Here is a 72,089-nt window from a genome sequence, read left to right on the forward strand (position 1 = left end):
TATATACAAGCATGCTGGCTTTTGTTCTACTTCTCTTTGATCCTGGCAATGTGAGAGCATGGCTGTATTCACTGGAGCAGGGTGAACACTATAAGGAAGATGTGATGTATTCAGTGTTTTTATACTTTCCTGCTTTATTTTAAACATCTTTAATGTGTAACAGTGGTTTGCTGTAAAATCCTGCTATATTATGCCATTAAATACATTGTGCATTGGAACCACAACAATCGGATTGGACAATGTTTTATTGGTAAGTGATAAAATTACTTTAACAGTGGAAAACTGTAAGTGATATTAATAGAAAGTGGAAGGGTTTAGGAACAACAGCAACTCAGCCACAAAGCAGAAGACCATGTAAAATCACAAAGCAGGGTCAACGACTGCTAAGGCGCATGGTGCGTAAAAGTGGCCAGCGCTCTGCTGATTCCATAGCTGAAGAGTTCCAAACTTCCACTGACATTACTGTAAGCACAAATACTGTGCGTCGGGGGCTTAACGGAATGGGTTTCCATAGTCGAGCAGCTGCATGCAAGCCTCACATCACCAAGACCAATGCCAAGCGTTGGATGGAGTGTTGTAAAGCACAGACACTGGACTGTGGAGCAGTGGAAACGTGTTCTGTTGAGCGACTAATCACGCTTAGTCAGATGGGCAAGTCTGGGTTTGGCAAATGCGAGGAGAACATTACCTGCCTGATTGCATTATGCCGACTGTGAAGTTTGGTAAAGCAGGGATAATGGTATGGGGCTGTTTTTCAGGGTTTGGGCTAGGCCCCTTGCCGCCAGTGAAGGGCAATCTTAATGCTTCAGCATACCAAGTCATTTTAGACAATGCTATGCTCCCAACTTTGTGGCAACAGTTTGGGGAAGGCCCTTTTCTATTCCAACATGACTGTGCCCCAGTGCTCAAAGCAAGGACTACAAAGACATGGTTTGATGAGTTCAGTGTAGAAGAACTTGACTGGACTGCACAGAGCCCTGTCCTCAACCCCACTGTACACCTTTGGGATGAACTGTAATGGAGATTGTGAGCCAGGCCTTCACGTCCAACATCAGTGCCTGACCTCATAACTGCTCTACAGAATGAATGAGCACAAATTCACACAGGAACACCCCAACACCTTGAAGAGTGGAAGCTGTTATCGCTGCAAAAGGTGGTCCAACTCCATATTAAAGTATATGGAATGGAATACAATGTCATTATATGACCTGTTGGTGTAATGGTTAAGCGTCCGAATACTTTTGTCAATATAGTGTATTTTAATGAATATTAATAAAAATTATATAATTTTAATTCACTAACATCCGTGTGTGACCCGATATACATTCTTTTTCTCCCTTTCCTTCAATTGTATGTCTTTGTGTTTGGGCGCACACCTCAGAATACAAACTATATAGATACCCTGAAAATCCGATATTATATTGATTAATCTAGGGATTTTATATTGATAAATACCTGGTGCGGCTGAACTATATATTTTTCTAGAGCAAATTCATGAACCTCCCTGGGCTATGTTACATGATGTTTTACCTTTACATTTATTCTCAAACCCTCTGGCCTCCAAACATTACTGTGTGACTGGATCACTCAGCTCCACTAAGTGCTTTATCCTATTGCAATTTGCCAGAACCAATATACAACCTGAGCCAATTAACATCTCCTAGTTTCCTACAGACTGCAAACTTGTTGATACATTTGCTATATATTAATACGGATAGCTGGTCTTTATAGGTATTATTGTTGTTGTTGTTGTAGGGTGCCAGATCATCAACTCTGGTTCCAGCATAAGAATGTACAATATTCGTTAACAATTAATATATATTAATTGCATCTTAAATTTTATTCAACATCAAGTATTATGGAGACAGTTGCCAGTAATGTAAATGGTAATTAGAAATTTTATGAACATGGCAATTCAGTCTACATGCAGGATGGTCATGTTGGATTGTAATCACTATATTGCAGATTGTTACAACCTCATATTAGGTAAAATCAGTTCATTGTAACATTACTGTATATTATTTATACACAACTATACCCAAAAATACCAAAAATTAAAGCTCATCCCCACATGCAAAGGAACATGGAGGCAGAAGTTGGAAAATTTCATCAGTGGGGAAGTGAGGTGTTGGTCATTGACAAAGCAGAGTGGGCACGAAAGTGTGTGGAAATTAGTTAAGAGATGTAGGGGGGTAGTTTTTGAGGTCTTTTTGTACGTGAGGGTGACAGAAGTTGAGTTTTAGTAGCTACCAGTTAGGATAGGGGAAGATTCTGGAGATATTATGAAGGTGGAAGCGGCAGGAATGGTAGAGGGACTGAATGTGGTAGGTGAAGGCAAGAACAGAGGAAAGGATGATACCTGGGCAATATAGAGGAGTGGGTGGTATTATCAATGGAAAAGGTGAAGACCTTGGAGGGAAGACAGAGATTTTCATTTTAGACATGTTAAGTTTAACAATTTTCTAGAACATCGAGGAGATGTCGAATAGAAAACGAAAGACACAAGAGAGAATGGAAGGGGATCGAGAGGTAAATTGAGTGTCGTTAGCATAGAGATAGTTTCATTAGAGTGGAGTAAATGAAAGCTAGATTGAACACAGTTAAGCAAGGAGTAGGAGGATAAAAACATGGTGAGGAGATTGTAGTCTCCTACTGTAGAACCTATTAAGGATTTACATTAGTAGCTTAATAAATCACATGCCCTACTTGGGACTACTCCGTCAATGTCGGTTGGCATACAGCAGCTCTCGCCTACAGGAAGACCATCCCAGGTGGAATGTGCCCAAAGTCTCACTGCCAGACCTTCTAGTCTAAAAAGCTTTGAGTTTGCATAAAACATTTGCCACATTAAGTAAATGCAAATTGATTCCCCCTTTGTGAAAATGATGGTGATTAAACAACTTGTTTATGAAATACATGCTCTATTTGGAACCAAGTGACTTGTTTGTGTGAATTCTCTGGTGAGTAAGAAGTGCCATCTTTTGCGTAAAACATTTATTACATTCAGAGCATAGAAATGATTTCTCTTCTCTGTGAATTCTCTGATGTTTAACAAGATCTGACTTTAGGATTACAGAATAATCACATTCAGAACATGAAAATGGTTTCTCTCAAGTGTGAATCTTCTGATGTACAATAAGATCTGACTTTTGCATAAAACTCTTACTACATTGATGGCACTTAAATGGTCTCTCTCCTGTGTGACTTCTAAGATGTCTAACAAGGTGTGTACTAGTGTTAAAACACTTGCTACATTCAGAGCATGAAAAGGGCTTCTCGCCTGTGTGAATCATCAGATGGCTAACAAGGTGTGGCTTCTGTGTAAAACATTTTTTACATTCAGAACATGAAAATATTTTTTTTCCTGTGTGACTCCTCTGGTGTAGGATTAATGCTGAATTGGCCGTAAAACTTTTACTACATTCAGAGCACGAAAAGGGCTTCTCTCCGGTGTGAATCATCTGGTGATGAATAAGTTCTGACTTATTTTTAAAACATATGTAACATTCAGTGCATGAAAATGGTTTTTCTCCTGTGTGAATCCTTTGGTGTATGATTAACATTGAATTACTACTAAAAACTTTACTACATTCGGAGCAAGAAAATAGATTTTCTCCAGTGTGAGACCTCTGATGATTAAAAAAATGAGACTTGTATACAAAACATTTGTTACATTCGGAGCATGAAAATCGTTTTTCTCCTGTGTGAATCTTCCGATGTTGAACAAGACTTGACTTGTCAGTAAAGCACTTGCAACATTCAGAACATGAAAAGGGCTTCTCGCCAGTGTGTGCCATCAGATGTCTTATAAGTTGTGGCTTCTGTGTAAAACATTTGTTACATTCAGAGCATGAAAATGGTTTTTCTCCTGTGTGAATCTTCTGATGTTGAATAAGATTTGACTTGTGAGTAAAACACTTGCAACATTCAGAACATGAAAAGGGCTTCTCGCCAGTGTGTGTCATCAGATGTCTAGCAACGTGTGACTTCTGTGTAAAACATTTGTTACATTCAGAGCATGAAAATGTTTTTTCTCCTGTGTGACTCCTCTGGTGTAGGATTAACATTGAATTGCTACTAAAAGCTTTACTACATTCGGAGCAAGAAAATGGCTTTTCTTTCTTTTCTCCAGTGTGAGACCTCTGGTGACTAACAAGATGAGACTTGTGTAGAAAATATTTGTTACATTCAGAGCATGAAAATGGTTTTTCTCCTGTGTGAATCTTCTGATGTTGAACAAGATTTGACTTGAAAGTAAAACACTTGCTACAGTCAGAGCACTTAAACAGTTTTTTTCCTGTGTGAAAACTCTGGTGTTGGATTAAATGTGAATTGGTCCTAAAACATTTACTACATTCAGCACATGAAAAAGGCTTCTCGTCTGTGTGAATCTTCTGATGTCTGAGCAGCTTTGACTTATATGTAAACATTTTATCACACTCAGAGCATATATATGGTTTCTCTCCTGTAAGACTCATTGTGTGTTTAAAAAGGAACAACCTATACAAGGCTTCTATTCAGAAAGTGAAAATAGCTTGTGTGAATCCTCTATTTTTAGAACTTCTGTAGTCGATAGGACTCGTAGGTGAAAACTGAAATATTTATAAAAGAATGTCCTTTTATATAAATCCTCTTCTGTTATTATAGAGAATCCTGCTCATTAATCCACCTGTTAAAACAAATACATATATTTTATATCCTGATATGAATGCAAATATTTCACCTCATTTGAAAACTGTTGGAATTGAACTGTCCCTAATTAAGAGTTTGGCATAATCAGTCCAGTGCTTGGCCCTCGAAAATGTGAAGCAAATCGACACAGATGCTCACCTCAAGCAAGAAAGAATCATTGTGCAGCATATAAATCAGACAGAGGAGGCACTCAAGGACTTACCTGCCGATAAATGGGGGAAGAACCTGGGAAATAGTTGGAACACCAAACAAAATTACTATCTGCTGGATGTGCCGTATATATACGTGTAAGCACCATAGCAAAAGGTGAACACCAACTGCAATAACAAGTAACACTACATCTCTAATAACACACCACAATGCCATAAAAAGAATAAGAATATGAAATGAGACCATAAAAGGAAGCTACAGTGTGCAACCAACATGTGTACAGAGTGGGTTATTGATAGGAGATACAGAAAAGAAAGAAGCCAAGAAACACAATATAGCAGATGCGGAAATAGGTAACACTGTGCTGTGAAGGAAACCCCACGAATATAAAGTGAAAAGAAGTTCTTAAGAAAGATCTTATTACAAAGGAAAACCTCTATGTATACAACTTGCAAAATTGTGAGCCAAACGTCACGTAAACATCCGATATACATAACATTAATCACAGAAAGAGTAACATTGAATTGCATTGTCAGAGGAACACGAGTCTGTACAAGTATAACCATAAGGAAATATCCAGTAGGTGAAAAAAAGTAAACTGTTATTAGATGTAAGATACAAAATGTAAGGAACTGTATTACATATAATTATACAAAGATACTATTGTTGCTAGGTTAGATTATACCATCCACTTTATGCATATTGTGTACTCCTGTTTTCTAATGAATAAAAAACATTTCTAATAATTTAAACAAATCCAAACAGCACGATATCAAGATAAATAATTGGATGAAGGAGGTACGTTAATAATTTCTGTACATTACGACCAGTTGCGATGCAAATTGTACGTAACGTAAGTTTTACTATAAAATTAAAGTGTGTTTCATATATCTTATAATCTTTTTTATATAAAATATATTGTGGTGAAAAGTGCCAAACAATGTTTCCAACATCTGAAGTTTGGTATCACTCTACTTACAATTTTTTGAGAACGCTTCCGGTGCTATTTATGTAGCGTTCGCACTTAGCGTACGCTAGCTATGGATAGTATCATTTTTCTACACACTAAATAGCAAGTACTGAAGGATCATTAAGAACCACTTTAAACGAGCCTAGGAGGTGGGAATCTGACGTAAGGACACCTGGCATTCCTGGGAACAATGACAAGAGGAATCCACCAATGCCAGGTCGAGTATCTGAGAGTGCAAGACACTTCAACCAATGATTGAAGACTTTACAATTATAACTGTGTCACTGTGATGTAATTACATTTATACTTGTACTGTGTATAAATGGGAGCTGTTTTTTGGTTTTGATTGAAGCATGAGTTGGTGCCAACTGCTGCTTGCATAATGTATTCGGTTATTCTTTCTTGCATTTTGTTATAGCTTTTATACTTTATCATAGTTTGCTGTAATCATGCTATATTTTGCTATTAAATCTCTTTGTGCGTTGGAACCACATTAATTGCATCGGACAATATTTATTGGTAATGATAACATGGGCATAATGGATTAAAGCAATAAATCCTGTGTAGAGAAATAATATTACATTATGAATAAATGTGAAACCCATGAAAGATATTAATTTCTAGAAAAAAGGCCTATAGATAAAAAGACATATTTTGTATTTTGAGAAAACAATTCAAATGCAGACATTCATTTAATACTGTGGGAGCAACAGTGTTCAATCTGTGAAACCAAAAGGCTTCAAATCTTAGTAACTTGTTTTCTCCGTCGCTGCCTCTAGCTAGTATAGGAACATGGTCAATGACTTTATACCGTTGAGTGGCTTAATTGTCTCTTTTACAAAGTGTCTGGCAACAGGTTGTTTCACACTTTTGCCTTCTAAGGCTGATCTGGTTGCAGATATAGGTAATGCTACCGGCTCTATAGTCTTGAAGTTTTGCATACATAACAGGGCAAACTATAATGTAAATTACAAAACAGCTTGTATGTGTTAAAAATAGATTGATCATATATTTTTTTCCCAGATAGTGGTTGGTTAAAGGTGTTTCCGGAGTCAAGATACTGTGTAGTTGTATCATGAAAACAGCCCTTTCTAGTGTTAAATATAGACTAAGGGGGGCATAGATTTTAATGTAATCACAGCAGTATGCATGATATGTCTAATGTTTTATCCCTTCTGCTATTGTGCAAAGCTAGAAGTTCAGGGTCAGATTGTACAATGGGCCACAGGCGATGGTCTAACCTCCTTGTTGCTGGTAGACATGGTATCTGGTATGCTTGTGTTTAGGGATTAAGGTTTGAGATCTGGGTATAGATAGAACTTTGTGTTTCATCAACTGTAGTTCTCAAATAGGATACCCTCGCTGAAAAAATGTATCAATCACCTTCTTTATTTGCCTCAGTCTTTGGGATTACTGGTAATACGGTGCACTCTCAATAAATGAGAATAATGTAGTCCAGAGTTTGGATGAGGACTTGTCGCCAATAGCAGCGTGTTGGGATCTGTAGGTTTCTGATATGCACTAGAGGACAAATGTTGATTTTTTTTTTGGGACATCCACATAATGTATTTAATTTGGGTCCCATTCAAATGTAAATTTTATAATACTGCTAGAGGCATTGAAGGATTTGACGTGTTTAATCAAATTATCACTTGTTCCAGTCCATATGACAAAAAGGTCATCTATATACCTTGCATAGAAAAAAAGATTGGATTGGATAACAGAATCAGAGTAAAACAATACTTTTTTTCCCCATCGAAAACATGAAACCACTTGCGTACATTGATACAATAATAGAACCCATGGCACAGTCGGCCATCTGAAGACAGAAAGCGCCATCAATAGTTTGAGGAAAAAAAATCCAAAGAAGACCCTTGATAATGGACATTGTTGTGAAGAAACTGCTTAGAAGTGTTACAAGCCGCTGCGGCTCTGGGCACCGCCGCGACTCACTCCCCTCGGTCCTCCTGTGTCCCGGCCATTGTCATGATGACCGGGACATCACTTCCGGCCTACCCCAGCCGTTGCCAAGGCAACGGTTGGGACGCTAGTTAGCTGCAGCGCCGCATCCCGGCGTGCAGGGGAGCCGGGCGCGCGCTAATCTATACCCCAGTCAGAGGGCTAATTTCAGGTCCTGCCCCCAGTCTTTCCTTATTGGCCAGCTTGTATTTATAAGGCAGGGAGGGGCAATCCTCCCCTGTCGGTTATAGTTCCTGCTTTCTGCTGACTAGCCTGCTCTGTTCCTGGTTGCTGTACCTTTTTGCCTGTTTCCTGACTTCGTTTGTTTGCCTGTGCCCTTTTGACCTTTCTGCCTGGACTTCTACGCTGCTGATTTGCCTGTGACCCTTGACCCTGTTCTGTGTACTGGACATTCTGTTTGCTGCCGGCCTCGACCCTTGCCTGGACCTCACTCTGCTTTTGCTCCTATCCTCTATCACTGGGTTCTCCCCAGTCAGCGCACGATTCACAACCCTCAGTTGCCTGCGGCCAAGTCTGTCCCCACCACTACGGGCTCCAGCGAAAACCAGGCTTCTGAGTAGATTCCGGGTTTTGTGTTGTTGGCTGTGGGGGTTCCTAACAAGAAGTGATCAGTCCCTATGGTCTGGTAAAAGGGGTAGAGTCTGCAGCTTCAATATAAAAGACGTGTCCTTTAAAAAAGTTGGTTCATTTTGCACGCAAAATAGTAGTCTAAATACAGCAAGATGTTATGATATAAAGAATCCATGGAAGATATGATATAGGTCTAAATACAAAGAAAAATCCCCAAGCATTCCACTGTGAACCAGTAAAAGAGCTGCTATTCTACTTGTAAACAAAATGCAGAAATCACAGTTACACACATTTGCAAATGTATGATAGTATAAAAATCCTCTTTTCTTTTTCATCCAATATGGTGGACACTGCTACCATGGGGACATTCTAAAGCAGCCTCCCTAAGAGAAGTATCACTCTGACAACCTGGCATGCAAAACACTGGGGCCAAAACTGGAGTCTGAAGATGCAAAAACTTTGAACTGATAAAACTTTGTAAAGTTGTGGATAGAGGACCAGGTGACCGCCCAGCAGAGCTGATCCGTGGATCCCCCTTTACACGCAGCCCAAGAAGCCACCACAGAGCAGGTGAACTGGGCGGCAATACGACGGAGCACAGACCAGTTGGCATTCACATAGGCCTGCCTGATAGTAGACGTGAGCCATCTAGTGATGGTCTGCTTAGTAGCCGGCCAGCCCCGTTTATGGGCATAAAACATGAGAGAATTCATTTGGCGAATGGTAGATGTCCGTTGCACAGTTGCACATACTTTCGGGGAGCACAGACCACATCCAGGGAAGCCATGGAGTTAGGGTCCGAAAAGACAGCCACCTCCCGGAACACCGGGACCACAATCTCTTGTTCTAAGTGAAAACCCAAAAACCGCAGTCATGGCGCACGACAGGAAAGAGCCCCAAGCTCCGACAACCTGCGAGCAGATGCAATGGCCAACATGAACACAACCTTCTACGTCAAGAATCGTAACTAAGCCGTCAGAACTAAGATATCAGAACACACAATGCATCGCAACTTGCTCTATATGGGGCTGAGTAGCTGTAGCCTGGTCACAGTGCCCATGCTGTACCCCTGTCCTACACCGAAAACACCCACAATAGGCACGTGAGCACCAGAACTGGACCATGGAGCATTGGAATATGGTGGCCTGGTCTAACGAATCATGTTTTCTTTTACATAATGTGGACAGCTTAATTAATACATGTGCGTCGTTTACCTGGGGAATAAATGGTACTAGGATGCAATATGGAAAGAAGGCAAGCGGAGGAAGTGTGATGCTCTGAGCAATGTTCTGCTGGGGAACCTTGGGTCCTGGCATTTATGTGGATGTTACTTTGACAACCTAGACTTGTTGCAAACCCAGTACCCCTTTCATGGCAACGGTATTCCCTGATGGCAGTGGCCTCTTTCAGTAGGCTAATGCTCCCTGCCACACTGCAAAATGTTCAGGAATGGTTTGAGGAACATGACAAAGAATTCGAGTTGTTGACTTGGCCTCCAAATTTCCCAGATGTCAATCCAATCAAGCATCTGTGGGATGTACTGAAAAAACAAGTTGGAGCCATGAAGGCCCCAACTCGTAACTTACAGGACTTAAAAGATCTGCCACTAATCCCTTGGTGCCAGATACCACAGAACACCTTTAGAGATCTTGTGGAGTCCATGTGCGTGTGTGTGTCAAAATGGCCGCTGCACTTTTGGATGTTCATATACTTTTATGTGTGTATTCCTTTAAATGTTTTAGTAAACAAGGCATAGTCGAGGCTATGTCGACATATCTTACCAGGGTGTTGTCTCTGTACTTAATTGCACAAATGCAGGAATGTATTCTTATCTCTATTGTACCAATTGAGAGCCTGAATTAATTTATATAACTAAGTGATTTCGCAATGCTCATATAATCGAGACCTTTCTAGAAACTTCTAGACGTATCTAGTTAGGGAGGGTCCTAGGAGTAATCTGTGATTAAACATATCTACTGGAAAAAATCTGTTGTTAACAGCTAAGTATTTTCTCATATTTACTCTTTGCACTAATCTCACTTTCATTTGTATTATATAACACTTTATATTATATCTTTCACAAAAATAAACAATATACATCATTACCATCAGCTATTTATATAGCGCCACTAATTCCACAGCCCTGTACAGAGAACACACTCACATCAGTCCCTGTCCCATTGGAGCTTACAGTCTAACTTACCTAACACACACACACAGACAGAGAGACTAGTGTCAATTTGATAGCAGCCAATTAACCTACTAGTTACTTATTTGACAACCTGAGTGTAACGTGTTATTTATCCATTGTACCCCGAATCAAGAGTTTCCAACCGGGAATAAATACACCCACATGGATGGTGCCTCTAAATATCTACCGGGGCCTATTTCCTCTCCAAAAGGAGTGACCAAATATAGCATTAGTACGCTCTTATATAGATTTGATATTTAAGCATTGGTGGCAATCTGAAAAAAAAAGTTTTAAGGGCAATACTCAGATATCTCCTGATGAAGTCTGTGGAAGCAGACGAAACGCGTTGAGACTTTGTGATTGATATCCCCATTACATTGGGAGCCGATTCTTTTGTCTGCAATTTGATCTGTAAGTTACTACATTTTTATATTATTAAAGTGTATTATTGATATTACACCATTGGTTCCTTGTGTGCCCTATATTCTGAGGCTGACAGTCGTGCATCCAGTTATGTGACCTAGCTCTGAACAGCTGCAGGACATCGACTGAGATAAGCTGAAAAGTACTACTATCTGGTACGCATATATCCACATAAGTGTGTCCTGGGTGTTTCATATATACTCTATGGCAACCCTGGGAGTTCAGTCACTGTGATTGCGTTTGAGAATTAGCTGTATTGTACCTTCACACCCTTTGTATTTTTATTGGGTGCTAGACTACAGTACTTATCTTCTGGTTTTCTCCTCCACTGGTGATTTTGGTCTTACTAAGGATTCTTGTGTGATCCCAACATTATATCAATATACTACACTATTGTGCGCCTCCTCCTCCATTTTTCTTTTACAGGTTTTATTCCATGCTACACCGCTTGGTAAAGAGGATTGGCAGCCACCTGCACATGGGGAGTGTTTACTGAGAAGAACTTAAACTTTGTACTGGACTATTGGTGATCTGCTGCAAGCGCCATCATTTGTATCTTGTATTTTGCAATATATATATATTTATTCATGTTGCAGGGTAATAACAGGCCATTGTAATGTAATTTTAGCATTTTAGTAAATGTGTTTAGGTTATAAACTAGTCTTTATATTTGAAATGTCAGTACAATAATAAGCACCATGTAAAGAAACGGGCATGGTGTACGGAATCAGACTTACAACTCCTTATTCTGATCCATAAGCGGGCTGCCTTTTTTAGCCCTGCTGTTCTCAAGAAGCACCAGTGATGGAAATGTAACATCTCCTTGGAAAAGTTCTTCAGGGATTAAATTCCACCTCCACAGGGAACACTCATAAATTGAGTGAATTAAGGTACCATTGTTCTTTCTGTTTGCTCTCTATTATCCACTAGCAAGCTCTACAGACAGCCAGGAGCCGGACCCAGCAGGGGTCACCTGGGGGAGGGGCTGGATAGGGTGAGAAGCCCACCAATTGAAACCTTTTCCAACTCCCCTGGGCAGGCAGTTCCCAAGGCAGGATTAGGAAGTGATTAAAGAGGCTATCCTGAGAGCTGGACATGAGAGTGACTGACTTTGGCCAAGAGGTGATGCTCTGCCAGAGATTAGATGTAGAACATATCCCACTGGATTTATTTGAACGGATTTCCTCACTTGCTGGACCTGCTATTGTTAAGGGTGCTGTGTGGTATTTAATCCTGTCCTGCAGAATAAATCATCCTTCTATTTTCCCTTTAATACCGTGTCTGAGTGATTTGGGAACCACGTATCCTCACACACTACTTGTCCTTTTTTTACTTATTTTTTATATCCTAATGATAACCTGGGTGAATTTACTTCAGGCAGAAGCAGTGTAATCATTATTTTGTATAAGTAAAATGAAGTATATTTAAACAACACTAGCAAATATGATCCAGTCATTAACTGTATTTATTTTTGTGAGTGTTGCCACATTCCAAGACCCACATGCAGTCCAAAGAACTCTGGGCCTGATTCATCAAGGTACGCAAACTCATACGCATCTGCTAAACGGGACTTATGCTACGTAAAACACCACATACGCAGCGCAAACAGAGCAGATACGGCACTCAAAGTCAACTCAATCTCAAACTCCAATGCAAATATAAGGGTTTGCGTCACTCAAAGTATGAAACATGAGTTTGCGTACCTTGGTGAATCAGGCCCTCTATCCTCCCACAGCAAGTACCGATACTTACCATAATATAAATTTGTCAACTGATATTTTTGTAAATATTGTGTCTAATATAAGATTTGACTAAATACTGTGTTCTGAAATCCGGACTCTCCGCTTAGGGTATATCAAAAAGTGTTTGGTGCTAATGAGAGGTGGAGTAAAGTGATATTCAGAAGGTAAATCTAAGAGGGTGAGAGGCATTAGATTTGAGAAAAATATAGGGGTGGTATTATTAAGGACTTTGCAGGTAAGGGTGAGTAATTTTAATTGGATTCTGGAGGACACAGGTACACAGTGTAAGGATTTGCAAAATGGTGCAGCAGATGTGAAGCAGCAGGAGAGGAAGATTGTACAGTTTTGTTGCGCCATTTGATGGAATAAAGTGAGATAGATGGGTGAGGAGAATACCAGATAAGAAATTGCAGTAGTCAATGAGAAAATGGATAAGAGTTTTGTTAGTATCTTGGGTAAGAAAATGGAGGAGACAGTACTGGGAGAGAGACTGGATGTGAGAAATAAAGCAGAAGGTGGAGACAAGTGCGACACCAAGACAGCAGGCCTGGGAGACTAAAGAAATTGTGGCATACCCCAGCAGAGAAGGGTCAGCAATCATGGCAGCCAAGGAAGATAGCTCCTATGAACCCTGTGAGTGTACTCATCTACCATCCAAGAACTCTACTGGTCTTTGCATTGATGGTCGCCGAAAACAGGTTGACACCTGGGCTGGATCACTAGCTTGCCGGCAGAAGGACAACTGACCAGAGATTTTTCAGAATACCTCTGGCTCATCTACTGCAGGGATTGGCTTGTTCAGTATATTATACTATATTGCTTTCCCCTTATATGATTTGTGTCTGTATTACTGTGTGATTAATCCATGAACTGTCAAAAATAAACATAATTTTTTTTTTCGTTCAGGTATTTGAAAGGGTGTGAAATACTTACCCACATAAATAGAACTGGGAAATAACTGAAACACAGCCTCGTTGTACGGATCTGGTGGGGAGACATCTCCGGGTAGACTCTTAGCTGGTTAGCACAGGTAGATAGCTTAGGTTATCCCCAATATGCTGTGACACTCATGAACATAGGTACATCTGTAGAGAAGTAGACGCATGATCATTGTAGAGAACTCTTGCATGTTTATAAATAAGCCTTAGGGGGGAATTCAATTGGCCGCGTTACTGTAAAAAGTAATGCGGCCTGCGCACTATTACAGCTACTACGGTAATAGTGCGCTTAAATACCGTTATAACGGTAGATTTAACGCCGGCTTTTTGCTCACAGCAAACTGAGCTGCGAGCAGAAAGCCGGGTTAGATTTACCGTAATAACGGTAATACATTTAATGCTGCGCTAATTCAAGGAGAATTGAATCCCCCCCTTAATATTTAGAAACATAGAAACCAAAGAAATATAGAAGCAAATTCTTCAGAGCCTGCCAATTTTACTTTTTTAATAGTTTATTCTCAGTCATACATACCAATACCTGGAATGTCTAAGAGGCTCCCAGATTTCCCTCCCAGACTCCAGAGACTGTCGTTCCCCCAGAAACCAGGAGAAGCGGGCAGGAAGGAGGACATGACAACACAATTTCCCAACTCTCAGCCCCTCTACTGCTATGTGATGAAGCAAAACATGTCATTATAAGCCTCCAGAGCTGTGCAGTGACAACATCACCAATTAACCCATCAGTGGGTGGGGAATGTAGAGGTGGACTAGTTGGTCACACACCCCATCCAAGTAAATGCCCACTTCACAGACTATGGAAACACCCCATGTAAAAGCAATCTGGACCTAGTTTAGCAGGCTGGCAGATGCTCGGCCATCTCACTCCATAGACCTTTCAAATACCAATTAACCGCAGACCAACCATGACTGTATGACCCCATCCCTAGCCGTGTGACCCGGTGACTGTATGACCCCATCCCTAACCGTGTGACCCGGTGACTGTATGACCCCATCCCTAACCGTGTGACCCGGTGACTGTATGACCCCATCCCTAACCATGTGACCCGGTGACTGTATGACCCCATCCCTAACCATGTGACCCGGTGACTGTATGACCCCATCCCTAACCATGTGACCCAGTGACTGTATGACCCCATCCCTAACCACGTGACCATGTGACTGTATAACCCCATCCCTAACCATGTGACCCGGTGACTGTATGACCCCATCCCTAACCATGTGACCCGGTGACTGTATGACCCCATCCCTAACCATGTGACCCGGTGACTGTATGACCCCATCCCTAACCATGTGACCCGGTGACTGTATGACCCCATCCCTAACCATGTGACCCGGTGACTGTATGACCCCATCCCTAACCATGTGACCCAGTGACTGTATGACCCCATCCCTAACCATGTGACCCAGTGACTGTATGACCCCATCCCTAACCACGTGACCATGTGACTGTATAACCCCATCCCTAATCATGTGACCCGGTGACTGTATGACCCCATCCCTAACCATGTGACCCGGTGACTGTATGACCCCATCCCTAACCATGTGACCCGGTGACTGTATGACCCCATCCCTAATCATGTGACCCGGTGACTGTATGACCCCATCCCTAACCATGTGACCCGGTGACTGTATGACCCCATCCCTAACCATGTGACCCGGTGACTGTATGACCCCATCCCTAACCATGTGACCCGGTGACTGTATGACCCCATCCCTAACCATGTGACCCGGTGACTGTATGACCCCATCCCTAACCATGTGACCCGGTGACTGTATGACTTGGGGAGAGCACTGATAGAGGTGACTATAGTAAGAGTGTAATAATAAGAATACAGAGCAGGAATACAGCTGTACAGACAATAATATCAGTCTGTGTGTGACACAGTCACTTGTTCTGCTGTGTACAGGAGCCCTCAGCTGTGATCACCATCCAGCGTCTCTGCTGCTTTCTCTCCCCCTCTGCACTCTCTCTCTTCCCCGTTATCTTGTGTATAAGTTCCTGGTCAGTGCTCCCCCCTCCTCCTACACATCACATCCACTGCAAACACTATAGACCCAACTACTTCCTAACACAGCCCCCCAGACGTGCACTGCTGACACTCAGGGGCCCCATAACCAGATGATGGGGCCACATATACACACGGTGCTGTATAACCGGACACAACACTCCCCCCCGTATAATTACCGGCTTCTCCCAGCTGCGTCTTGTCTGTGGCCGGGAGAGGGGCGGGGAGACCACGTGACGGGGGAGGAGACTGGGCGGGGACATGGGGGGGAGGAGACTGGGCGGGACATGGGGGGAGGAGACTAACTCGGGAGCTCCGTGCTGTGACGTCACCAGTCACATGGTACAGCAGTTGCAGATGACAGCAGTAGATGCAGGATATAAGGGATATATATATATATATATATATATCTCGGAGTATATAGGACATCACCCTGCTGCCCCCACCAGCTTGTCCTGAACAGACTTCTCGCTAGATTCCCCCTTCTCAGTTGCATTTATCACTATATTCTGGTGCATAATACACTTGTGATATCTAGTATATACCAGTATTTACCATGTAGAATCTTATTACGTTATTTAGGTTAGTAGATCCATGGCAGTAGTACAATTTGGGGGATTTAGGTTACAAAACCATTTTTTTTTGTATAGTTATTTGAGTAATACGTAGATTAAAAAATAGAATAGTCTATGGCCATGGTTGGTAATCTAATTGTCCTGAATATGGTTGAATCTAGCAACATTACCTCTATGTAGGTAAATGGATCAGATAATTAACAGTGAATTCTGCACTTACACATTTCAGGTGTTGAGATCTCTTGGAACATCCGTTTGGAAGTTCTGTACTTGTAAGTATAAAGTAGGGAAATGTGTAAAAAGGATAAATTGTGGATTGGAAATAGATCAGGATTACGAACACTTAGGATACACATAGGGGAGTCTTATAATAAGAGCAAGTAACCCCCCAGACACATCACACCAGCCCCTCCACAGTCAAATGACCCCCCCCCCCTAACTAACTTTATACATCATATTAACACCCCCCTTCCCTCACCTTGCTCCATCCACACTGTGTAGGAGGCAGATAGCCCCTCTTGCAGCTCTGCACACATGGGGTGACACCTGTGTTTATAGTAAAACTCTGGGTTTTTCAGGTTGCAAGAAGTTAAAGAGTTGTGACCACAAAGTTCAAATATTAATCTTTTATTGCAAACAAGTAAAAAGATAATAATAATAATAATAAGGTAGTTAGCTTCTGATAGATTTCTTTTAGTAATATCTTCAATCAGCAATTACCGAGGACCCTGTTATCTCTCTCTCGTTGGATAGAAAAATGACTGGTACCATTACCGATGGTCCAGGACATGCCATGTGTGGCAGCAAAACCATCTCTTATAGAGAGGAAGCTAAGGATGGCGGATATCACTAACATAAAATATAAACATAATTAAGAACTACTTAGCGATTCAGCTATGAGTATGAAACAGTATCACTTATTCTAAGCAAGTGCAATAGCAGTGAGGTTACACGGAACATTCCAGTACATGTGCAGTTAGTACTGGGACAACGGCCAGCTTATATATATATATCTATAATCTGAGTATGTGTATGTATGTGTGTGTGTATATATATATATATATATATATAGGCAAAATCATTAAAACGGTGCTTGCGGGCTGCTTGTGTGTCAAGTCCAATGCATGCGTACTTTGTGCTGGTTGTGATGGCACTGCTCGGCTTGTGGCGCAGCTCAGTTTGTGATTGGTTGCACGCTGAGTGCTTACTGCGGGCGGCGACCGTAATGTTTTGTTATACAACTGACGTGTGTGGGTGTGTGTACAATGATTGACTACGCAATGTGATTTCTGGCACCTTTTTTTCTTACAAAAAAAAGCACTGTGTGTCTGTATATATATATATATATATATATATATATATATATATATATATATATATATATAATAAAACACAGATAAGCTCTGTTTTATATTTCTATCGTGAGTGTGTATTTTACTTTGTTAATAAATTTGGACTGTGTTTGAACATACTACACTATGTGGAACCTTTTATTTCTGTCTGCCTGTCCTGAACCTGTTGGAGTGAGTTGAGCAAGGGATAGCATCAGCTGCATAAGCAACTTTACAGATAAGCGCTTTTTATCATATTTCTGGTACGCACAATTCCAGGTGGCTGGGTTCTTACTGGTTTTACAAATATTGCACTATTTGGTTTTCTCTCCTTTTTATATGAGCATACAACACGGTAGTGGATCTACACGATAGCAGTAAAGTAACCCAGGCTTCTTGTACTGATGAGCATGCTTTCAAGTATATATTTGATACGCATATGTGCACACCTCGGTTTCTGGGACTATACTCCCTAAAATACTACACCATAGGCGCCTCTCCCTTCTGTTCTTATGTGTGTGTGTTGTTCTCTACAATGTATTTCCTGTATGAATCATCCTAGAACAACTTACTGTATACATTGCATATGGTTTACATGCATTAACCCAGTGCAGTTTGTTACAAGTCAATTAAATATCTTCCTTCAATTTCATTTATTTTCATGTAAACTGAAACTCAACTACTAACACCTTTCCAAATGCAGTTCAGTATTAGGAAAATGAAGAAATAAAGAAACTAGTTGAGCAATAAACCTCATGTGGATTCCTAGAAAATGAACTTTGTAAACAATTCTCTACCCTGCTGGAACTGGTAAGCGGGATATCAGGATTCCTCTGATTCTTGTCTTGAAGAATTTCAATAATCTCACATGAAGATCCTTTATGTGTACTTCCACTTTTAATAAATCCAGATAATGTGTGTCCAATTGCAACTTTAGATATTAGTGCTGGGAACGATTTGTCTTTTTTATTCCCCACACTAACAGTCTATAACTCGTGCGTCTCCACTGATGTGTTTCAATCATACAGTCTTTTTAAGGCTTAACTATATTAGAAACATTTAAAGAAAAGGAATATAGAGAAGTATTCCTAAGTCCGGCATATTTGGAATCTGAAAAGCCAGATAGAAACATTTTATTAACTACCAAAGCAAAATAAAACTAACAAACCTACAGAAATATCACTTTCCTCTATTTCCAGTTATAACAGATTTGCAAATAAAATTAGATAATAAAGAAACACTTTCATATACTAATGTTTTCAAACAAAATATTGAGAATAGACCTTTGATCATTTTCAAATGAAGAAAGGCAACTACAGACTTAAGAGTGTCTCCCAGTCAGCGACTAGTACCACAGGTTTTGGGATGCTGTAGGTGTAGACACTCTGGGATTCACCGTATTCATTACGGAAAGGAAAGCAAAAAAAAAAAGGAGTACATTTTCTCCTGGACAAACCATTGTACAATGCAAGGGGTGCAAATTAGTTTATACTGGCTCTTTTTCCATGTAGCACAGAAATACTTGATAGCTTTTTTTTCTACACTGAAATATAGGGGCAAATTCAATTTAAAAACAAATCGCTGCGTAGTGTCCCGGAACGCCAGCGAGACACTACGCAGTGATTTCTTGTAGTGAAATATCCGCTCACTTTTGCTCGTGCCCCATAGTGAGCGTTACTTTTTACTATATAAATGGTAAAAATGCGCAGCCGCGATGTTCCTCAGAACACCGCAGCTAATTGAGTCTGACCCTTAAAGTTGATCAAGGACATGCCCTACCCCAATTATAAATTGGTCCCCACATTTTAAATTCACCTCTCCAATGCAATGTGGTTTTGCCAAGGTGCAAAGTTACTACATTTTTATGCTATACTAAATGAAATAAATCTCTGATGTGCCAGACCAATTATGCAATCAACTTTTTAGAGGACAGTTGCAAAATGCAATACGTAGAGGGAACCATTTAGCAATTTAACAAAGGATTCCTTGAGCATTGTAGAAATATTATAAATGGGGTGACCATGGAAAGACATTTTAAGCAACAACATCAAGGCAGCTCTAAAGAACTTATAGCGATTGGGCATATTGCCCCCACACCTGGGGGGAAGGGTGTATGTACCATCACCTGTGCCATAGAGAGGCCTTCTGGAAACATGAAACATAGGGCCTGATTCATTAAGGATCATAAGTTAAATACTGACTGTTTTGTCATGTAGCACACAAATACTTGATAGCTTATTTGTACACTGAAATTTAAAGTTGATATTTGTGTGCTACATGAAAAAACAGTCAGTATTTAACTTATGTGCAAAACAGAAAACTAGTTTGCACCCCTTGCATTGTAACATGGTTTTGTCCAGGAGACTGAGATAAGATACCTCTTCATTTAAGATCCTTAATGAAACAGGCCCATAGTCTTTGCATTCTGTATCCAGAGGGTCTCAATGAAACAATATGGGTGGTTGACGTTAGCAGAATGTAGGCTTTAATAATACTATGGGGTATATTTACTAAACTGCGGGTTTTGAAAAAGTGGAGATGTTGCCTATAGCATCCAATCAGATTCTAGTTATCATTTATTTAGTAAATTCTACAAAATGACAGCTAGAATCTGATCGTTTGCTATAGGCAACATCTTCACTTTTTAAATCCTGCAGTTTAGTAAATATACCCCTATGACTATATCCCTGTGTGCTCTATACATAAAAATAAAAAAGGAACATAAATTGTACTTACAATGCTCCTTCTCATCAACACATTTTAAAATACAGAAAATAACAATCATTTTCATCATTGTTCTCCCTACAAACATGAATACATATATGGTGAAGATTTATTTTTGCTACTTTGCTACACACGTGACTTAATGAGATGGATAAAACTATTACACACGTGACTTAATGAGATGGATAAAACTTTTACACACGTGACTTAATGAGATGGATAAAACTATTACACACGTGACTTAATGAGATGGATAAAACTATTACGCACGTGACTTAATGAGATGGATAAAACTGTTACACACGTGACATGCAAATGAGAGGAATAGTATTCTGCTACACATGTGACATGTTCATGAGGTAAATCTCAGCTACATACGTGTAATGCACTAATTAAGGGCCTAACACTGCTACACACGAGTGACATGCTGATGGGAGGGATAACTGCTACAAGTGTGACATGCTAATGAGAGGAATAACATGTAACATGCTGATAAGAGGGATAACACGTGACATGTTGATGACAGGGATAACACTCTGCTACCAATGTCTGATGTTCTGACGAGTAGGATACAATCTGCTACACACATGATGCGATGATGAGATGTATACCACTCAGCTACATATGTGACAGACTGTTGAGAGGAATAACACTCTGGTACACACATGTAACACGATGAGACGTCATTAGAAGCATATCTGGTTATAGCTGCAGTTTATGCCCATAAATATAATTTATATTAGTCATGCAAATGCAGAAGATGAAATGGTGCACCGTTACTAATGATGTAAAAGAATGTGTGCATTGTTTCATCATGTTATGTTTGCACTAGACATCACATCATTACATTAATTACACTGTAGTACAACACTTGGCTCAAGAGCTACCACTCAAACATTGTGGGACTGACACTTTCTACGTCACTTGTACACTGCAGAGTTAGAGTTGCTTATTTTGGCTTCCACTAACTTACCTCAAAAGAGAAACAAATGACCCTCAGCACGGATATGTTTATTATAATATATGTGTTCCCAAATAGGTCGATCACCAAAAAACATTTATTACAATTGATTCATTTTAGTGATGGTTGGCCTAGGATGCTCTCCTGGATAAGTACCTCTCTGCGTGAGCATCCGCGCTTTCAACCTCTAAATCATATACAGATCATATTAGCAGTACTCTGTACTGTCCCCATCTCGTAGTGGTTACATGCTCAGGATTCACACTGAGATCCTGCGAGGGATAAAAAGATTCCTCTCGTCACTTTGCACTTGATGCCCTCAGATACATAGTACAGAACTCCTCACTCCACAATTGAGCGTCACTCACTCTCACAACTACAGGGGGCATTATCCTTAGATAGGGCCATTGTGTTTACCAGTAGTTGCCAAGACACTGCAAGAACTATAATTCATGCTTCTCTCATCCACACTTGCGCCCATCCCTGGTTACAGGACTTCATATTCAGGCTGCATCTACTCTAAATAGGAATAAAACAATCTGTTCCCCCAACCAAGAGGTATTTCTGCAGGCTAGTAGTACAGGAAACATATCCACAGCAACAGAAGACAATGCAGATCAAAACATAATAAACAGAGAGAGAGATAAATATAGAAGATAGGAACAGAAGATGCACACACAAAATTCTTAGAGCTATGTGTGCTAATGGTGGAGGCAAAGGAAATAAAATTCCAGAACTAATTGCTTTAATGACAAGGGATGATCTGGATATTGTGGCCATTACAGAGTCATGGTGAAATGAAAATCATGACTGGGACATAGCTCTACCGGGATATACTTTATTTAGGAAGGACAGAGTGGGAAGAATCAGAGGAGGGGGTAGCAATGTATGTGACAAAAAAACATAAATAATACTTCAATACAAAGTACTAAAGAAAAAACTGAGGCCCTTTGGGTGACCACAGAAACGGGGGACAAGCCTATTCTTCGTACTGGAGTGATCTATAGACCACCAGGTCAGGAAGAAGAACTGGACAGGAACTTACTGCAGGACATCAATATAATGGCTTTAAAAGGAGAGGTAATAATCATGGGAGACTTTAATCTACCTTATGTGAACTGGGAGGGGTCTTGTGCAAGTTCCACTAGAAGTAGGGACATTCTGAATTCCTTGCAAGGAGCATCCCTAATGCAAATGGTGAGGGAGGCCACTAGTAAAGACGCAATATTAGACTTAATTCTTACAAATGGTGACAGAATATCTGATGTAACTGTGGGTGAGAACCTTGGATCCAGTGACCATCAAGCAGTATGGTTTAGTATAACGACAGAGACCGACTCATACCACACAAAAACTAAGGTGTTAGATTTTAGGAAGGCTGACTTTGTAGAGATGGGAAAATGTGTAAGTGACTCTTTGGCAGAGTGGAGGAACTTGAAACGAGTGCAGGAGAGGTGGAAAAAATGCAATATTAAAAGCATCAGACCTTTGTATCAAAAGGTTTAGGAAAAACAAGAAAAAGAAGCCAGTGTGGTTTGCAAAAGAACTAGCAAGTATTGTGAAAGAAAAAACAGATGGCCTTTAGGAAATATAAGTAGACTCAGAATAATGAAGACAAAGAGGTGTATCTTGTTAGACAGAAGGAGGCTAAGAAGGTAATCAGATGAGCGAAGGCACAAGCTGATGAGAATATGGCCCAGTCAGTAGGTAAAGGGGAAAAAACTTTTTTTCGGTATATAAGTGAAAGAAGAAAAACAAAAGGAGGAATGATAAGTCTAAAGACAGAGAGTGAGGGTCTTGTTAATGGAGACAAGGTAATAGCTGATCACCTTATTAATTATTTTTGCTCAGTGTTCACTACAGAAAGAGCAGGGAAGGGACCACAGGTAAGTTACAAGTATACTCATAAAAATGAGGTAGATACAAGTACATTTACAGAGGAGAAGGTCCTAACAGAGCTCTCAAAACTGAAAGTGGATATATCAATGGGGCCAGATGGGATACATCCAAGGATACTAAAAGAGCTTAAAGGGGTGCTGGTAACACCATTAACAGAATTATTCAATCAGTCACTAGCTACAGGAGTAATTCCAGAGGACTGGAAAAGAGTGAATGTAGTTCCACTACACAAAAGTGGAAGAGACGAGCAACTACAGACCAGTGAGCCTAACATCAGTAGTAGGGAAATTGATGGAAACACTCTTAAAAGAAAGAGTTGTAGAATATCTCAAATCCAGTAACTTGCAGAATCCCAAACAGCATGGATTTACTGGGGGAGATCATGTCAAACAAATCTTACTGACTTTTTTGACTGGGTGACTAAAGTAATAGATAAAGGTGGGCTGTAGATGTAGCTAATCTAGACCTTAGTAAGGCTTTTGACACTGTCCCACATGGCAGACTGTTAAATAAACTTGAAAGCTTGGGATTGGATTCAAAGATGGTTTAATGGATAAGATCTTGGTTGCCGGATAGAAAACAGAGAGTTATAGTAAATGGAGTACATTCACAGGAGGGAACGGTTACCAGTGGATTACCCCAAGGATCTGTACTTGGACCAGTGCTTTTTAATATCTTTATTGGAGACATTGCAAATGGTATTGAAGGGAAAGTATCTCTTTTAGCAGATGACACAAAGCTATGCTACAGGGTAGACACACCAGGAGGGGTAAAACAAATGATTGATGATCTAGGTAAACTAGAGGAATGGTCAAGACAGTGGCAACTACAGTTTAATGCCAAAAAATGCAAAATCATGCACTTGGGTCTCGAGAACCCAAAGACTAAATATAGTATTAATAGCACTATAATGGAAACTACTGAGGAGGAAAGGGATCTAGGAGTCACTATTTCAGGTGACATAAAGGCAGGTAAGCAATGCAACAAAGCAATGAGGAAGGCAAGTCAGATGCTTGTTTGCATAGGGAGAGGAATCAGTTAAAGAAAGAAAGAAGTAATGCCACTGTATAGGTCATTGGTACGGCCTCATCTAGAATACTGTGTTCAATTTTGGAGGCCATATCTCCAGAAGGATATAAATACATTAGAAAATGTACAAAGAAGGGCAACTAAAATGGTGCATGGCCTACTGCACAAAACTTACCCGGAAAGACTAAAATAACTTAATATGTAGTTTGGAGCAGAGAAGGGAAAGGGGGGACATGACAGAAACTTTCAAATATATCAAAGGTTTGAACAAGGTACATGAGGGAAACATTCTTCAAAAGGAAGAGAAGTACTAGAAGGAGGGAACAGAGTGTGGATGAAGTAGGGCACAGAGTGTGTGGATGAAGGAGGGCACAGTGTGTGATGGTGAATGGGCACAGAGTGTGAGGATGAAGGGGCACAGAGTGTGATGGTGAAGGGGCACAGAGTGTGAGGATGAAGGGGTACAGTGTGAGGATGAAAGGGCACAGAGTGTGTGGATGAAGGGCCACAGAGTGTGTATGTGAAAGGGCACAGCGTGTGTGGATGAAGGGGCGCAGATTGTGTGAATAAAGGGGTGCAGATTGTGTGGATGAAGAGGTGCAGATTGTGTGGATGAAGGGGTGCAGATTGTGTGGATGAAGGGGCAGAGAGTGTGAGAGTGAAGGGGCACAGAGTGTAAGTATGAAGGGACACAGAGTGTGAAGATGAAGGAGCACACAGCATGAAGATAAAGGGGCACAGTGTGATTTTTGTACATTTTATTTTGTTTGATCTTATTCCTCTTAATATTAGCTGTAAATTATTCTTTGACAGAAATAGAATTGAAAAAATATATAAAAATATTCTTTTCCCTTGTATTTATGTGTATTATTTTTGCAAACAACTTACTAAGTTTTTCTGTCCTGACCTAAATACTTATTACAATATTTTGACCCAACTACTTATAAAACGGGACTGGTTGGTAATTATTTTGGAGGGGGTGCCTTGAAAAAATTATGGAGACTAAGTTTGGGAACCACTGCCCTAGGGGAGACAGGAATTCGTTGTTTTTTAAGCCTCATCTGGGACCATAAACTGCAGCGGTGCCTAATTTCCCTCCTACGTGATGCTGGCTACAGGTCTTCCAGACTGATTTGATTTACGGTTTGTTATGGAAAATATACAAGGACGAAGTCTTTTCAGAATAAGATGGTTTATTTTGTACAGACGATTCAAAAGCAAAATGAGCAATGGTAATGATTAATTAATTTTACATGCCTTTCATAGCTTAAAACCACAAATCATATGTAGAAAAATGCGTCATTCAAGACTTTTAACCAATAATATCACCCCATTTATAGGCCCACTCAACATCTCTCAGTATCAGGCCTACAGCCAAGTAGACCTAACACAATTTCACTTTTTCCCATGACGGGGGGTACATTTCGTTATCATAAGTTGCAACCTAAAATACCATATTATTATGTTAGCAGATATACACTATATGGACAAATGTATTTGGCCACACCTGTTAATTATTGAATTGAGGTGTTTTAATCAGAACCGTTGCCAGAGGTGTATAAATAGAATCAAGCACCTAACCATGCAGTCTCCATTTGCAAACATTTGTGATACAAAGTGGGACGTTCTGAAGAGCTCAGTGACTTCAAGTGTGATACTGTTATAGGGTGCCACCTTTGCAATAAAATGGTTCGTGAAATTTCATCCCTTCCACAGTCAACTGTGATATTATTAGAAAGTGAAAGCGTTTAGGAACAACAGCAACTCGGACATGAAGCGGAAGACCACGTAAAATCACAGAGCGGGGTCGACGACTCCTAAGGCGCATAGTGCGTAAAAGTCGCACACGCTCTGCTGATTCCATAGCTGAAGAGTTCCGAATTTGCACTGGCATTAATGTGAGCACAAAAACTGTACGACGGTAGCCTAATAAAATGGGTTTCCATGGCCGAGTAGCTGCATGCAAGCCTCACATCACCAAGACCAATGCCAAGCATATGGAGTGGCGTAAAGGACACAGACACTGGACTGTGGAGCAGTTAAAACATGTTATGTGGAGTGACGAATCACGCTTTTGTTTGGCAGACAGATGGGAGAGTCTGATTTTGGCGGTTGCCAGGGGAACATTACCTGCCTGACTGCATTTTGCCATCTGTGAAGTTTGGTGAAGGGATAATGGTATGGGTTCTTCAGGGTTTGGGCTAGGCCCCTTATCTCCAGCGAAGGGCAATCTTAATGCTTCATTTTAACAATACTATGCTTCCAACTTTGTGGAAACAGTTTGGGGAAGACCCTTTTCAATTCCAACATGACCGTGCCCCAGTGCACAAAGGACAACAAAGACATGGTTTGATGAGTTTGTTGTGGAAAATCTGGACTTTCTCACACAAAGCCCTGACCTCAACCCCATCGAACACCTTTGGGATGAACTGCAATGTTGACTGCAAGCCTTCTCGTCCAACATCAGTGCCTGACCTCATAAATGCTGTACAGAATGAATGGGCACAAATTCCCACAGAATCACCCCCACATCTTGTGGAAAGCCTTCCAAGAAGAGTGGATGCTGTTATCACTGCAAATGGGGAACCAACTCCATATTAAAGTATACGAGGAATGTCTATTAAATAACGAGACTGATTAAATAACTCACCTTTATTTATTGGTATTACAAATTTGATGTTTGTCCCCTTCAATATACTCCCCATTTGCACTAATACATCGCTGTAGTCTTGTTTACCACTGGTGGAAGGCATGGAGCAAATCAATTTCTGTCACTTGTTTAAACATATCTGCCATTTTCTTCTTTACAGCATCAACTGACTCATAATGTGTCCCTTTAAGCACTGATTTATATTTTGGGAAAAGATAAAAATCGCAAGGTGTTAAATCGGGCGAATATGGAGGTTGTTCAAGTGTAGTAATGTGTTTGTCCGACGAAAACTGCTTCACAGAAAGTGCTGTGTGAGCAGGCGCATTGTTCTGGTGAAGAAAGAAACCGTTTTTCCACAGTTCCGGCCGTTTCTTTCTGACTTTTTCTCTCAGCTTTTGCAAAACTTCCTTATAATAATGCTGATTAACTGTTGTGCATTCTGGAACCCATTCTTCCAACATTACACCCTTGATATTGAAAAAAAACAATGAGCATCGCTTTGAATTTTGACAAGCTTTTTTTATTCTTGGTGATGACGGTGTTTTCCAGTGCATTGACTGTCTTTTGGTTTCAGGATCGTACTGGAAGACCCAGGTCTCATCACAAGAGATTACTTAATGAAACAGGTTTGTATGTGTCAAGTTGATGCAGAATGTCAACACAACATTCCTTGCAACGTTCTTTACGCTCTGGTGTGAGAACCCTTGGGACCATCTTTGCACAAAGTTTCGTCATGTTATAATCCTCACGCAAGATTTTCCATATGGTGTCTTCATCAATGTTCACGGATTCAGCTATCATTTGAACACTGAGTCGGCGGTCTTTTCGAACAATCTGATTTTTTTCTACATTTTCTTCGGTTCTTAAAGTGCAAGGTCGTCCAGGGCGTTCATCATCTTCGACATTCTCATGTCCCTCACTAAATCTCTTGTGCCATTCAAACACACGCGCACGAGACAGGAAGTCATTCCCATAGGACGTAGTAAGCATTGTTGGTGTTTTGTGCAATTTTACTAAAAATTTCAAATTGACACGTTGTTCAACTTTTAAACTTTTTTCGGCACTCTACAGAAAACACAACCAAACTAAATGGCGACTCACAATCAACCGATCATCATAGAGTGTTGCAGCTTGTCATGCAGGTTCAGACTGCTTTGTTTACTAGGTGCAATCACAGTCTCGTTATTTAATAGACATACCTCGTATGTATTTGAATACAATGTCATTTCAGTCCTTGTAGGTGTAACGGTCAAGCGTTGAACACTTTTGTCCACATAGTGTATATTGAGTAACTTCTGCAAAATAAAAGAACATTCATTTGTCAACTAATATACTGTTATTAGGTTGACCCAATTGTATTTGAACCATTATTAAATGAACAAGAGGGTGTCACTAATAGCAAATCGTTAACTGTGGAGCACAAATGCAGCTTTCAGCTCAGCGACTGCCTTCATTTTAAGCAAGTGCACCTAATTTCCAACAAGTTGCATGAGTTTACACAGTAATAAAGAGTGTCTGCAGAAGACTGCACAAGCCAAGGAGAGGAGCTGAGCGGAGTGAGGGTGTTATTTACACAGTACAGAGTAAGCATACCAGTGCACATTGTTTTGCAGACCAGAGACGAGATTTAATTTTGCGGCTCAAGGTGCACGGTCATTTTCAGTCTGAAAAAGGAGCCAAGCTTTGCACCAGCTTAGAGTTGGAGGAGATCAGGTCTCATCCTATACTTTAAATGGGACAAATATTAGGCCTCCTTGTTGAACTCCAAGCAATGTAATAAAAAAAGTTGATAGACACAAAATCTCCATGTGAAATATTATAATTATCAAAAGGCACCAGAAGGAATTTGACAAACAGCAAAATAAAGTAAAATATCTACATAAGCTATAAAATGACATAAGTACAGACAGCAAGCTTACATAATTACAACCCACAAAATTACATAAGGAAAGTCCTTGGAAAGAGGGTCTTGCTTGGGTGTCGGCAGCATAGAGATGGTTATGGAGGCCAAAATAGCTGCTAATATCACAGAGGAAAGTGGAGGGGAGGGGGGGGGGTGAGAACAGATCCTTTGGGGGATGCTGACAGGTAGTGGGAGAGGAGGGAATAGAGACCCAAAAGGAGTTGTTGATGAAGTAGGAGTTGAACCATGTAAGGGCAGTCTCATGGAAGCTAATGAAGTGGAGGGTTGATGGAGGAAAGGGCAGTCAACGGTGTCAAATGCTGCAGAGGTATAGAAAGAAAAGCAGAGTAAAAGACCCTTAGATTTGCCAGTTAGGATGTCATTAGATACCTTGGTGATAGCGGTTTCATTGAAGTGGAAGAACTAAAAACCAGAATGAAGAGGATCAAGGAGGAAGTGGGAGGAAAGGAAGAAAGTGATATGGTTGTAGTCCCTATTACCAGTCCCTCTCATGATTATTTAATAGGTTTTCAAAATGAATCAAATGCACTTTGTAAATTACCTACACTCTGTGTAAGAGACCTGTATACTTTAAATGTGCTAGTATTTTAAAATAAGAACCTATTAAAGATCTTCATTAGTAGCTTAATAAACCACATGCCCTCCTTGGGACTCCTCCATCATTGTTGGTTGGCATACAGCCGCTCTGGCTTACAAGGAGACCATCACAGGGGGAAAATGCCCAAAGTATCTTTGCCAGTCCTTCCCATCTAAAAGGCTTTTATTTTACCTAAAACATTTCCCACATTCAGTAAATTGAAATTTATACCATGTGAATATTATGGTGATTAACTTGCTTATTAAATACATGCTCTATTCAGAACCAAATTACTTGTTTCTGTGAATTCTCTGATAAGAAGTGATACTTTTTGTGTAAAACATTTGTTACACTCAGAGCAAAGATATTTTTTTTTTCTCTTATGTGAATTCTCTGATGTTTAACAAGATCTGACTTTTGGAAAACACAATAATCCCATTCAAAACACGAAAATTATTAATCTCCTATGTGTTAGGAACTCCCAAGTCAGTACAGTGAAACTCGGGAACTACTCTGAAGGCCAGGTGTTCGCTGGAGCCCCTAGTGGTGGGGACAGACTGGGCTGCAGGCCGACTGAGGGTCGAGTAACGTATACTGACTTAAAGGAGTTCCCAGAAGTGGAGTGATTGGTGGACTGTAGTATAAGGAGAATCCTAGGTCAAAAGGTCACAAGCACAGATGCAATATCCAAAGGCAAGCGAAGGGTCAAACTCACAGGCAGAGAAGCAAAATCCGAATTCCAGGCAAAAGGTCAAGGTCAGAAGAGAAGGGTCACAGGTCCAATAACAAGCAGGGGTCAAAACACGGGTAGTCAAATCCAAGGTAGCAGGAACCAAAACAGATAGCACAAGCAGGCAGCAGGACTGAGGACAGAACGCTATAACCGGCAATGAGGCTAAGTCCTCATTGCCTTAAACAGTCCAGGTAGCCAATCAGGGAAGAGCCCAAGAAGTGTCCAGAGGCGTGACCAAACAGCTGATTACCAGGTGACCAATAGCGATGTAGTTCAGCTGCAAAACATACCACCAAAAGACACTGCCTCCTGAACCTCCAGATAGCCATGATTGGCTACTGACTAAGTGAACTTGCGCGTGTACGCCCGCCTATTGGCCAGCTGGCCGGGCGCCACGCCAGGGAGCCTGTAGCGTCCCGGTTGTTGCCCAGACAACCGGGACGTGGAAACCGGAAGTGACGTCCCAGTTGCCGTAGCAACCGCCGGGACGTCATCAGAAGCCACAGGAGAGACGCGGCGGTGCCCGCCGCGATCTCTAACACTATGTGAATATTCTGATGTACAATAAGATTTGACTTCTGCATAAAACAATTGCTACATTCAGATCACTGAGAAGGTTTCTCTCCTGTGTGGCTTCTCAGATGTCTAACAAGCTGTGTATCAGTGGTAAAACACTGGCTACATTCAGAGCATGAAAAGGGCTTCTCTCCGGTGTGAATCCTCTGATGTGTAACAAGGTGTGACTTCTGTGTAAAACATTTGTTACATTCAGAGCATGAAAATGGTTTATCTCCTATGTGTCTCCTCTGGTGTACTATTAAAAATGAATCGGTACTAAAACATCTACCACATTCGGAGCATGAAAATGGTTTTTCTCCTGTGTGAACCCTCTGGTGTAGGATTAAGTCTGCTTTTCTCCTAAAACATTTACTACATTCAGAGCACGAAAATGGCTTCTCTCCTGTGTGAAACATCTGGTGAATAATAAGTTCTGACTTCTGTGTAAAACATTTGTTACATTCAGAGCATGAAAATGGTTTTTCTCCTGTGTGTCTCCTCTGGTGTACTATTAATAATGAATCGGTACTAAAACATCTACCACATTCAGAGCATGAAAATGGTTTTTCTCCTGTGTGAACCCTCTGATGTTTAACAAGACGTGACTTCCAACTAAACCCCTTGCTACATTCAGAGCACCGAAATGGTTTCTCTCTTGTGTGGTTCCTCAGATGATTAACAAGGTGGGTATCAGTTTTAAAACACTTCCCACATTCAGAGCATGAAAAGGGCTTCTCTTTGATGTGGTTCCTCTGATGTCTAACAAGGTCTGACTTCTGTGTAAAACACTTGTTACATTCAGAGCATGAATATGGTTTTTCTCCTGTGTGAACCCTCTGGTGTACGATTAATTTTGAATTGGACACATAACATTTACTACATTCAGAACATGAAAATGGCTTCTCCCCTGTGTGAATCCTCTGGTGTATGATCAGCTGTGACTTAAATGTAAACATTTTATCACACTCAGAGCATTGATATGGTCTCTCTCCTGAGAGACTCATTGTGTGTTTAATGAGTAACAAGCTATAGAAGGCTTCTCATATGCAGAAAATGAAAATAGCTTGTGGGAATCCTCAAGTTTTATAAGAGCTGACTTCTGTAGTCGATATAACTTGTGGGTGACTCAGATATTCAGTATAGAATGTTGATCTATGGGTGTCCTCTTCTGTTAGAGGGAATCCTGCTCATTAATCCACCTGTTAAAAAATATATAATATTTTATACTTTAATCTTATGAATATAAATATTACGCCTCATTTGAAAACTGTTGAGAATGATCTGTCCTCATGTAAGGTATTTTGATTATCTTATCTTGGAGTACACTCTAATTCGAGATACAGAGTAACAACAGAAATAACAGAACAAAACAGGTGACTATTAGTGCAGTATTTTGCAAATCAAAACAGTCAATATCCCAAAATGTGAATTAGCCTTATACCAATGTGGAGATCATAAATCAGGTTTAACTGAATTATCTCTGGAGAGATTCCAAAGCTCCTTCTTGGTGAGGGCTCCAGATACAAAGACATATATTCCAATAGGAAAGAAACACAAATGTTGTAATATATTCTGGATAAATTTATTCATAACATACAAGTAATACACGTACAACGAAAAAAACATTAATCCCGCTTATCTGATGATGTACTGGTTTAAATTACAGGGTACTCCTCCTACATCCAACATAAAGCACTCCCAAATAAACCAGCATTAAGATAACAGGTAGAGGGACAATCAAAGAGAAAAAACAAACCCAACATATTTCATACAGTCATTCATGGGCCAATCTGACTTCCGCAGGGGGTATATATATATTTATATACATTTTAAATACACGGCTGGTGCCTCTGAATATCTACCAGGTATTATGTCTTCTCCAAGAGGAGTGACACAATATAGGACTTTGTACGCTTCTCTATTGATATTTATATATTGGTGCCTTCACTGATGTGTGAATCACTCATGTATATGTTGTTGTGTGACACTAGTCCACTGTATTGTAACTTTAGGATAATATTAAAAATATTTTTAGATGAGAAGCTTTTTTTATTTTGGTTATTTTTGTGCCGTATTACATACTATTCCCAAGTACCAACACCACAATTTGTGTTGCTTGTTCTTTTTTATTTTAACTTACTATTTCTATCCCAACGATAACCTGAATGACTTTACTTTAGACAGCAGCAGTGTAATCATTATTTTGTGTAAGTAATATGAAGTATATTTGTAGAAATATAATAAACATTTATTTATATACACTAGCAAATATGACCCATTGGTCATTGACTGTATTTATTTCTGTGTGTGCTGCCACATTACAAATCACACATAGAGTCCCAAGAACTCTATCCTCCCCCAGCAAATACAGATTCTTAACACATTGCTCACATTTGTAAATAATGCGTCTAATATAATAATTTGTCTAATTCTGCATTCCGGGAACTGCACTCTCCACTTATACGCTACGAACCATACACTGGTAACTAGCTCTACCAATCATCTCATCCCAGTTATCAGGCGATGCACTGGGGTGCTGGTGTTTTCTCCTCATACCTCACAGAACTGGGGGTAATGTCATCATTCCACAGTCATTCTGCTCAGTGTGAGGTGCACAGAGGATGCAGAGGTGTCCTGGAGTGTTGGCGGACAACACTCGTCACAGGATCAGTAGCACGAGCTATCAGTTCATTTTAAGAGCAGCTGGGAGTATTAGAAATGACAAGCCTCTATGGGGGGAGGATCCTCCCAGACCTGAACAGGTGACCAACCAGTACCAGGTAGCCTATTACTGCAGTATATTTATAAAATGTACACTCTACAGTAAATTATAATAGATATTAGACATCAGCTCAGTTCCTTTACCTGTATAGAATCAGTCTGTCTATGGTGTCATCCTTTTAAATGGCCATAGAACATCTAACGCTTTATCACTGAAATATTACACCTTCTAGTTTGGATTTGTTGATGTGAATTATTAGAACAAAACATATTAATTTTTTTTTTATTACATTACAGTGTTTTCTGGTTATTCTGTATAGAATTTTAAAATGTTTCTATCATTTGATACTGTGGTGACTATTACTTACTGGGGAAAAGGGGAGCACACAGGAGAGCAGAATGGGCCAGCACACAGGGGAGAAAAGAACAGAGAGCACAGCAGAGGGATATCACACCCATATGGTGACTTGTTTGGCGCAAACGTTCTAGATTACACAAGAAGCACATAGACAAATATATCAGGATTGCAGGGTTATGGGGTGTGTACAAATGTTACATCTTCTGATGGCAGGAGGTGGGAGGAATGTGTTGTTCCTTACTGAATCCTACACCAATACATGTTCCTCATATTGTGCACTTACACATGTTTCAGTAAGAGATATCAAAATGAGCTACAGGGGTGAAGATTGAGCATTGTGTGGATTGTTGATAAGTTAGAGGGGGCTACAAAGGAAAGAACACATTTTAAACCACCCTGGATGTGACATATATCATTACTATTAAGGGGGCACATTTTGCTCCTTCCACCCCCACTTTATGCAGGAAAGTATATTTCTATGTACACAAATAACAATGTAAGATCATTCAATCTCACCAATATGACACAAGTAATAATGACAGTACCAATGTTCCCTCAGTCTTATGACTTATTTACATTAAAAAACGTACCACGCCCCTCCTCATATTCTGCCCGTTAGTAAATGAGCCGTACACTCTGCAGCCACCCTCTCCCAAACATACAGTGCCTGTTAGCGGGTATTCTATAGCTGCAGATAGTATGATAAAGACAGTAACTGGGTAAGATTCTACTGGAGGATGAACGAAGGTGGGACGGGTCCCAGACCTACAGGCAAGTGGAGGATTTTAGGGATTCAAATTAAGTATTTGAGGGTGGATGAGAAAGGGGAATAAGTATTCAATTTAGAGGTTCCTAAGTGGGAAGGTACAGAGTGGAAGAAGGCAAAATAGTTGATGAGGAGAGGAAGGGAGGCAGATGGGCTAATTACCAGAGAGCTGAATGCTTGCAGATGCACTCCAAGAGAGTTACAGCTTTGCTCCGTGAAGTTAGATGGAACCTGTGATAAGTGTCAGATCGGCTCAGAAACACCACCATACTGGTTCCAGTAAACTGTAAATACAGCTGCATTTGTGTGGGAAGCAGTGGGGTGATGTTCCTGCTCTGGTCTGCTACTCGCACAGCTTCTTAAATCTTTACTGAGGAATTAGATATCAGGCTTTTTCTATTTTAACCAAAAATACAAGGAAGTGCTCTGTTGCAGACTACAATCCCTATTTCTAATTTGCTTTATTGTACCGTATCATTGGTTTTTGTAATTTAGAATCACTTTATAGTTTAAAAGTCCCACAATCCAACCATCTCCTCCCACCATACGGGGCAATACGTTACACTCCCCAAAATGCAGCCATCCTGGCACTAATGCAATTATATGTTGTGACACAATTACGGAACCAGATATTATATAATAAAGGTCAAGGCCATCTTGGCCCCTCTCATATCGGAAAGAATACCGGTGGCCTGTATTTCTGAAATGTTGCCATATGGATATTGTATTACTGTAGGTCATATCCAGGGTGTTAGCATTTTGTTACCCTGTGTATGAGAGCTCTCTGCTTTTAAATAGTCTGAGCTGTATTGCAGGTGTGTTACCTGCATTATCCTGAATGGTTGTCTGCACTATTTAAGGCCTGTCCTGACACTCCATCTGATAGCGTTTGCTTCTAGCGATAGGATCCTGGCTCTAGTGCTGTATTATCCTGTGTCTGCTTATATTCATGAAGAAAAAAGAAGAAAGAAAAGTGTTTATTCTGGAATGGTGCACTGATCTTAGTATTACCTAAATATCATTATGCTCCAGTTATGCAGCACATTATCAGAAGTTCAACAAATAACTACAAATAATAATCTTTATTAGTACATCAAAATATATATTGTGTGTATGTGTACAGTGTATTCAAATTACACACTTGGAGCCATATATAAGTATATAAGATAAAAAAAGTATAATACAGTGAATCCTCTCATTCAGATATTACTTATATCTCAAATATGATACACAGTGTTCTTGTTGGTTTTTGTTTATTTACTTGTTAGTATAATTCATGCAAGACTTAGTATAGTAAAAGAATTAAGTGATTATTGTTTAGCTATGATATCAATACGGTATAATTCATTCATAAAGTAGTTAGAGTATGTGAGAGAAGAGTGGATAATGGAAGTTGAATGCAAATAAAAGATAGATACCCAAAGCTAAGATAATGGTTTGGACAATATTTTATATCATACGCTTATTAAAATGTGCTGTAGACACCATGAACTTATGACTGATAATGTCCCTTCTTGGTGTTTAATGTTGTCAGACATATGCTTCTTCCTGTTTAATGACTATATATTGTGATGTTATTCATGCCTGAAGGGAAGAATCCTGAATAATGATACACTTATCTACCTCAAAGATACTCCGTGTATAAGCCATATTAGTTTGAATAAGTTAGCATTATAGGATGTTCACAGTTACATTTATGTCAGCTATGGATAGGGCTCTAGATATGATGTTTAGAAGAGTCAACAGTTGTTCTGTGTCCAGGGAAATGTATTTCTAAATAGGCAATAAAAGTCTAACCATTTGTCATGATAGGATTTGTATGCCACGGGCACAAGTTCACAATCTTGTACCAATGCATGCTTTGTTCACTGTAGAAATTAATTATAACCAATAAAGCTTGGATAAGTGCAAGCCAATGGGCTATATATACTGAAGGTATGCTCCCACTTGTATGAACTAGACATCCGTGTATGCACGCAATAAAGAAGGATTTGCTTTTCATCTGAATATGCGTCTAGAGGTATTATTTTATATATCAAGTATCAGTATTCATAAAGTAGTTAGATTATCAGTATTTGGATACTGTATTCAAGCAATCATTGGCCCCCTGTACTGAATTTAGAAGGGCACCACATCCACCAAATAGTATTACATCCAGAGCAGCTGTATATTATTGTCCACTAGATAGAAGGCATTTTGATAATATGGGTTAAACAATCGATCACTTCAGTAATGTGTCAACGCGGCAAAGTCTATGCCAAGCCCTTGCTTTTATAGCCGCATTTAAATGCTATGTTATAGTGCTAAAGTAATTGTAAATAGTATGGAATTGAGGAATAGATGAATATGATGATTAATGCTCCCATGGTGAAACACCGACGCACGTTTCGCTGTCTTGGCTTTTATGAGGCAAACCGTTTCTGTGTACCACAAATACAACCTGTTCTGCTTGTCAACGTCTACTCCACATCCATTCCGGCCTGCATCGTGAGGATCAGTTGTGCAATTCCACTCAAAACAATTGAAGAAAAGAAATTGCATTTACTTTTGTGCTACTGTTACGGCTAACGGTCTTATTATAAACTAGTAGAACCAGATGGAGAGCTCTTCACCTATAGCAGCCGCCTTTCCCGTAGAGCTCGTTATGCTCACAGGTACTCGGATGCCCCCAGGTCTTATACTCAAAGTACAGGTTTATGAACGTACCGTAGCGCAGAGTAGCGGGGTGTAGAATTAAGAATAGTCAGGAAACAGGCCATGGTCAAGGGTCCAAAGCAGGAAACGTGGTCAGAACCGGCAGCTATCAAAGGAGGTCCGGGTCACAAAGCAAAGGTCAGGGCAACAAGCAATCAATCAATCAAGGTCAAGGTTCCAGGCAGAGGGTCAAAAGCACAGAAGTAAAATCCAAAGTTCAGCAAACCGCAAAGGAGCAGGCAAGCAGACAGGATACTGAGCGCTAAAACCGGCAGGGAGGCTAACCTCTCCCTGCCTTAAATACTCATGCTGTCCAATAGAAACGCAGGTTCCCACCTGCACTAAATCAGCCCTTGAGGCTGAGAATTAACTAAGTATGCTGCGCGCGCACCCGGCTGTTTGACAGCTGGCTGGGTGCGTCGACAGCGTGGAGATTGCGTCCCGATTGTTGGCCAGGCAACCGAGACGCAGGAAGCGGAAGTGACGTCCCGGCCGTCTCCACGATGACCGGGACGCTGACACACAGGGGCAGAGAGTTGTGCCGGCCAGGGGAACTGCCATGGCTCGTGACAGCTACTTTAAGTGCTATTGTGGTCGGCTGTTCTGGGGGACTTTGGGTCTGTCTCAGAATAGTTTGGATTCTCTGGACTTTCTTATACACTGCTGATAAGTACACTGTGACATTTCACTGTACTACGTCTATTGACTTGGGTTAATCTCCTGCATTTCTGCCTGCTGATAGCAGAGCTATCTGCATATGATTTTGAGCCTGATCATCTGCATCTGATACTCTGCGTATATTGTTTGTTGCTGATCAATTCGGTTACAAAATAAAGACTGTCATTTTCATTGCAAAATTAGGTCACACACCTCATAATTCTGGCTGCTAACCTAACACTGGGACTCAGAGCTGCACTAGAGTATAATACTTTTGTACCAACTACAGTCATGGCCAAAAGTTTTGAGAATAACACAAATATTATTTTTCACAAAGTCTGCTGCCTTTTATGTTTTAATGATGGTAATTTGCATATACTCAAGAATGTCATGAAGAATGATCAGATGAAATGCAATTAATTTAAAAGTCTTTCTTTGCCATGACAATCAACTTTATCCCAAAAACAACATTTCCACTGCATTTCAGCCATGCCACAAAAGGTCCAGCTGACATCAGGTCAGTGAATCTCTCGTTAACATAGGTGAGAGTGTTGAGGAGGACAAGGCTGGAGATCACTCTGTCATGCTGATTGAGTTAGAATAACAGACTGGAAGCTTTAAAAGGAGGGTGATGCTTGAAATCAATGATCTTCCTCTGTTAATCATGGTTATCTGCAAGGAAACATGTGCAGTCATCATTGATTTGCACAAAAAGGGCTTCAGAGGCAAGGATATTGCGCTAGTAAGGTTGCACCTAAATCAACCATTTATCGTATCATCAAACTTCAAGGAGAGAGGTTCAATAGTTGTGACGAAGGCTTCAGGGGGCCCAAGAACATCCAGCAAGCGCCAAGACCATCTGCTAAAGTTGATTCAGCTGCGGGACCGGCGCACCACCAGTGCAGAGCTTGCTCAGGAATGGCACGCACAGTGAGGTGAAGACTTTTGGAGGATGGCCTGCTGTCAAGAAGGCCAGCAAAGAAGCCACTTCTCTCCAGGAAAAAACATCAGGGACAGACTGATATTCTGCAAAAGGTACAGGGATTGGACTGCTGAAGACTGGGGTAAAGTCATTTTCTCTGATGAATCTCCTTTCAGATTGTTTGGGGAATTTAGAAAAACGTGTGTCCGGAGAAGTAAGGGGAGCACTACAATCAGTGCTGTGTCATGCCAACAGTAAAGCATTCTGAGACCATTCATGTGTGGGGTTGCTTCTCAGCCAAGGGAGTGGGCTCACTCACAATGTTGCCTAAGAACACAGCCATGAATAAAAACTTGTACAAAAACATCCTCCAAGAGTCATTTCTCCCAACCATCTAAGAACAGTTTGGTAACGAACAATGCCTTTTCCAGCATGATGGAGCACCTTGCCATAAAGCAAAAGTGATAACTAAGTGGTTCGAGGGTCAAAACATCAAAATTTTGGGTCCATGGCCAAGAAACTCCCCAGACCTTAATCCCATTGAGAACCTGTGGTCAATCCTCAAGAAGCGGGTGGACAAACAAAAACCCACAAATTCTGACAAACTATCAAACACTGAATAGGCAAGAATGGGCGGCCATCAATCAGTATGTGGCCCAGAAGTTGATTGACAGCATGCCAGGGCGAATTGCAGAGGTCAACACTGCAAATATTGACTCTTTGCATAAACTTAATGTAATTGTCAATAAAAGCCTTTGACACTTATGAAATGCTTGTAATTTTACTTCAGTATGCCAAAGCAACATCTGAAAAAAAGGTCTAAAAACACTGAAGCAGCAAACTTTGTGAAAACTAATATTTCTGTCATTCTCAAAACTTTTGGCAATGATTGTATGTTCAGTTTCTCTGCAGGTTAGATCAGAGGTAAGTACTACCCCTGTGTTCAGCAGTACATTCTGAGAAATGATGTACTGTGCATGACATTATATGGGTAAGATAGGAACTATGCACACACATACACAAGGAAACACTGACATATCTACCCATTATTGGGACCTGATATGGTGATATGATAACACACACTGATCCCTCCAATCACACAACGGATCAATGGCCAGATCACCAATCTGCTGTACAAGTCCCATGTGCATTGATAACAAAGGGACTGTTCTATGTAACATGGGATTCTCCCCTCAGTTATGCTTCTGCTTAAACTTCACCTCTATAACAATGTATATCTTTCAGACAGATGTGCTTCTCATTGTCTGTGAACACAACACATAAGACTAGGTCTGTGCATTGGATACAATTATATCTACATATAAGATCTGTAGTCATATCCCAGAGCAGCGGAAATAGAAAAGTCTGTCCGGAAGATTGTATTCTCTGAAGGTGGAGGTCTCTCCCCCATACCTCCTGGTGTCACCCGCAGGTTCAGGTAACGGACCAGAAGAGGGAAGTAACTGCGTAACAGGATTAATGGCCAGGTTACATAATAGTGACCCTGCCATGATGGAAAATAAACTTTACATATTATAGGGTGAGGATTCCCCTCTCTCCCCTTCATTCAACCGCCTGAGATTAGGTTCGGAGGACAGATAGGAGGGTTCCAGGAGAGAGTACCAGGGGACAGGATGCTGGAGGAAAGGACATGGTCCCAAGTATGAAGAAGCCAGGGGGGATGGAGCGTCAGGGAGAGAATAGAATAAATGTATATCCACAATATGTATCTACTATTGTAGTTTTCCACCTTCTGTGTCATATTCTCCTTTATTTTCTCCTCACTCTCTCTCCCCATTTCATCTACCCATCTCATTCTTTACCCATGTGGGGCTGTTTCTTCTCACCATCTGCTTTGCTAAGCAGATAAATCAGTCCCCTCTCATCCCGGCCGGTGGATTTCACATTCCCAACAGTGAAAGGGATTTCAGCGAACAACTAATAAATCAGACATCTGACGGGGAGTGGGAATAGGTCAGAGGGTCCCAGGGAAGAGGGACCAATTACGAAGGAAAGGGTGTCAGTGTTCTCCGCAGGACCTATTTCCTGGCTTTTCTTTACTTACCACCCGTCTCTCTACCAGACGGCGAACATCCGCTCTACGCCTGCATTACCACCTAACCTGGAGAGACTGTGGAGGCAGCAGGCAGATGAAAGTCTGTGGAGATGGGGGGGCTGTAGCTTAGGGAGGGGGGAGTGTTGGTTGGGCGTTGTATTAATGGACTTGATTTATTTCTCAAGCCCCTAAACTGGGCAAAATTTTGGTATGTGATGTAGCAGAAATAGGTTTTCTTTCAAAAATATTTACAATATATTGGCATCTAGAGACGTTAGTAGAATATTATTTGGAATATTTAATTTCATACATAAAGTGAAAGTTTCGCTGGTGGAGTAAAGAAGAAAATTAGGTTATGGATATTACAGACTGCCATGTAATAAACTTTTAGAATAGCAATCGGCTGATTGCAGGTGGGGAGGCCTAATAAGTAAATGTGGATTCTATTGACTTACAGTCGGGGCTGGTGTGTGAGAGGGAGGCTTAGAGTACACTCACTGCTAGACTTTCCTTATATCATGTACCTATTCTTTTTCCCAAACTGGGACCCAACATTCCAGGATCCAGGCAAACAGCAACTGAGTAGACGTGAGCAGCCACAAGAACAGATAGGCGAGAGCAGGACAGTCTGCCAACTGTCACATTTATGGTGGGGCAGTTCTGAGTTTGGGTGACTGCCCCACTCAGTCAGGACTTTGTCCCCACTGCAGGGACAGTTGGGAGGTATGTCTCACTTCACACTGCTCTGCTCATGAATGGTCAGTTGTGTGCACCTTACAGTGTATGCAGCATTGCACATGTATTTTAACTCGGTGGGCAAGGGTTAGAGAGTGACCTCGCACTGGAAAAGCCAGGAATAAAAAAATGAATTCAAAAATTATAAAGTAATATTAGGGTGTCCAGTTCAGCCAGCAAGTAGGCAATAACCACCAGGGTTTTTATAAATAATTTAAGGGTGGAAAATGTTTTCATTATTATTATTATTGCAAGTAATTACACTGCCCCTACCTGGCTACTCCTTAATGCCACCTGGCTGGCAACATTTTCTGGGGATAACACTGGGTGCAATATTGATGATGGAGAGAGGGAAGGAGGTTGAAGGCCATTAAATAATAAGCATTAAGATTGCCAGGGATTATTGGGAGCAATGCCTATGGCACTTTAACTGAATTTCTTAAATGTTGTCAAGTGCATGTTGTAAACATTGTGGAAGTCAAGTAATTGGATGAAGTAAACCAAATTGATTAATATTGTTTTACCGTGCGACTGATACGCCACGTCTTATGACGCAATTGCACGGGTTAATAACACGCACATTTACATTCATACTTACACTCGTAATAACACACATTTATTAAGGTTCCAATCCACATTTTTTTATTAGTAAAATGTATTAAAGATTGTTGATACATAAATGATAATATATTAAAGGTATCTAAGGCTCAGGATATAGGAAGTGTATCAGGTTTAGTGTCATTTTGATATGCACATTACCATCTCTAATCCGCTACTTTTGGCTTTCCGATCGCTTCCTGGGAACAATAGTTAATGAAAATCGAAGATTAATGATCAAAATGACATTGTGTTTGGAAAACGGATAGGTTGCTATAATCTGGTCTAAGTCAGTTCCCTAGCCACAGCATGTGATCAGCAGTTGGGGGTGGGGTGGTCACACCTTATCAGAAGAATCATTTTGAATTAACCTATGACCAGCAGACAACTGGAACATCATTAACCCTGAGCCAATGAATACCCCTAGACGTGATGCTTGTATACATAGTGACATCATCAGTAGTTTTTTCTATACTGGATATTATCAAGCGGATTCCCCCAGCTAGCTCTCTCTTTGCCTGACTACACAGTAGACATGATTGCCTTATCCTGTGCCCGGTGAAGCGTTAGAGGAGATGTAATGTATTCAGTGTTTTTATACTTTCCTGCTTAATTGCAATATCTTTTATGCATAAAAATAGTTTGCTGTAAATCCTGCTATATTTTGCAATTAAATATCTTTGTGCTTTGGAACCACAATAATCGCATTGGACAGTGTTTATTTGGTAAGCGATAAAATGACCTTAATAACATGTATAAATATTGTAAGATTATCCTTCACAATAGGCTCAAGTTACCAGTCTTGCAAGAACTGTCTTGTGCACACCTTTGCCCTAAATGCACTATATACAGGCCCTTCCCTCCGCAGAGCCAGACAGTGGAGAAAACCGGACATAAAATAGGGACATACTAGGAAAAAATAATAAATGAAGACATGAAAACAAAGGGTATGGATGGCCCAACTCTTGAGAGAGCTAACATTCTAATTAGATGAGCCCAGCGCTGAAACAACAGGAACAAGTGTGGGTCAGAGTCGAGGTTAGGACAGTTGTGAGGGTGCATTCATTTGGGTAATATACGTGGGACTAGGGTAAGCTCTAGTAAAAAGATGGGTTTTCAGAGGGTATTTAAAGATTTATAGTCTGTGTTACTAATCCATTATTCAGCAAAAATACAATACTTCCTTCTGGTGAACTATCAAAAATAAACATAGTATTTTTCATTCAGGTATTTGAATGGGTGTGAAATACTTACCAACATAAGCAGTACTGGGAATAAGACTGGAGCACAGACCGATTGCGTGGATCTGGTGGGGAGACGTCTCCAGGTACACTCTTAGCTGGTTAGCCCCAATATAGTGTGGCACTCATGAATACAGGTGCATCTGTAGAAAAGTAGTTACATGAAGTCACAAACTTATACCTATACAGAACTCTTGTATGTTTATAAATAAGCCTTAATATTTAGAAACCTAGAAGCCAAAGAAATATAGAAGTCAACTGTCCACCTAGCCTGCCCATTTTACTTATTTAATGGTTTAGTCTCAGTCATACATGCCAAAATGTTACATTTTAATCTTAGCCAATTGTGGACTACTGAACACGGATTTAAGAGTGCAGGGGGTAAATGTATCAAGGTACGATTTTTCCAGTGTTTTAAAATAGCAGCAAATCGCATGTAATAACCTGCGATTTTGGTCCCCAAGTTGCCAGATGTATTGAACTGCGATTTTTATTCTGATCTTAAAAATCTATGTTCATCTCTGGCGATTTGCTGCGATGTCAAACACTCCCGTCTTTAGCCAACTCTCCTGTGTTTTCTGCGTGATTAGTAAACACATCACTGTTACACTGACCTGTCTATACATCCGGAGGAACGGCGGCTGTATGTTGCACCTTGATACATTTACCCCCAGATGTTTCTTCTCTTTTTTTCCAAACTGTACCATATCTATTGTTATGCACATCTAGTTGCTATCCAATAACGATTGTCGATTGCCGAAATGTGTTCCAAAGTACAATGTGATTTAATAGCCAAAAGTAGCAGAACAATCAGAATAAAACAAGTACAGTCGTTATGTATCGCAGGCGCCCTGGATCCAGTGAACAGTCATTCAGGTCTGAAGGCTGTGGTCAAGTAGACTGTCCACTAGGTCCAGAGCCCCCGCTTATATACAGTCAGTGAATACAGTAAAACAATGCAGATGATGTGGCTTGCTTCTATTGGTCCAGGCTTCAGGAAGGTCCAGTGTACTGCAGGTCATAGGCCAGTTCAAACCAAAATATCCAGAGGGTGGGGGTCAGCTCTCCATGGGATACACTCTGCTTTTCCCGCCAAGAATCCAGTTCAAACTAGTCTATTTACATTATACAGGCAGTATCATTTTAAACATTTATTCCCTAACTTCGCTAACTAGAGTATGCAATGTGTGATCCCTTTGGCGAATGAACCGGACACCTTCGGATGAATAGGGGATTAAAATGATACTAAACATGACATATTTCCCGCAACCTGAACCTTTGATTTCACCAACATGTATATAACTTATAATATTAACCATAAATATTGCTACATTTCAACATAAATAACTATGTGTTGCAACTACAATTAATGTGTACTAATTACAAATGTGTATGTTCATGTGAATGCGTGTAAATCCTGTGATTGCCTTGTGTTGCGGCTTGATACGCTTCTCCATGCCCTAGCGTGCTCTATGCATAATTTTCAGACAAAGACGATCAAGTTTGCTAGATATTAATTGAAATGACTTTATCCAATTTGCTGACTTCGACACTATGTTTGATGTTACAATTGTAAACTGCAACTTCTGAGTGTACAGTATCCATGTCTGATGTCACTACTGTGAGTTACACCCATTATTATATAAATTGTCAGGTACTGCTGTTGGGGGCAGAGCATTCTGAATTGAAGCCACATTTGTTTCTTTTTTCTACCACTCACATTCACACCATTTCAAGCTAAAATTGTCGTTTCTCTGGCTATTATCTAAACCTATTAACTCTCATATCATTAGGCATACCATTGTTCAGGTTATTTCATTCCCATATCATTACTGAATACTGAGATAATCTGGTAGTAATTATTGTATTGAGATTTCATTCATCCACCATGTATTCAGTAGTCATTGAGAACCCTGTACTTACACTTTTCATGTTAGGGAAACGGAGCCAAACAGACATTAGTGGTCATGATGATGCGTCTATCACAAGGTAAGTTTTGCATCTCTTTCAGGGGGGTTCAAAAGGATTTTAGGAGAACTGTTAAACAGCACTGATCTATGGTGTTACCCTTAATCTAATTGTAAACACTTTGTACATGCAGGGATAGACTGGAACACAGTGTGATATTCTGAACCTGCAGATAGAAACTATAATCTATCACAAGTGAATGCTATGTCATTATATATTTACCCTATGACTATCCATGGGAGTATAGGAGAGCTATTTGAAATTCTCCATAAGCAGTTAAATCATATATGTAACAAAGTATTGCCAACGATAAGAGATATAAATGAAAATAAAAGGGATCACACATAGGATTTGCGCTGCACTAAAATAAAAATAAAGCCACAATTTCTTAATAACTTGTAAATTTCTGGTTCTCATACCATTCTCTCATTTGCAAGAAGAATCATTCAGAAGCTAAACAGTGTGTATTATATATACTTGTAAAAACACATTTATTGCAGAAAACAAATCATTATCCTATATGGATACAGTACACCCAGGAGTAGCAGTGTACAGTTGTGACATCATACTTAGATTCAGTACACACAGGCATTGGTTACAAGATCTGCAAGGATTTAAACCTTTTCCGCTTCTTAAGAGACATTTTCTTGTAACTCCAGTTTTTCTACTTAAGTAACAATCTGTCATCTTAAACAAAGAGTCTGTATTGTATCTGTTTATGTCATTTACTATACAACAGTGGTCAAAGTGGAAATTTCAGGGCAACGATATGAAAAATATAATGGGAATTTGATCGTTTTTCCAATGAAGGCGGAAGGAGAATTGGCAGTATGGCATACTACCTCCACCACTGTATATATAGCATTAGCCTATACATTTATTAAAATTAATTACGTAAAGAAGAAAACAATGGAATTGTCTTCTCAGATTGTATCTAGAATATTTTACGTCTAGAAATATGGGATATTGTGTATTTATAATTATATAAGTTGTCAAATATAATATCAACAACTACTATGTAATCATTAACTGTAAACTATTCCCTCATTCAAGATGCATTACGAATATCTACAGGGTGATTCAAAAGTCGCAGTACACCCCTTTATTTCAAAAACTCTACAGGAATTGGGCCGATTGGCCGATTTCAAGATGGTGCCCATGTTTGGTACATACCGTAAAAGAGAGACCACGTCACCCATACATTACTGGAGTATTCAGGTTTCTCAATTTCCTGTAGAGTTTTTGAAATAAAAGGGTGTACTGCAACTTTTGAATCACCCAGTATATTAAATTAATATATTAAACATTCATTTGGTAATATATTTTGAATATATAAAATGAATGTTCAGGAGATATTATTAACATAACAAAACAGATTATTTTGGTGATTATTTTCTGTTTACATAAAAATATCTATAATATTTTATATTAAAGTGATATTACTGTGAAATATTAAAGTATAGTTATACATGAAATGATGTGAATAGAAAGGTTTGTGTTGCCACTAAAATCAAATAAGTGACCAAAATGAGCGTGAATGAGCCAAAACCTATTACATCAAATTAGTTAGTATTATGATCAAATGTAATCAAAGTATGTATGTGATTATAGATGAGATGTGAATGTAATCTACATGTGCATTGTGAAAGAGATAAGGATTGGGAGCCAAATATAGTACAGTATAGATGCACTGATAGATGTGACCCGGTGACTGTATGACCCCATCCCTAACCATGTGACCCAGTGACTGTATGACCCCATCCCTAACCATGTGACCCGGTGACTGTATGACCCCATCCCTAAGCATGTGACTGTATGACCCCATCCCTAACCATGTGACCCAGTGACTGTATGACCCCATCCCTAACCATGTGACCCGGTGACTGTATGACCCCATCCCTAACCATGTGACCCAGTGACTGTATGACCCCATCCCTGACCATGTGACCCAGTGACTGTATGACCCCATCCCTAACCATGTGACTGTATGACCCCATCCCTAACCATGTGACTCAGTGACTGTATGACCCCATCCCTAACCATGTGACCCGGTGACTATATGACCCCATCCCTAACCATGTGACCCAGTGACTGTATGACCCCATCCCTAACCATGTGACCCGGTGACTGTATGACCCCATCCCTAACCATGTGACCAGGTGACTGTATGACCCCCATCCCTAACCATGTGACCCACTGACTGTATGACCCCACCCCTAACCACCATGTGACCCGATGACTGTATGACCCCATCCCTAACCGTGTGACCCGGTGACTGTATGACCCCATCCCTAACCGTGTGACCCGGTGACTGTATGACCCCCATCCCTAACCATGTGACCCGGTGACTGTATGACCCCATCCCTAACCATGTGACCCGGTGACTGTATGACCCCATCCCTAACCATGTGACCCGGTGACTGTATGACCCCATCCCTAACCATGTGACCCGGTGACTGTATGACCCCATCCCTAACCGTGTGACCCGGTGACTGTATGACCCCATCCCTAACCGTGTGACTCGGTGACTGTATGACCCCCATCCCTAACCATGTGACCCAGTGACTGTACGACCCCATCCCTAACCGTGTGACCCAGTGACTGTATCACCCCATCCCTAACTGTGTGACCCAGTGACTGTATGACCCCATCCATAACCGTGTGACCCGGTGACTGTATGACCCCATCCCTAACCATGTGACCAAGTGACTGTATGACCCCATCCCTAACCGTGTGACCCAGTGACTGTATGACCCCATCCCTAACCGTGTGATCCAGTGACTGTATGACCCCATCCCTAACCATGTGACCCGGTGACTGTATGACCCCATCCCTAACCATGTGACCCAGTGACTGTATGACCCCATCCCTAACCATGTGACCCAGTGACTGTATGACCCCATCCCTAACCATGTGACCCGGTGACTGTATGACCCTATCCCTAACCATGTGACCCAGTGACTGTATGACCCCATCCCTAACCATGTGACCCACTGACTGTATGACCCTATCCCTAACCATGTGACCCGGTGACCCCATCCCTAACCATGTGACCTGGTGACTGTATGACCCCATCCCTAACCATGTGACCCGGTGACTGTATGACCCCATCCCTAACCATGTGACCCGGTGACTGTATGACCCCATCCCTAACCATGTGACCCGGTGACTGTATGACCCCATCCCTAACCGTGTGACCCGGTGACTGTATGACCCCATCCCTAACCATGTGACCCGGTGACCCCATCCCTAACCATGTGACCCGGTGACTGTATGACCCCATCCCTAACCGTGTGACCCAGTGACTGTATGACCCCATCCCTAACCATGTGACTCGGTGACTGTATGACCCCATCCCTAACCGTGTGACCCGGTGACTGTATGACCCCATCCCTAACCGTGTGACCCGGTGACTGTATGACCCCATCCCTAACCATGTGACCCGGTGACTGTATGACCCCATCCCTAACCGTGTGACCCGGTGACTTTATGACCCCATCCCTAACCATGTGACCCAGTGACCCCATCCCTAACCATGTGACCCGGTGACTGTATGACCCCATCCCTAACCATGTGACCCGGTGACTGTATGACCCCATCCCTAACCATGTGACCCGGTGACTGTATGACCCCCATCCCTAACCATGTGACCCGGTGACTGTATGACCCCCTCCCTAACCATGTGACCCGGTGACTGTATGACCCCATCCCTAACCATGTGACCCGGTGACTGTATGACCCCCATCCCTAACCATGTGACCCGGTGACTGTATGACCCCATCCCTAACCATGTGACCCGGTGACTGTATGACCCCATCCCTAACCATGTGACCCGGTGACTGTATGACCCCATCCCTAACCATGTGACCCGGTGACTGTATGACCCCATCCCTAACCATGTGACCTGGTGACTGTATGACTTGGGGAGAGCACTGATAGAGGTGACTATAGTAAGAGTATAATAATAAGAATACAGAGCAGGAATACAGCTGTACAGACAATAATATCAGTCTGTGTGTGACACAGTCACTTGTTCTGCTGTGTACAGGAGCCCTCAGCTGTGATCACCATCCAGCGTCTCTGCTGCTTTCTCTCCCCCTCTGCACTCTCTCTCTTCCCCGTTATCTTGTGTATAAGTTCCTGGTCAGTGCTCCCCCCTCCTCCTACACATCACATCCACTGCAAACACTATAGACCCAACTACTTCCTAACACAGCCCCCCAGACGTGCACTGCTGACACTCAGGGGCCCCATAACCAGATGATGGGGCCACATATACACACGGTGCTGTATAACCGGACACATCACTCCCCTCCGTATAATTACCGGCTTCTCCCAGCTGCGTCTTGTCTGTGGCTGGGAGATCACGTGACGGGGGAGGAGACTGGGCGGGGGCACGTGACGGGGAGGAGACTGGGCGGGGGACACGTGACGGGGGAGGAGACTGAACGGGGGACACGTTATGGGGGAGGAGACTGTACTTCTAGCGCTCAGATATGAAATCTCCAGATCCCGCGGTTCCTCCTGACGTCACGAGGTCACGTGATTATACCAGTCACATGGTACAGAGCACAGGCGGCAGCTACGAGTGTTGCTGTGTAGTTGAGCGCAGTGATGGAGATATCTGTGAGGAGGAGACACGGGGGCGGCTTCCTGCACAGTCTTTAAATACCCCCCCCTCATACAGCCCACAAACCCCCCTCAATCACAGCTCCTCTCCTGCTCCCCTGTGACCAGTGTACAGGAGGTGGCCGGGCCAGCATGGGACCCCTGGTCCGGCAGGAGGACGTGTACTTGGGAAGAGGTGGGGAGGACGGGGCTGGTGTCAGAGTGGAGGGCACTGGTAGAGGGTGACTGATACCTGAGAGATTTTATTCCATCTCTGCTGAGTAAGCTCAGTGGCTGCACCCAGAAATATCACATTGGAATCTGAATACATAGATAGGGGGGACATGATGCTGACAAAGCGAATAAGTCTGACTTCCATAGTGATGAGACTGAAGTTAGCTACTTATTCCATACCTGCCAACTCTCCCGAAATGTCCGGGAGACTCCCGCATTTTGTGAGAGTCTCCCGGGCGAGTGTGGCAATCTCCTGAATTCTGCCCAGTTCACTAGGAAGTGCCCCACTTCCTAGTGAAGTGGGCAGAATTAGATCCCAGACGCGCTGCATTTGGCCCCAGAATACAGCGATTTTGGACGTCACACCCCCCTCCACTGGCTGGCTCACGGAAGGGAGCTGAAGAAAGTCGGCAAGTATGACTTATTCATGCTCCAACTTCTTATTCAGAAAAGCTTTTTTTTAAAGGATTAAATCAAACTGGATCACTGATTTCACATCATATTAACACTAAAGGGGTCCTTTATACAAACTGCAATAGTATTTAGCCTGAGCCAACAAGATTTTGGGCATTAAATCAGTGGGCAAAGTCACCACATTCTATCACTTTGAATAAGTAGCTGCATTTTTACCATTGGGATAAACTTTTAAAGTTTGTTTTCATTTCCTGACTGTAAAGGGTGTGTGAGTGGTAATATAGATTGGTGACAGAGTGTTATATTAGAAGATGTCCTGTTTCTTTGATGTATATAATTCTCATTTGTGAAGTGATTCAGTAGTTTTTGTGGAGGGATTGGAGGAGAATTGGGTGTTATGATCATGGGAAGTTTCGTTCCTATTGGTCCATTTTACCACTTGATGTTGTATGTAGTCTATTTTATTTTTAAAAAAGTTATTTGGGATTTTTTTTTTGTTGAAATTTTTAATTAAAATAATCAACACTGCAGCTACTTGCTGTCTGTGCCCACTTTGCCACCTGATTGTGTGCTCAAAACAGTATTGGGCCAGCCAAAAGACAGGTGTTTTATATGTAACTGACCACCCTGTGTTGATTCCCACTGCCAAATTGGTGGCCCAACAGCATTTATCCCTTTCAAAACTGCAGCTACTTATTAAAAATGATAAAATGTGGTGACTGCCCCCTGATTTCATGCCCAAAACCTTGTTGGGTCAGGCTAAATACTATTGCAGTTAGTATAAGAGAACCTCTTTTAGTGTTATATAATAATACTGTATAGTACAGAATTTAGTACTATTGTTCTGTGGACAAAATGCGTTAAGGAATAGTGGTACCAACTCATTGGAGCTGCTGTGTTGACCGCACACTGGTTTAGGAACTTTTGCTACACGTCCCTTGAAGCAAGCGTACCATAAAGAAACCTTGATATGCATTTCTATGTTTTTTTTTTTAATGTAAGTGTGATACTTTTAGATTAATAAATTCTGTACTATACAGTATTACACTATTATAGTCCTTTTTTCATTGTGCACATGGCTATGAGGTCCTAGCTACATCTCTAGAGTCCCTCTCATAACGAGGAGTGCCAGTACTGGAGTCATCAAGTCACGCTGGAGATATTGCCAGATATACAGATAAGCATAAAAGATCTTCCATGTGGTACACATATGCACTATTAGAGGAGATTCCACTTGGGACTGCATGCAGTGTTTTTACACAAGTGTTATATCTTCTCACTCCTCAATATCTGTTTCTATTTGGGAGTCACAATATATGACTTCAGTGTGAACCTCTTATCACACCTCATTCTTCTATTCCTATAGTGTTGCTTTTATATATTACGGTATTACACTATTGTGGCGCCCTGTTCCTTGTATTTCTCTATAGATTCTCCAGATCCACCGTCTGTTTTTGGAACTGTGTCTTTATTTTATCCGTACAGTGGACTCTATATACAGTAGTGGGTTGCGCCTTTCATATCATCTGTTTGTGTAATATATATATATATATATATATATTTTTTTTTTACATAATCATCAATTTTCCCTCCGACTGATTGTATAGAATAAGCAGGTACCAATAGCAACTTTTTGGGGGCTCGTCCGGGATTGGATTTCAGCATCCGCTCTGTCATTCTCAAGATGCCCGAGACTTTACATCACTTCACCTTGAGAGCAACCATTCAATCATTCTAGAAGAGGTATAAACAGTGGGGTGTAAAACAAACAAAAAAAATCCCACATTTTATTTGGATAGGCAGATTTTTCATGCTAACAAAAAACAAAGTCTTGTCAATGGGAAACTGTTGATGCATTCTCAAATGCAGGTTAATGCACATAGTGTTATTTATTTATTTTTATTTGTTGGTTTTGATGCCAGTGCATTGATGAGATAAGCTATTAATGATAAAATATCAGATTACAACGTCTTGTATTAATTTCCCCATTCAGTGAATGAATCATGAGAAGTATTATTTTCCATCTAGTCATCGAGGTTATGAGGTGCGGAAATAGCTGGCAATATTTGTGGGTCTGTATGCACTCATCAGTCCCCCAACACTGTGTATAATACATTATAATTTCAATACAAAATGCTGTACTTTAAATGCCAGACGCAAATATAATGTGTTATTGTCCTAGACCGCTAAGTCCACTTCATTAAAAAGAAATTGTTGGAAGATTATAAGAGTAGGCAGTGAGTGGAGAATTTATTTGCAAAATTTAATAAAAATCAATTAAGGCAAATATTTCAATTATCATTCAAGCCTGCCTAGGGCATAGGTAAACATTTTGAAATAAGTGATACTTCCTTTTTAAACTATGTATAACAATTTACTATATGTAAAGTTTATTGGCAAGGTAGTTTTTTGTTTTGAATATAGTTTTATGTTACCCTCCACATACAATGAACTACATCATCCATTTTTTCTATTTCAATCTTCTTCATAACAAACTTCTACTAATGGCACGTTTTTTAAAGTGATGATAGCACTATTAAACAGTCCCTGTCACCTATACCTCATGGAGGCAGCCATTTTGTGCACTGAACCAATATTCATGAACATGTGACCTATTCGTTCTCTATGAACTTGTGACATCACTGAGGCAGGCGGCACATTGCATGGCAGTGATGTCACTGGTTCTTAGTGAGTTTATAAGGTGCGCTCTGCTGAAAGTTGATTCATCACACAAAATGGCTGCCGCCATAGCGAGTGCACTTTAAGTTTCTCGAGAGTTGGTCTCTGGTGAAAAGCGATGGTCACTGAATTGTCACCGTATATATAGTTATTTATGTCTGTTGTGTGCATTAAAAGGTCCAAAATGTTTAATGAACATGTCAAATAAAAAATTACTGATAAACCAAAGAAGAATGTGAACAAACAGTAATAAATAAAAATAAAAAAAACTCTTCTCTTTTTCAAATTTATTGTTTTAAGCATGTTAGATGGAATGTTAAATACTTTGAGAAATTTAGGTGGAGATGAAGAGAAATTATTAATGTGGGTGTTTGTCCCCCATGATTAGTAGTAAGGTTGCCAGAAAGCCGCCTAAAACCAGACACACATGAAATGCGTGGCTGCGTAGTTTGGTAAATTGTGGGCGTGCTGCATGCATCAGATTTTGGTTCCTGTAAATTTTGATCTCTGTGCTAACCTTGCGCCTCTCTCCTGTTTTTGAGAACTGCTCCCTCTGTTAGGTCAGGAATCTCTGCTTAAAGGGTAACTCCACTCAAAACTAAATATGTAGTTTTGGGTGGAGTTACGTAAGCTAAATAAGGAAATTACGTTTCCCATTCCCCTGCTCTTCTGCTGCGGCACGTCCCCCGAGGGTTTAATACTATGCGCTGATAGGAATTAGAACCCGCCCCAAGCAGTGACCAGAGATGCATGCGAGTTTGCATTGCCGCATATGCGTTCGTACACTTTGTGGGCATGTGCAGGGCGAAGTTACGCTACGCCCACTGCCATAAGTTCAACTCTGCGTCAGCTTCATAATAAAACTTGAAACATAGAATTTGACGGCAGATAAGAACCGCTTGGCCCGCCTACTCTGCCAGTTTTTTAACCTATTTGATCCTTAGTTCTTTTTAAGGATATCCTTATGTCTATCCCAAGCATGTTTAAATTGTTCTACTGTATTAGCCTCTACCACCTCTGGTGGGAGGATATCCCACTTATTCACTAATGTTTATCTCCATGTGGCCCATAGCCAAGAACTTCTTGCAGTGTGTATACGTCTGGTTTTAAATGGCTGACCTGGCAGTCCACATTACTATAGAAGTGAATAAAATGTTAAGCATGCATCCTGAAACTGTCTCCTTATATAGCGAAAACTGAAAAACACAAATAAAAAAAATAAATCTATTTTATGAAAATTGCTTTTCTTTGTTATTTTTTTTTAAAAAAAATGGTAAAAGTAGAATGTTAAACGTGTGTTTACTGTGTGCAGCTGAATCAATTACAGCCTATTAGGCAATATTTTCTTGTTGCGTGGCCCAGCGGCTCTGAGTTGGAGGACCCTTTAAGCCATACAGGAGGACCAAACAAACAAGTGCTTAACAAAATTTTGTTCAAGCTTGTCCTTGTCGTGGAGTTTAATATTCCTTTGTCCCTGCACGAGGCTGCTTCAATTTTGTAACAGTGGGGGTTTAAACTACATTTTGTCTTAAGCATAAAAAGCGTGCTGTTTTAATCTGTGCCCCCACTGAGCGTTATTGAAGGTTCGTTGGATGTCTCCACCATTATGGAAAATGAATGGATCTGTGGCGTAAGTAGTATCTGTATAACGCCTGGTAAGGAGCGACGACATCATGCGCAGGTCACAGACAATAATGAGGTTGATGCTATACTAACCTTAAACGGATGAAGCTGTGTATAAAGCTCTTTTATCTTTTCCTTGATATCAGGATTGCATAGTTTATCTTTTTGCTAAGTTATTTATATTGTATTCAGGAGGTATGTGCCTTTTCCATGGAAAATAAACTAAACCAATTTTTATGTGTATATATATATATATATATATATATATATATACACAAGTTAACCCGTGCATGATACTCATGCATTCTAGTCAAATCAAGCTACTTAAGGTGTTAAAAAGGTTCTTGTCATGCATTTGGGCCATAGCCCAGGCCTCCTCAGGGGAAGAGCGTTACTTCCCTGTCGTAAGCGCCCTTTTTTAACGTGGTTTTGTCCACATGTCACCACCTCATCATTCTTCTCCATCACCTCATCCTTCATTTTCATCGCCACATCTATCCAGATGTCTATCCAGGTCAACACACTCTGGGACACCCTGCTTTTCTTCTCGGCCAGGCAATTAAGGAGGGCTTTGTTCAGAACGCTATTGTGCATTGCCAGTGTGAGTTGGTTAAAGTGATCTAAAAACACACATCTGCTGCCACCTTGTGGAAAAGTACAAGAAATACAGGAACCAATATATATCACACTCTCCAATACTACTGCTTCAAGTTGTGTCAGAAAGTATTTCAGGACATCAGGCCTGAAGGGGCAGCAGATTTGAGTAGGGTCATACACAACACCTGAGAAAATCATATACATCAAGGTGATCTTGCTCACTTTGGCTCTAACCATGTTTTCAATTACAATGCATGGCTTATCTACAAGGGACTTCTATATTATATTGTGGCTCGGCTAGATGGCTGAGTAAACCATCCACTAGGGGGAAATGACATGTGACAAAGCAAAGCATCTATGCAAAGCAAGTTTACGCTCAACCTTCGCAACTCGCCTTTCTGTGTGGTGATTTCGGTGTGGCGATCTAATAGGCAAAGATAAGAAAGCCCAGTCCAAGCGGAAAACCTGCAAATACACCCAGACCTCAAGACCTATGGCAATACCTACATTCTGCAGTTACTCTTCCAGAACAAGATATTAATCCACCGTCCTTGCCAGAAGCGGCCAAAGTCATAGAAATGGCCTCTCCAACTGATTCCACCTCCACTGACTGTTCTGTAAGTACCAATCAAGATATTGGGGCGATCCTGCAATTAGTCAAATCTTTACCAACAAAGGCTGAGTTTCCTTCCAAGAGAGACTTTGAGTTATTGGAATCCAGTCTTAAAGATACAGTTAAGAAGAAGGTCGCTACTCTGCAAGCAGAGTTAACCCGTCTATCGTCTAGAATTTCCACGTTAGAGGATTTCAAAGAAGAGTCTGTGGCACGTCATGACCTCCTTAGCGACACTGTATCTCGGCAAGCTCAAGATCTCCAATTGTTACAAAGCAGAGTGGACAATTTAGATAACAGGGGCAGAAGGAACAACCTGCAAATTTTCGGTATCCCCGAGGATATAGCTACACAAGACCTAATTGCCTTCCTCACTAAAGTGTTCAATGGATTTCTTGAGCAGGAACTCTCCACAAGTATCCAATTTGACAGAGCGCATAGGGCACTGAGACCAAGGGGCTCTCCATCTGAATGACCAAGAGAAGTCATCTGTCGTCTGCACTATTACGTACAGAACGAAGCGATTCTTCAAAAAGCGAGAAAGTTGGGTGCCATAGACTATGATGGTAACAAACTGCAAATCTTTCAGGACCTTTCATGGAATACTTTGCAGATGCGTCGTATGATCAAACCTTTAACTGACGCATTACGCACTAAGAATATTAAATATCGCTGGGGATTCCCCTTCAATCTGCAAGTGTCCAACAATGAAAGGACTGAGTTTTTGAGATCACCACAAGATATTAATCCATTTTGCACGCAACTGGGTCTGCAGGTGATGCCACTTCCGGAATGGCAACAGCACTTTGTCCGATTACATCCGTCTGGCATGGATTTATGGCAAACGGCGGGTAGCCCCAGAAGTACTAGGAGAAGACGGCAAGATCCCCCAGAGTCCTTGGACACATAATCTGTTACTCTCAGCCAAGATTATTACTTTCTTGGGCTTGATGTAAACAGGGATGCTTTGTGCCAATTAGTCACCCAGATGGTTATGGCTGGTGTTACACTAGTTCAGTCGGCATTGTTTTAAATACACGGTCTTGCCTTCATCAGTGTAGTTGTCCGGATGTCCTTCTGGTAGCTGGAATATGGTAGTAATGGATTCCCGCACCTGCCATAACTTTATCTGATTTTTCTTCAGTCTGAAGTTGAGCGTTTAGACAATTCTCGTAAGAGGTGTCCCTAGTTCTAGAGTGGATATTTCATTAACCAAAATTCTGCCTAGTAAACATCTTTACTGACGGGTCTGAGCTCCTGCTCTATGCACGTTAGAGGTTCTTTCAACCACAAGACTGGTGATGCCTCTGTTACTGTTATTGTTACTATCTTCAAAGTTTTGATAATGTTTGCTACATTTATAGGTTCTGTTGTCACGGTTGCCAACCCTCCATTTGCTCCCCAGACCGCGGCAAGAAATCCGAGAGATGGGAGTGGCTCCTCCTTTCCCTGGAGCGGTTTGACTGTTACTTGTTATGTCTCTGTATGTCATTTGTTCTGTCTATGTGCATATTGTCTTTTTCCGTGTGTGACTTTCCTTCTCCAGCTTTCCCATTAGTGTCAATTTACATGTTCCTCTCTTCACCTTCTAAGCTCATGGCTACTTTGTATTTTCAATTGCCGATCCAGTTGTTCTGTCTGGTAGATGTCAGAGGTGCTCTTCCGTTTTTCTTAGACCCTCCATGACAGCGCAACTCAAACTGGTTTCAATTACTGCCAAGGGTCTCAACCTCCCTGCGAAAAGATCGCGGGCATCAAGGGAAATAAAAAGTCTGGGAGCCGATGTAGTCTTCATCCAGGAAACACATTTTAAGGAAGGAATGGCTCCTCGGCTCTCAGACAGCTTCTACACCAGCTCGTTTTTTTAGTAACAATAGTGAGGGTAAGACTTTGGGTGTTACTCTCCTGTTCTCTAAAAGACTTCCTTTTTCAGACTTCCATAAATTCCGGTTGGTCGAAAGAAGAGCACTCCTGATAAAATGTCGCCTATTTGATGTTATGTATACTTTTGTTAATTTATACTTGCCTAATCAAGGTCAACCATTGTTTATATCACAGGTTTTAGAAAAAGTCGCGGAGCTTGCGGAGGGAACTCTCATTGTAGGAGGAGACTTTAATTGGTCTTTACAATCAAAACTTGACAGTTCTAATGGTTGGACGGCAATACGCAGATCTCAACACTGTAAGGTTAGACAAGCACTCCATGAACACCAACTGGTCGACACATGGCGCCTTCAACACCCTGGGGAGAGAGATTACTCTTTCTTTTCCCATCCACATAATGTATATTCACAAATTGACTATCTGTTCTTACCACATAGGTTTCTCCCCAATCTCTTAACAACATCCATTGGCCAAATAACTTGGTCTGACCATGCACCTATATCATTAACTATCCAACTAACGTAGTCCATGACCAAGAAATGCACCTGGCGCCTTAGCGAACTTCTTCTGCAAAATATATCTTATAGAGACCAATTGGCCGCAGCTCTAGATGACTATATCACTGATAACGATACTCCTGATGTCTCTAGAATCTCTATTTGGGAGGCACATAAATGTGTCATGAGCGGTAGACTCATTGAATTAGGATCCCGCCTCAAAAGAGAGAGAACAGCGCGGTGAGATCATTTATTACAACAGATTAGAGATCTAGAGACGACACATAAATCCAATGCGTCTAGAGACCGGCTGACTGAGACAAGGGCGGCACTTAATAAGTTGTTATATGATAAAGTTAAACTAGATTTTCGTAGGTGTCGCCATCATTTCTTTCGGTGGGGTAATAGGCCAGGTACTATGTTGGCAAGGGCCTTGCGTAAACAGCGTGCTAAGGCATATATTGCCTTGATCAAGGATGGTAGAGACCGAGATTGTAAGCTAACTTCAGATATAGCCGATGCTTTCCGCTCCTATTATACCAATTTATATAACCCTGAGACTCGGGTTGAGGGCATAGACTGTACCACCCACTCAGCTCAGATTTCGACATATTTAAGGTAGGTTGGCTTTCCCACTCTCTCAAGTTCTGTCAGAGATATGCTTGAGTAGTCCTTCACCGAGGGGGAGGTGAGAGAGGCTATTAAATTTACGCCCGCAAGTAAGAGTCCAGGCCCTGATGGCTTTACCATCTCTTATTATAAGACTTTTAAAGACAAGTTAATACCTCTGATGGTGCCGGTTTTTAATGCAATTTCTAGGGACGCTTTTTTCTCCTCTCAGAGCTTGTAAGCACACATAACAGTGATTCCTAAAGAGGGGAAGGATCCTTCTCAATGCGTGAGTTATAGGCCTATCTCCTTGCTCAATGTGGACATTAAGCTGTATGCAAAACTTATTGCAAACAGATTAAAAATGATACTTCCAGAGATAGTTCATTAAGATCAGGTAGGCTTTGTCCCAGGTCGGGAGGCAACACCACCAAGGTGATAGATGTGATCCACCTGGCTTCACATTCAACAACAGCTTCAATGCTTCTATCCACCGATGCAGAGAAGGCTTTTGACCGCGTAAGTTGGCCTTTTATGAGGGGGGTCCTTGAGCACCTGGGATTGGGTCCGATTGGTCTGTATAGAATTCTGGCACTCTATCGACAACCTATGGCTCAGATTAAAATTAATGGTGATTTTTCGGAGCCAGTCGTGATGAATAACGGCACCAGACAGGGATGCCCGCTTTCTCCACTCATTTTTGTGTTATGTATGAAGAGCTATCAGGACCAACCCAAATATCTCGGGATTGCAGGTGGGGAGAAAGAACACAAACTTGCTCTATTTGCAGACGATCTTTTAGCCATTATTACCAATCCAGTGATCTCTTTGCCCAATCTGGTCAGTGAATTTCAAAGGTTTGGCTTGTTATCTAATTTTAAAATAAATTACAGCAAATCTGTGGCTTTGAATATCAAGACCCCGACTGCAGTGGTAGATGGGTTAAAGCTTGCCTTCCCTTTCATTTGGCACCCATCTCAATTAATATATCTAGGGGTGGTGCTGTTTAGTGACCTCTCATGCCTGTTTGACCTCAATTTTAAACCACTTTTGGGCAAGTTTTGAACAGATTTGAGGGAGTAGCAGAGTAAGAACTTTTCATGGATAGTTCGGGTCAATATAATCAAAATGAATGTTTTACCCCGTCTTTTATATCTGATTCAGACATTACCGATCAACATACCTGACTTTTGGTTCCAGGGCCTACAGCGGTTGGTGCGGGATTTTTGCATGGTGTGGGAGGCGCCCTAGATTTAAGCATGAGATACTATTTAGACGTAGACACCTGGGTGGCCTCTAGCTCCCTCACTTTTCCTCATACTATGACGCAGCAATATTAGTCAGAATAATGGAGATGACGGGTCATGTGGAGTCGAAACAGTGGGTTGAAATAGAGTCACTTTCCCTGGAATCCCCTGCTGACATACTAGTCAGGCTCTCCAAGATTCCTAGGGTTGCCCATCCTACATTGGGTCCCACTTTAGTGAAATGGTCCAAACTTAGAACCCTCTCACATATCTCTTCTCCAATCTCCCCACTAACTCCATTATTTAACAACCCAATGTTCCAGCCTGGGACTTCTTCCTCTGCTTTCAAACACTGGGTTCAAGCAGAGATTCATCGTGTTGGCCAGTTGTTGAGTGCTAAGGGGGGTTCTTTCATTTACAGAAATTCAATGTAAATGGGATTTGCCTAATATAGAGATTTGGAGATACTGTCACGGGCACTAGGAGTCTTTACCCAGGGATCACCAGGTGATAGGCTTACCAGAGCAGTATAGGTGGTAATATGGTACTCTGGTAGCAGGGTGATCACGGAACAGGAAATAGCAGGTGATGAGATGCTCAGGAAAGTCTATGACTAGCAGCACTGGCAATATGGAGGTAGTAATACACGAGGAACTGTATGGACAAAGGACACGTGAAGGTAGTCAGTGGTCTGCGGTAGCAAGTTGTACCACTGCTATAGTGAGGAGGAATGTCCAACAGAAACGAGGGGGTGATGAGAGTCAGCGGTCTGCAGATAGCAAGTTGTACCGCTGTCTGAGTGAAGGAGTGGAATCCAAGTGGAGGTATCCGGGTAGTCAGTGGTCTGCGATAGCAAGTTGTACCACTGCTATGTGAGAGGATACTGGAACAGGTGATACAGGAAACAGGGATCAGTGGTCTGCCTTCAGCAAGTTGTACCACTGAATATATATGTGAGGAGGTGCACGGGGAGAGACTGCAACACAATATATACACGGGCACCTTGACTTTGATCCACAGTAATATGCACAATATAAATGTATAAATGACTGAACAACACTGCCAATATAGAAAGTCTCTTGAAGTAATCCAGCATGAGATAACACAGTCAATGATGGCAATAGACTCAGCGGATAGTACACTCCAGAGGAGAACCAACACAGTCCAGCAAGGTATGCAATACACAGCACAGTCAATGGGAAGTATGCATACCGTGGTTCAGGAGAAGGCAGTCAGACAGAAGTGCAGAGATACCTGAACGGCAGGAGGCCGGCAGGATGCAAAGTCCCTGGATGGGTGAAGCGGTGGTCTAGCAGGTGCAGCGCACAGGTAGGTAGACCAGCAGGGAACCCAGGAAGGCGTGGAGAGCGGATCAGCAGTAGATGGATGCGTAGCGCTGAGAAGTAACAGCAGCGGGTCTCTGCGGGAACACGGAGGTAGCCAATAGCAACCAGCAGGTGCAGTAACGATGGGACACCAGAGCAGAGTTGAACTGGAACAGTTGATCACGGAGAGTAGCGGGTAGCAATAGTGGCAGCAGACTCAAGGAAACACGGGAGAGTTGACAAGGACTGAAGACTGAAGCGCACAGAGGCAGCGGATAGGAATCAGCTAAACAGTCACGATGAAACACAGACGGGTTGCAGGTTGAAGACTGTAGTGCACGGAGGCAGCGGATAGGAATCAGCCAAACAGTCACGATGATGAAACACAGACGAGTTGCAGGTTGAAGCCTGTAGTGCACGGAGGCAGCGGATAGGAATCAGCTGGCAGTCACAATCATGAACAGGTGAGTGGATGTGAATGAAAGACTGTAGTGCACGGAGGCAGCGGATAGGCATCAGCTAACAGTCCCAATGATACAAGGTAGAGTTGAAGTGGTTAGAAGACTGTAGTGCACGGAGGCAGCGGATAGGAATCAGCTCACAGTCACGATGATACAGTAGATGGTAGAAGTGGTATGGGAACCACAGTAGTAGAAGTGGTTTGGAAACCACAGAGGTAGAAGTGGTTTGGAAACCACAGGAATCAGCTGGGCTGAATAAACGAGGAAACACAGGAACACCTTCAGAGACTCATGGGGAATGAGACTCCAAGATCAGGCAACGTGGTGTTGACCACAGGTGCTTAATATAGGGAGGTTGCCTGATCTGCCAATTAAGTTAAAGGAACATACACTGAAGGTTTGGAAAGGGCTGCGCATGCGCAGTCCCTCAGGATAGAGGACGTCCACGGTTCCTAATAGTCCGGGAAGAAGCACTCACAGTCCGGTGAGTGACAGTACCCCCCCTTTTAAAGGTGGGCACAGAACGCCTGGAACCGGGCTTGTCCGGATTTTTGGAATAAAACTTCTTCAGAAGGGCAGGAGCATTAAGATCTTCAGCTTTGATCCATGAACGCTCTTCAGGACCAAAGCCCTTCCAATGAACGAGGAAACGGAGGACTCCTCGCGAAATTTTTGCATCCAATACCTCAGTAATCTCGAAATCCTCCTCCTGATGAACTTGAACTGGCTGCGGTGCTGAGGGAGGAGTCGAGAAACGATTGATAATAAGAGGTTTGAGTAAGGACACATGGAAGGCATTGGAAATCCGAAGATTCTTAGGAAGAAGAAGTTTAACACATACTGGATTGATAACTTGAATGATCCTATATGGACCAATAAAACGAGGGGCGAATTTCATAGATGGAACCTTCAAACGAATATTTTTGGTAGATAACCAGACACGATCTCCAATTTTTAGTGGTGGAATAGCCCGCCTCTTCTTATCTGCGAAAGACTTATATTTATTAGATGTCTTCTTTAAACAGGTTTTGACCTGAGACCAGATATTTTTGAAGGTTTGACAAGCAGTCTCCACAGCAGGAACTTGGGTGGGCGGGAGGGCAGGAAATTCCGGAAAAGACGGATGGTGACCGTAGACCACAAAGAATGGAGTTTTGGATGATGACTCATGGTACATGTTGTTATGGGCGAATTCAGCCCAAGGGAGCAATTCTACCCAGTTGTCTTGGTTGGCTGAAGAGAACATCCTAATAAAAGTCTCAAGATCTTGATTGACTCGTTCCGTTTGTCCGTTAGATTGCGGATGGTAAGACGATGAGAGTGCTAATCGTATGCCCAAGGTTTTACAAAGGGCCCGCCAGAATCTGGAAACGAATTGTACTCCTCTATCCGACACAATCTCAGACGGACATCCATGGATGCGGAAGATTTCTTTAATGAAATGTTCAGCCAGAGTAGACGAGGAAGGTAAACCGGACAGAGGGACGAAATGGGCCATCTTCGAAAATCTGTCTACCACTACCCAAATAGTATTGTGATTCTTACTTGGTGGCAAATCAGTAACGAAATCCATACTAATATGGGTCCAAGGCTTGGACGGAATGGGTAGTGGTCGCAGCAACCCTGCTGGAGTTCTGCGGGAGGATTTGAACTGAGAACATAAATCACAGGAAGCAATAAACTCTTTGACGTCTCTCCTCATTGAAGGCCACCAGTAACTACGAGAGAGAATCTCAAAGGTCTTGTGTTCACCGGCGTGTCCAGAAAAACGAGAGGCATGGAACCACGAAAGGATTTTCCTCCTCAGAGTAGGAGGCACAAGGGTCTTCCCAAATGGTAGCATTTTGGTGGATGAAGCAGCCAGAGAAATACATTTGGGGTCTAGAATAGCATGGTTGGGAACCTCTTCTACATCAGAGGACGTCACAAAAGCTCGAGATAGAGCGTCAGCTTTCTTGTTCTTAGCGGCTGGTTTGAAGGTTATAATTAATTCAAAACGGGAAAAGAAAAGAGACCATCTTGCTTGACGAGGGTTCAAGCATTGAGCAGATTGCAAATATGACAAGTTCTTATGATCCGTGAAGATCGTCACCGGATGGCGAGCTCCTTCCAACAAGTATCTCCATTCCTCTAATGCAGCTTTGATGGCCAGCAACTCCTTGTCCCCGATAGTATAATTTTTCTCTGCGGGCAGAAGACCCCGAGAGTAGAAGGCACAAGGATGTAATTTTTGTTGCTCCGAGCGTTGGGAGAGAATAGCTCCTAAGCCCACATTAGAGGCATCTACTTCTAGGAAGAAGGGGAGTGTCACATCAGGCTGTCGCAGAATGGGAGCAGACGAGAAGGCCTCTTTGAGGATTTGAAAGGCTTGGAGAGCCTCAGATGACCATTGCTTAGTATTAGCCCCTTTCCGAGTTAGGGCCACAATGGGAGATGCAATGGATGAAAAGTCTTGAATGAAGCGTCTATAGTAATTGGCAAAACCTAAGAAACGCTGGATGGCACGAAGAGTAGTTGGCTGAGGCCAATGTAGTACAGCATTTACTTTGTCTGGATCCATCTTCAGGCCAACTCCGGAAACTATATACCCCAAGAATGGAATCTGGGGTAACTCGAATGAACATTTTTCCAATTTACAGAACAACGAGTTTTTCCGTAGTCTGGAGAGGACCTCTGCCACATGTTGGTGATGAGAAGGCAGGTCCTGTGAGAAGATCAATATGTCGTCTAGGTAGACAACGACACATACATATAATAAGTCCCGAAAGATCTCATTGATGAAACCCTGGAAAACAGCGGGGGCATTACACAGCCCGAAGGGCATTACTAAATATTCGTAATGCCCATCTCTGGTGTTAAACGCGGTCTTCCATTCGTCACCGGAACGGATTCTAATTAAATTGTAAGCACCACGAAGATCCAACTTAGTAAATATCCGAGCTCCCTTGATGCGATCAAATAGCTCAGTGATCAGCGGAATGGGATACCGATTCTTGATAGTAATGGCGTTGAGTCCACGAAAATCTATACAAGGGCGTAATGATCCATCCTTCTTTTTGACGAAGAAGAACCCAGCTCCAGCGGGAGAGGTGGAAGGTCGAATGAACCCACGCTGGAGATTCTCCTGTATGTACTCAGATGTGGCTTGAGTTTCAGGTAACGAGAGAGGATAGACCCGACCCCTGGGAGGAGTCTTGCCAGGTAGAAGGTCGATCGGACAATCCCAAGAACGATGAGGAGGAAGACGTTCAGACTGAGCTTTATCAAACACATCGGCAAATGAAGCATACTGAGGAGGGAGTCCCGGGGAGGAAGATGAGATGGAAGATCGCTGTACTTTAAGAGGAATAACTTGAGAGAGACAACGATGGTGACATTCAGACCCCCAAGACGTAACTTGAGGGGTGCGCCAGTCAATCTGGGGAGAGTGACACTGAAGCCATGGAAGGCCTAAGACAATCGGACTTGTCGTAACTGGAAGAATTAAAAACGAAATTTCTTCATGGTGTAGTACACCAATCTGAAGGGTTACTGGAGACGTACTCTGGGTGATGAGACCATTGATGAGGCGTGATCCATCTATAGCCGTCACAGTAATGGGTGTTTTTAAAGTGATCACTGGTAGGGACCATTGATTCACTAGTGATTTAGAAATGAAATTTCCTGCTGCTCCGGAATCAATCAATGCCTGTGACTCAAAGGATTTGGTAGCAAAGGAAATCGTAACATCAAAAGCGCAGACTTTAGATTTCATAGACAATGGAGAGGACTCCAGGGACCCTAACTTCACCTCTCCAGAACTAGTTAGGGCCTGGCATTTCCCGATCTCTTAGGGCAAGAGCTGAGCATATGCGTGGAATCAGCACAATAGATACAGAGTCTATTCTTTACTCTTCGTTTCCTTTCCTCTGAAGATAATTTGGAACGTCCTATCTCCATGGGAATCACAGAGGATGGAGCTGGACGAAATTGAGGGTTTAAACGAAGAGGTGCTTTGACAGCTGTTGTTTTCTCAGACTCTCTTTCACGAAATCTCATATCTACACGATGGCAAAGAGAGATCAAATCTTCTAGTGACGAAGGAAGCTCTTGGGTAGTCAGTGCATCTTTAATTTTATCGGAGAGCCCCTGCCAGAAGGCGGCAACTAATGCTTCAGTGTTCCACTGAAGTTCAGAGGCTAAGATCCTAAATTGAATGACATACTGTCCTACTGTATGGGAGCCTTGTCGCAAACGAAGAATGCTGGAAGCAGCGGAGGTCACACGACCTGGTTCATCGAACACACTTCGGAACGTGGAAATGAATTTGGCACTATCTTGTAGAATTGGATCGTTTCTTTCCCACAGGGGGGAGGCCCAAGCCAGGGCTTGTCCCGAAAACAATGAGATAAGATAGGCCACTCTGGAACGATGGGTAGAAAAATTTTGAGGTTGGAGTTCAAAATGGACTGAACATTGGTTAAGGAAACCTCTACAAGTTTTGGGGTCCCCGTCATATTTTGACGGAGTAGGCAGGTGAAGCGTAGGAGCTGTAGACACCTGGGATGGCACTGGGGAAACGGAGGAAAGCACAGGAGCTTCAATATTAGCTGTAACAGTCTGTCCAGATGTTCCTTGGGAGGTTAATGATTGGTAACATTGAAGTAACAGCTGTTGGCGAGCATCCTGTTGCTCCACACGGCTGACCAGATGCTGCAGCATCTCTTTAGCAGTAGGTTCCGTATCTGGGTCTGTCATGGCCTGATCTTACTGTCACGGGCACTAGGAGTCTTTACCCAGGGATCACCAGGTGATAGGCTTACCAGAGCAGTATAGGTGGTAATATGGTACTCTGGTAGCAGGGTGATCACGGAACAGGAAATAGCAGGTGATGAGATGCTCAGGAAAGTCTATGACTAGCAGCACTGGCAATATGGAGGTAGTAATACACGAGGAACTGTATGGACAAAGGACACGTGAAGGTAGTCAGTGGTCTGCGGTAGCAAGTTGTACCACTGCTATAGTGAGGAGGAATGTCCAACAGAAACGAGGGGGTGATGAGAGTCAGCGGTCTGCAGATAGCAAGTTGTACCGCTGTCTGAGTGAAGGAGTGGAATCCAAGTGGAGGTATCCGGGTAGTCAGTGGTCTGCGATAGCAAGTTGTACCACTGCTATGTGAGAGGATACTGGAACAGGTGATACAGGAAACAGGGATCAGTGGTCTGCCTTCAGCAAGTTGTACCACTGAATATATATGTGAGGAGGTGCACGGGGAGAGACTGCAACACAATATATACACGGGCACCTTGACTTTGATCCACAGTAATATGCACAATATAAATGTATAAATGACTGAACAACACTGCCAATATAGAAAGTCTCTTGAAGTAATCCAGCATGAGATAACACAGTCAATGATGGCAATAGACTCAGCGGATAGTACACTCCAGAGGAGAACCAACACAGTCCAGCAAGGTATGCAATACACAGCACAGTCAATGGGAAGTATGCATACCGTGGTTCAGGAGAAGGCAGTCAGACAGAAGTGCAGAGATACCTGAACGGCAGGAGGCCGGCAGGATGCAAAGTCCCTGGATGGGTGAAGCGGTGGTCTAGCAGGTGCAGCGCACAGGTAGGTAGACCAGCAGGGAACCCAGGAAGGCGTGGAGAGCGGATCAGCAGTAGATGGATGCGTAGCGCTGAGAAGTAACAGCAGCGGGTCTCTGCGGGAACACGGAGGTAGCCAATAGCAACCAGCAGGTGCAGTAACGATGGGACACCAGAGCAGAGTTGAACTGGAACAGTTGATCACGGAGAGTAGCGGGTAGCAATAGTGGCAGCAGACTCAAGGAAACACGGGAGAGTTGACAAGGACTGAAGACTGAAGCGCACAGAGGCAGCGGATAGGAATCAGCTAAACAGTCACGATGAAACACAGACGGGTTGCAGGTTGAAGACTGTAGTGCACGGAGGCAGCGGATAGGAATCAGCCAAACAGTCACGATGATGAAACACAGACGAGTTGCAGGTTGAAGCCTGTAGTGCACGGAGGCAGCGGATAGGAATCAGCTGGCAGTCACAATCATGAACAGGTGAGTGGATGTGAATGAAAGACTGTAGTGCACGGAGGCAGCGGATAGGCATCAGCTAACAGTCCCAATGATACAAGGTAGAGTTGAAGTGGTTAGAAGACTGTAGTGCACGGAGGCAGCGGATAGGAATCAGCTCACAGTCACGATGATACAGTAGATGGTAGAAGTGGTATGGGAACCACAGTAGTAGAAGTGGTTTGGAAACCACAGAGGTAGAAGTGGTTTGGAAACCACAGGAATCAGCTGGGCTGAATAAACGAGGAAACACAGGAACACCTTCAGAGACTCATGGGGAATGAGACTCCAAGATCAGGCAACGTGGTGTTGACCACAGGTGCTTAATATAGGGAGGTTGCCTGATCTGCCAATTAAGTTAAAGGAACATACACTGAAGGTTTGGAAAGGGCTGCGCATGCGCAGTCCCTCAGGATAGAGGACGTCCACGGTTCCTAATAGTCCGGGAAGAAGCACTCACAGTCCGGTGAGTGACAGATACCTTCAGATCAAACATCTATCGGTGGGTGTTCCAAGACAACACACTTATAGGAACTTAACGGTTTTTGAATCCCTGTGTTGTAGATCACCCTGTCCCCAGCACTCACTTTCATCTATATATAAAAGCTTATAGTTGAACACCTGTTTGCTTGCCCTCCGAAATTCATTTTAGAGTGGGAGAGAGATCTAGGAGTTGAGTTACAAGAAGCCGACTGGTCCAAAATCTTCCAAGCAACTCATGCATTTTCTCCTAAGGTTTCAATACCGGAGACCCACTATAAGGTGCTTACTAGATGGCACAGATGCCCGGCATACCTAGAGAAGGTCTTCCGCGAGGTGCCCAGCACGTGTTGGAGATGTAACCAGGGACCTGGTTCTCTTTTACATATCTGGTGGGATTGCCCCATGTTGCATCCGTTCTGGTCCCGAGTGGTGGACATCACGCGAAAGCTGCTTGGTTAAAATATATCCAGTACTCCAGTGTTTTTGGTTATTGAATAAAGTTAATATGCCTCTATCAGCTTTTAAAAAATCCCTCCTAAAATTCTTAATTTCAGCAGCTAAGGCAGTGGTCCCAGTGAGATGGAGATCAACTACGCCCCCGAGTATTCGAGACTGGTCTAATAGATTGAAACACTATAGGGCTATGGAAGAGATGCTCCTTTCAGACACGGACTCATTCGAAACGTATTATGTCATTTGGGGCCCATGGTTAAACCTTATAGACTCCCCAGATTCCCCGATCACAGATCTGACTAATTAATTGATTGGTATTGCACCTATTTTACATCTGAATATTGGCTGGAGTGAGGCGGCCAACATGGGTCGGTCAGGTACTTGGTATATGCACAATTTGCTGGATTAATAGTACTTCAGACGAAGGTCTTGAGTGAGGATTCTTGTTAGATTCCCCCCCCCCCCCATCCCCGGTGTTTTTACCCTTTCCTCTTTTCCCTTTGTCTTTGTTTTTATGTTTTATGTGACAAGGTTATTTGCAGCTATATGTTTGGATGGGTATATCCCTTTGCTAAGTACCTGATTCTGTGTTGGCTTGGTGCCATGTTGTCATTTTTTCACTGTCAATAGCCTACTATGCTATCTTGTCAGATTTGCATTTATAACTTGTTTGTGTTATTAAAACACAATAAAAATTTGTTTAAAAAAAAAAAAGATAAATGATAGCAATATATTAAAGGTTTATTCTGCTAGCTAAATATAAATTTAAATTAAAGGGTATGTAATTGAAGAAAGGAATTCTATGTGAATAAAGATATAAAAAAGGGGGAAAAAAGAAGCATTATGCCTAATATTACGTCCTCAATGTTCTTTAACAAAAAGTAGGGCAGCACAGTGGCTTAGTGGGTAGCACTTCTGCCTTACAGCACTGGGGTCATAAGTTCAATTCCTGACCATGGCCTTATGTGTGAGGAGTTTGTATGTTCTCCCCGTGTTTGTGTGGGTTTCCTCTGGGTGCTCCGGATTCCTCCCACACTCCAAAAACATACTGGTAGGTTAATTGGCTGTTGTCATGGGCACTAGGAGTTGCTACCCGAGTTTCACCAGATGGCACTCTGCTGGAGAGGCGGGGATATAGCACGCACCTCAAAGCAGGCAGGTGAATGATTGGAGCGACACAACAACAGGAGAGTAGAGATAGTCTGAGGCAATCAACGACTTGGAGCTGTAAACTGGAGACTGAAGATAATGTAGACACGAGGAGTGGACGTGGATAGGTGATGGTAAGTAGAGGAGGAGTCAGTGGTCTGCGTACAGCAAGTTGTACCACTGCTCTGATGGGAAGAATAGGATTGGTGCAGGTAGGTAGCAGGGTAGTCGGTGGTCTGCGTGCAGCAAGTTGTACCACTGCTCTGATGGGAAGAATAGGATTGGTGTAGGTAGGTAGCAGGGTAGTCAGTGGTCTGCGAGTAGCAAGTTGTACCACCGCTGTGATAGGAGGACTTGTCCAGGTGCAGGTATGTAGCAGGGAAGTCAGTGGTCTGCGACAGCAAGTTGTACCACTGCTGTGGAGGGAGTGAGGACTTGTCCAGGTACAGAAGAGTGAAGTTGAAAGGCAAACTGTGGCTGTATGGGAACAGCGCGAGTAGAGCAATGTCTTGGAAGGCACAATGAATAGTCTGTATATAGTTGGTGCCTTGCAGTGGAGAGAAGCAGATTATGCACAATGACGCCAAGTAGTAGCGTGAGTAGATAACGAGCTTGAGTGACAGCTAGTCCTAACTGGAGCAATGCGGAAACACAGTCTATATGGGTACCTGTACCCTGCGCAACAAACAACAATGGATACAACTGGTATGTGAGCAGAATAGATAATAGTCAATAGTTAGTAGCGCATACCCAGTTGTGTAGATCCGGAATCAGCTGAGAGGTGAAGCGTTGTAGCGGTATGGGAACCGCCGCTGAGTTGAGCAGGGAAGCAGCGTGGAAGCTGTAACACGATCAGCAGGGTGTCAGCGTTGGAACGGTCAGAGGACCGCTGCTGAGTGGAGCCAGAAGCAGCGTGGGAGCTGTGACACGATCAGCGGGATGATAGTGTTGTAGCGGTGTGGGAACCGCCGCTGAGTTGAACCAGGGAGCAGCGTGGAAGCTGTAGTATGAACAATCTGCACACAGTTTGGAAACTGTACAACGAGTAAAGCTGGAAGCAGTTTGGGATCTGCACACACCTATAGAAGTTCACTGGGAATGAGACTTCAAGATCAGGCCCCTACCTAGGGTTGCAGGTGCCTCAAATAGGGTGTCAGGTGCCTCAAATTGATCTGTCAATCACCTCCATGGGCAGGTGAAGTTAATAGTGAGACCTGCGCATGCGCAGATGGCAGGATAGCGAGCGGCCACGATTCCACACAGATGTAGGTAGAAAAGATGGAGGACCTCGCACCAGAGTAGAGGCACTCACGGTCCGGTGAGTGACAGCTTTTAACAAATTTTCCCTAGTCTGTCTGTCTGTGTGTGTGTCTGTCTGTGTGTATATGTTAGGGAATTTAGACTGTAAGCCCCAATGGGGCAGGGACTGATGTGAGTGAGTTCTCTGTACAGCGCTGCGGAATTAGTGGCGCTATATAAATGGTAATAATAATAATATGTCCAATAATTTGATTATATTTTGAATTGTTAGATCTTATCCTATCATAACTATTAATGTTGGGGTATGTTCGAGTTGTTTGAATTGGAACTTATATTGTACCTGTGAACTAAGGGCAGGTTAATATATTTAATGCTTTTTAGGTGTGTTCATTTTTACTGTGCATAATGATTGACTAATATAATAACATGAATTGTAATGTGAAGTCAGTCCATTTGTTGTATAAATACAGTTCTGTACATTATCAGCTACTTACTAAGGTTGTTCTTA

The 72,089-nt window shown here is 42.0% G+C and overlaps 2 protein-coding genes across 6 annotated transcripts; both read right to left on the reverse strand.

The window, feature by feature from the left end:
• Positions 1-1,800: 1,800 nt before the first annotated feature.
• LOC142151198 (uncharacterized) lies at positions 1,801-15,942 on the reverse strand. Of its 2 annotated transcripts, none has more exons than XM_075206565.1 (3): positions 15,863-15,942; positions 13,652-13,803; positions 1,801-4,669 (listed from the first exon to the last, which is right to left on the reverse strand). In XM_075206565.1, the coding sequence occupies exon 3, from the start codon at positions 4,476-4,478 to the stop codon at positions 3,111-3,113; it is 1,368 nt and encodes a 455-aa protein (XP_075062666.1). In that variant the 5' UTR covers positions 4,479-4,669; positions 13,652-13,803; positions 15,863-15,942; the 3' UTR covers positions 1,801-3,110. The 2 variants fall into 2 exon arrangements, with proteins under 2 accessions (XP_075062666.1, XP_075062667.1); XM_075206566.1 differs by lacking the exon at positions 15,863-15,942 and adding an exon at positions 14,189-14,762.
• A 2,281-nt stretch (positions 15,943-18,223) lies between these two features.
• Positions 18,224-49,728, reverse strand: LOC142151200 (uncharacterized). Of its 4 annotated transcripts, none has more exons than XR_012691160.1 (4): positions 49,686-49,728; positions 43,405-43,534; positions 28,052-31,843; positions 18,224-18,699 (listed from the first exon to the last, which is right to left on the reverse strand). XR_012691160.1 is itself a non-coding variant. In XM_075206569.1 (3 exons), the coding sequence occupies exon 3, from the start codon at positions 31,646-31,648 to the stop codon at positions 30,692-30,694; it is 957 nt and encodes a 318-aa protein (XP_075062670.1). In that variant the 5' UTR covers positions 31,649-31,843; positions 43,405-43,534; positions 49,686-49,728; the 3' UTR covers positions 25,378-30,691. The 4 variants fall into 4 exon arrangements, 2 of the variants coding, with proteins under 2 accessions (XP_075062670.1, XP_075062671.1); XR_012691161.1 differs by lacking the exon at positions 18,224-18,699 and adding an exon at positions 25,378-27,865; XM_075206569.1 differs by lacking the exon at positions 18,224-18,699 and having other exon boundaries at positions 25,378-31,843.
• Positions 49,729-72,089: the final 22,361 nt, after the last annotated feature.

The sequence above is a fragment of the Mixophyes fleayi genome, chromosome 4, assembly GCF_038048845.1.
Source record: "Mixophyes fleayi isolate aMixFle1 chromosome 4, aMixFle1.hap1, whole genome shotgun sequence".
In the NCBI taxonomy this organism is placed as follows: domain Eukaryota; kingdom Metazoa; phylum Chordata; class Amphibia; order Anura; family Limnodynastidae; genus Mixophyes; species Mixophyes fleayi.

Bases quoted from the DNA above. Each gene is read 5' to 3' on its own strand.
- LOC142151198 (XM_075206565.1), bottom strand. From the start codon at position 4,478: ATGAGTCTTACAGGAGAGAAACCATATATATGCTCTGAGTGTGATAAA.
- LOC142151200 (XM_075206569.1), bottom strand. From the start codon at position 31,648: ATGAGTCTCTCAGGAGAGAGACCATATCAATGCTCTGAGTGTGATAAA.